General features: G+C 42.8%; 1 protein-coding gene across 1 annotated transcript; it reads right to left on the bottom strand.

Annotated features, from left to right (window-relative positions):
• Positions 1-8,621: 8,621 nt before the first annotated feature.
• On the bottom strand, positions 8,622-64,603 carry LOC115654001 (interleukin-6 receptor subunit beta-like). Its single transcript, XM_030567903.1, has 16 exons — positions 64,552-64,603; positions 57,766-57,817; positions 57,495-57,545; positions 48,999-49,110; positions 41,142-41,308; positions 38,896-39,032; positions 36,209-36,350; positions 35,991-36,073; positions 33,039-33,249; positions 27,092-27,250; positions 25,920-26,042; positions 25,136-25,288; positions 22,370-22,513; positions 18,186-18,282; positions 13,315-13,396; positions 8,622-12,101 (listed from the first exon to the last, which is right to left on the bottom strand). Exons 2-16 carry the CDS (start codon positions 57,809-57,811, stop codon positions 11,610-11,612), a joined length of 2,199 nt encoding a protein of 732 aa, XP_030423763.1. The 5' UTR covers positions 57,812-57,817; positions 64,552-64,603; the 3' UTR covers positions 8,622-11,609.
• Between the last annotated feature and the right edge of the window lie 1,293 nt (positions 64,604-65,896).

Here is a 65,896-nt window from a genome sequence, read left to right as displayed (position 1 = left end):
CATTTGGCTGCTTAAGACACTAACTTAAACATGCTCAGGGATGGGTAAGATGGCCATATACTTAAGGGGTTTAGGAGACTGGGTGTACTTTCATTTCTCACAGACTTGCTTTGTGACCTTCAGTAAGTAATTTAAATGCTCAGTGCCTCATTTTTCTCATCCACATAACAGGGATACAATACTTATCTTTTTACGTAGGGGTGTTGCAAGGCTTAATTTATTAATGCTTGAAAATTGCTTTGAGATGTTTAGATGGGAGGTGCTATAGTAAGTCTGTGAAATGCATATAAAATATTAGAAGCAAACACCTGTGCCTCACTATTGTGCTTGGAATAAAATATTTCAGTCAAATGTTACAGAGGTTCAAATTCATGCTGACTCAAGATTCCCCCTTGATTGTTCCTATATGGTATACATTCTTAATTGTAGCTAGGGAATTAATTAAACTGAGTGGTTCATGGATAAATGTTGGAAATTCTACTTGTTTGTTTCTGGATCTTTCTTGGCCGTTTTCCTCAAATGGTGTACCTCTCTACAAAGAATTACAACAGCATGCTCCCAACAGCATCCTGGCAAGACTAGCGCACTGTTCAACTAGTTTATTTGCTGGTTATTGCATACATTATGGGGTTTTTTAATTTTGCACTTGAATAGCAATTTTCAGCTATAGATCTCAGTGCTTATGAAGGTGGATGTAAGTATCATTAGATCTTTTTACAGACGGAGAAGGTGAGGTACAAAGGGGTCTGTAATTGACTTGCCCAAGGCCATACAGCAAGCTAGTCTCAGTGATGCAATTAGAATTAAGATTTTTCTGACTCCCAGGTGCTTGCACCAAGCCAGGATGGACAGGCTTAGTGACCAACATATTGCTGGCTTGCGATAGTGTGAAATCTTATGCTTAGGTAATTACGGAAGTAGCATTAGAAACACTTTAATATTGACTGATAAAGCTCTAAATAACCTGTGACTAGCCTTCTAGAAAGACTGCCTCTCTCTCCTTTATAGACTACCAGAGCTGTGACCAGTGAAGGCACTGATGGTAGATCCCCCTCACTATGAAACAGGAGACCTTTTCCACAAGGGCTCTAGGTCTCTATAGTGCCCTCCCAGATTGATCTGAAATAGCCTTTTGATTTTCAGGACATTCTGTAAGGTCGATTTGTTTCACTGGGCTTTTAGGATTGGTAAGGGATTGAGGCATTGGCTGTGGCAGAGTATGATATGGTTTCCACCACACACTTGTCCTAAAGGGGTAACAGAGGCCAGATAGGCCAATTTGCCTATTACACTGAAGGCTGAGAGGAAAGCCCTAATTAGGGGAAGCTCATCTGTGCAGGGGCAGGCAGGGCTCCTATAAAGCCAGGGAACTGAGAGTGGGAGGAGGCTTTGGGGACCTAGTCTGCAGTTACCCCCTGAGGAGAGGAAGGAGCTGGTACAGCCAGAGGGAAAGGAGGAGGAGGAGGAGGAACCAGAAGAATAGGAAGCAGGCCAGGGAGTAAGCAGCAAGGTTGGGGACTGAACAGACCTTGGCTGTGTGTTGGTAGGGGTCCCTGGGCTGGAACCTGAGTAGAGGGTGGGCCCAAGTTCCCCTACCAACCACTGAAGGACTGGCACCTGAGGCGGTAAATGGGAAGACTGCCTAGGGCTGCTGAAGGAAAGACTGATATACCTTGGAGAGAGGGAACGCTGAGTGACCTGGCCAGAGGGCTGAGTCATAAAGAGGATGATGTGGTTTCTGGACTGAGAGAGGGACTGAGGAACAAAGAGAGAGATGGAGTCATGGCATGTAACTCCATAATGGGGTGTCGACCTGATGAACTAATCTGCAGAGCAGGTAGGAGGAGGCATCAAACTAGCAGTAAGTGGAGCACCCAGTCACACAATTATTAATATTTGATTATGAGCTGCTGCTTGATAGAACAAATAGCTGGTTGATTGAACTGTGGTTTTGTTTTTAAATGGCTGCCAGTACACTCAGAGCCTGAGTATAGGTAAATTTTTTTTTGTTTTTTTTTTGTTTTTAAATTTAGAACAGCAACAAGCATGTAAATCATGTAGGCCTTACTCAGTCCTTGAGTGCAATGGGAGTTTTGCCTGAGCCAGGATTAAATAAGGACTGTAGGATTTTATTCCACCTGAGCAACACTGGACATTGTGCCATACTGTGTACTCTGTGATAATAAGCAATGTCTGACACACAGGCATCAGAACTAGTTCCAAAACTGCCAGATTTGGGTGCATTGCAAAGGCAGCATACTTAAGCCAGAGGGCAGATGGAAAAGAGAGCTTTGTGTTTCTGTCTTCCATGCTTCTCCTTATGATTGGAGTGGTTGGAGCAGCCTTTCACTGCCTGTGCACCAGTCAATGCTTTCTAATCTTTCAAATCTTGCCTTCAGATACGCTTGTTCTTTGAAACCTTCCAATGATACTTACCAATATTAAAAAACAAAAAAAACACTTTAACTATCACAATCTGAGGCCTATACAATTCACTTTCTATAGAAATAAATGCTACTCCACCAAAGCAACATTCCCTGCCTTTTGCCTGTTTTTCCCCCCTCCCACTATATACCGGGATTCCAGTTCATATTTTGGTCAAAATTAAACTAGTCACAATGCGCCTACTATACTGCTACATATAAAATAAACAATGGTAGTGGCTAGTAAAACTTCTGGTCGACTCTAGGGCTATGGTCAGAGAAAAAGTCACCACAACACTAGGCCTTTGAGGAGACACAAAAAAGAATATGGGGCGGCCGGGGGGGAAAGCAACCAAATGTAAAATGGCCAAAAGTTGCTCAGTTTAAAAAATTAGATTGATAGAAGCACAAATAGCCAACTCAGATTTTGAGCTGTTTCCTGACCTCACTCTTATTCTCATCATCTAAACAGTTTATGAATGATTGATGGAAATAGTTATTTTTCTACAAACAATGGACTTGTTACTAAATCTTATTAGTTTTCATCCAATACACGCATCAGTGTGTCACATCTGTTTCAACATAATTGAAATGAAATGAGGCAATCTCAGTGTTACAGTTGGAGAATGTGTGATGCAGTGCAACTGGACCTGACAAGATGGACCTTGTAATTAAATACCTGCTTCTGCATTTAGCAACAAGGTACTTAGTTACACACACTTTTATGACTACAGTGAATACTGTGCAAGAGTAAATAATTCAACTCTGTATGTTTTATGGGTACTGCCAGGCACACTTTCTTCAACACCTCATAGCAAAAACTGAGGTTTGGAACAGTATGTTGATAAAACTATTATTTACATATATATTACTAACCTGGTTGCCTGTTGCTGTGATTTTGCTAACATTGCAATAGACTGTGTAACCACCAGGCTAAATGTAGTAAGGGGCCATTGAAATTATCAGCTGTAGTTTGCTGTCATTTTAATATGTTTCTATGGTATATGATTATAGAAAATGGCAAGCTTAGAATACTAGGAATATGTTGCTTGATTGTTTGTTTGCAGTTGCTTCAGTACTGCCAGTTGGTGGCAGGGTGATCCTTTTAGCCTTTTCATTTTGCATATTCATTTCTGTGTGTCCTGGTAAGGTACCTATTATTCATTTTATTTAATAATTAAAAAAAAATCCCTCAACACTTTTTTTCAGCCTACTCTCCGCCTCAGTCAGGGCTGCTGGAACAATCTGTGTAGTGGGTGTACTTAGAGCCATTGAACCAAACTGCAAACCTTGTATATGATGGAAACCACTTCAAGCAAGAGGTGCAGCAGCACCCCTAGTTCCAGCACCCATGGCCTCAATTGCAAATGACTTGGAACCAAGTTTTCATGAGGCGGGGGAAAAGTAATTAGTCAGATGGTTTGCTGAGTCAAAAAGAAAAACCTGACTGCTGTATATGTGTAATTGTCTTGAATCCCCCAACAGTGTCTAGTTATCCATTACCACAGAACAACCTGGCCAACAATAAGTCAGACTTGGTATTTGTTTGTTTTTTTTTTCCCTAAGGTTTCCAACTTATGTTTGAAAAACTGTTAAATTCCTTCCCTCTTTGCTGCTCCAAGTTTCTCGAAAGAGCAAGGCAGGGTTTCCGTTTTCCAGTTAAGAAGGAGCATATCTGACAGGCTAATAAAACTGTCAGTTTCACTCTTGACCAGGTTCTGTTTTAGACTGCCTGATGTTTACACTTGATGTCAGACTCCATTTTGAGGTCAGTGAGGCTCTGCTTTGTGAATATGTGGCATGGCAGTAACTGGCTCAAGACAACAATGTGGCCAAAAAGAGAGTGGGGGAAGAAAAAGCAAAAAAAGAGAGAGAAGAGGTTATATAGAAAGGGTTATTTTGGCCTATTTTGAGAGGATATGAAGTTGAGGACTGGAGTTACATGAGCTTTACAATGTTTTATTTCAAATCTGGTTTTGGTGGAGAGAATCAGGATAATTTTAAAGCTGAAATTTACTAATTTTCATATGTCAGATGAGTGTGAAATTCACAGGAATGACAGCTGAGGAGACCACATTCCTTTAGTTACTCGGAACAGGAAGAGGAGAACCACTAACACTGCTATCTTCCTCACATCGCACCAGCAATATGCAGTCCACTCCTTAGAATTGTCATTTTGCACTAATAGAAGTTAAACATTAAATGGAAACCACCCTCTGGCTTTGAAGAGCCACCTTCCCTAACAAAGTATTTGTAAAATGTGTTCAGTGGTATGGGGGGTTGATTACAAGCCCTCAGTATCTAGATTGTTCACTTTTATTCCCTTGCCTGTCCCCTTGCAGAATGATTTTTGTTCATTGATATCACTAGTGTAGCTTTAGTTACCTGTACTAAAGATGCATGATCTTGTTAAAAAGACCACCACACACAGTTAGTAACATAGCAACTGCCAGAGTAGGCCTCATCTCTGGCAAGTTGAACTTCACACGCAGTTTAAACTAAGGCATTTTCTTTTCCATGCTGAACACCCAAACCCTACATCAGTGCCAGTTTTACACTTTCTCACCTAGCATGAAGAAGACTTACAATTCTTTATTGAAAATTTATATATGAAAAGCACTGTATAAGAACTAGGTAGTATTCTTATTGTGGAATACTAGGGCCAAGTTGGCACTAATCTTAACACAACAAAAGAGCGTGGGGGGAGAAGCATTCAAAATTATTTTTGCATTTGCCATTTTCAACAAAACATACTGTCATCTCGCCATTACAGCTATGCAAATGTAGACACCTGGCAGGGCCAAAAAGTGAAGTAATTATTGAGTTGGTATGAATTAAGGCTGTGAAGCCTTCAGAGGCTTATTTAACATCTAATAAGTGTTTTGCAGTGTTTGAATTAAGAGGAAATTTACAAGGCTCAAACAAGTGTGGAAGCTTCATAGGAATAGCAATTACTTTGGGGACTGTATAGCAGAATAAGTTCTAACTAAAGACTGGATTAAATGCATGAAATTGAAATGCTCTAAATGGGAGTTGAAAGTTACATACATTACAACATAATGGCAATAAATACTTTGCCCATAACCTTTATTGCCTGCAGGTAATTTTCCACAAGGTGATTTTATATTCCTAATGATGATTACTCAGCATGTTCAGTTTCCCTTTAAAATAGTTAGACGCTGTAGCTAGTTTAAAAACTTTAGCTCAGAGAGGAATGTTGGTCAAAGTTCATAGAGGTATTTTGCTTGAGCTCACATCTTCAACTTTGATCATTTACACATGTCCTCTTAATTATGGAATTATATTCATAATAAAGTTGGGCCCGAGCTGCAGAGTTCAGCTCCAAACTTTCCCAAAGGACAAGCTTGGGATGCTCTCATCCTTGGTTAATATTGTAGTTGCTGGCAGCTGCATTTCATACAGCTGGACAGACACTTCAGAAAGCTTTCCTTTCTTGGCCGTATTTGCATGTGTATATCTAATACCAGGCCTTTTGCAGAATTTTGGGTCATTAGTGCAGGTGGAAAGGTATGTAGTATAAGATTCGGTAGACCTGCCAAAAAGCAGTGTGTCATTAAAAGCTACTCAATGAAAAGCCTCCATTTTGAGGCAGCAGGAACCACCGTTTAAAATAAAAACCAGGCAAATGTACCACAAAATTATGGCAGGGAACTGCACTGGCAAATGAATTAAGTGAACAACCGCACAATGCACTTGTCCAGGTTGTGTGAGACCTGACCGCTATGAAAACGCAATCTGTTCAACTTTTCAACCTACATTTCTCTATATTAACTTAAACGACCTTGTTCATTTTTTTTGAGCTCATTGGGATAATGACTGTCTGAATTTTTGTGTCTTATGCAGAGTTAAGCACGTTGTTGTTTAGCAAATAATACTAAATTAGGGTTACCTATCTCTGTCACAACTATTGCAATTGCATGCAGTGTCTTTGGGAACCATACTGTAACCAAGTTTATAAATGGTTTATGCATTACTGAGCCAGGGACTGTATGCAGCTCCAGTTGCGGGGTGTGAGGACTAAGAGCAGTGCAGGATGATTAAGGTGAGATACCACCTCCTCAGGAGGATTGTATAAACTGGCTCAAACTGTTGGGAACAAGAAGACTGGTGTTGGGAAACTGTTTGGACTCTTAATTGGCTTGACCTTCGTCAGTATATTGAGGCAGTGGGGATGCAGTACATTGTGTTACTGCTTGGGGGGAGGTGTCTAACTGAGTCATTGTTTCTGCCCTGCTAAAAGTGTTTTGTAGCTGAGTGAAGTATTTATTTCTGGGTTTAATTCCTGCCTCCCCAAAGGTATGGTAGGGAACCAGGAGTTCATGCATAGTTGGGGGCAAGCAGGACTCTTTCATGCATGTGACTTGGGCTCCATTTAATGAACCCAGAATTCCCCCGCTTCCCAGTCTCACACTCCCAACATATATTATTACTTAGACCTGCACTTTGGTTACAGAAATGGGAGGTGAGTATGATTGATATAGCTCCCCAGATACAAGGCTGGTCTCTTGGTATAAATAAGACTTGCTTCAGGAGAAGGCTTCCTAAAACGAACTGTATTCTGAAACTCTGCCATGAACAGTCCAGAATATAGTTGTTATATGCTTTCCTAATGTGCTCATCACCACAGGACTAGAGCACAGTTAACATAATTTAAACAAAAGAAATGTACTTCTCCAAAGTAGGATGCTGATGCCAATGTCAATGCCACTAAGCCCAAGCTAGGCAAACCGACTGCATAAAATAGAGTAACACAAGCTTGGAAACCCATGCCTGCCACTTGTAGAAGACTTAAGCAAGGAAGTGCATTTTGAAGAGTTTTTTAGCTATGACCTGGTTTGGGTTCAGAGTGATGTCCAATAGGCCCATGTACCAGAGCTGAGGGACCAATACAGAGTGCACCTTTCTTTCAGGCCCCATGCCTCCTTTCTGAAGACAGCTGAAGTGTTTTTTAAAGTACAGATGCCATGGTAGAGCTGAGCGAGAGGTGGTCTTCGAGATAAACAAAGCTTAGACCATTCTGGGATTTATAGACTGTAACTAATATCTTGAATTAGACTCAGATGTGAACTGGTAGCCAGCACAGAGTACAAAAACTTGGTGTGCTAACATTTTTCCAGTCTACCACATACCAAAGCTGAGCAGCCATGTTTCTCACTCACTGAATGCCACATGGCCTTTGAGGGAGCCCAGATGGAGAGCTGTTGTAGTCTGGCCTTAAAGTAAAATGAAAGCATGGATAAATGTAGCTAGGTCTGCGCATGAAGGAAAGGTGTGCAATCTCAAAGACAGGGGTGGCTCTAGACATTTTGCTTCCCCAAGCACGGCTTCATGCCGCAGGGGGGCGCTCTCCTGGTCGCCGGTCCCACACTTCCGGTGGACCTCCCGCAGCCGTCCCTGCGGAGGGTCTGCTGGTCCCGCGGCTTTGGTGGAGCTGTGGGACCAGTGGACCCTCCGCAGGCATGCCGCCAAAGGCCGCCTGCCTGCCGCCCTCCCAGCAACTGGCAGAGTGCCCCCCGCGGCATGCCACCCCAAGCACGCGCTTGGCATGCTGGGACCTGGAGTCGCTCCTGCTCGAAGATGAAAAAATGTGTTTTTGTGACAAAGATTAGTCCATCAAGGACCTGAGACTGTAAATCACTTTGACAATCTGCAGCCAAATGCCCTCACTTAAAAGTGCATGTGAGCACTAATTGCCAGTTCCTCCAAATGTTAGCCTCTAGATCACCTCCACTAGCTGGAGTCCATCTAGGAAACTATCCCCTGCAAGGAGCTTGTTAAGCAAGAAAGCGCAGTCCTATTCAAACCTGATCTAGAGATGAGTAATCTGCATAGTGATAATATTTTAGTCCATGAAACTATTACACTTAACTTTTCTGGCTTCATATATATTTTGCTTCTCCCTTTCAGAGAGTGAGAGTTTGGCAACTGTTGTTCTTCCCAGAGCATGCTGTTGGGTTAATTTAAATAGAGTAAGTGGGCCAATAGAGTCAAAGGTGTTAACATGACCCTGTAACTGTACAACACTAAACAGTCAAACATGGTTTGGAGGGTTGAGAACAAAGGCTTTGGCCTGCTTAGTTGTATTGCAAACACCATTATTTTTTTAACCTTTTATTAAAGATACAGAAAAAGTATAGTTTCTGTGTCTGGTGCTGATTTTTACTTGCAACCTTGCTGCTAAGGACACATGGGTCAGCACATCCTTTTGCACTCTGAGACCTGGCAAACCTGACACTGGTATGTCAGGTTAAGGCTTTTGACTGGCTTTCTGGTCACAGGGTTCACAGTAATATTACAAAAGATGCAGTCTTGGCTGGCTAAGGCAAATCCTTGCCTCTGTGCCACTTATGTTAGACTAGCTCCTCCATCTCAAGCTGCAGGGGTTGTCCATGTCGTCTATAAGGGTTCACTTGGCTGCCATCTCTGCATTCCATCAAGGTTCAGAGAGCTGGTCAGCCTTTGCTAACCCTATGGTCAGCCGTTTCCTCAAAGGTCTCAACAGACTATACCTACAAGTCAAGGAGTCGGTCTGGGCTTGGGATCTCAACCTGGTCCTTTCCAGACTGATGGCGCCGCCTTTTGAACCAATGTGCTCCCTGCTCTACCTCTCATACAAGGTGGCGTTTCTGGTGGCAATAACCTCAGCCAGGAGGGTATCTGAGCTCAAGGCCCTAACATCCAAGCCCTCGTACATGGTATTCTACAAGGACAAGCTTTAGTTCAGGCCACATCCTGCATTCCTCCCAAAGGTTGTTTCCCAGTTTTAAATCAACCAGGACATCTTCCTCCCAGTGTTCTATCCCAAGGGTCGGCACGTGTCTGGGGTTCTGTCTGCCGGCCCCGCTAAGCCCGCTGCCAGTCTGGGGTTCCGGCCGCCAGGCCCCTGCCAGCTGGGTTTCTGGCCATCGGCCCCGCTCAGCCTACTGCCACCCTGGTATACTAGCCACTGGCCCCGCTCACCTATCTGCTGGTCTGGGGTTCCAGCTGCAAGCCCCCTGCTAGCTGGGCTCTGGGCCTCTGGCCCTGCTCAGCCCTCCTGCCGGCCTGGGGTACTGGCAGCCATCCCAGGGCTCTGCTCCTGGCCTAGTCCGAGCACTCTGCAGCCCTTATAGAAAATTACATTACAATTAGCTTAAAAACTTTGTATATTACAGAAGTGGTATGCCGAGTCTTCATTTATTCACTCTAATTTAAGGCAGACAGAATGAAGGGTCTTCCAGTCTCTTCTCAATGAATTTTGTTGTGGATCATGTCCTGCATCCATGAGTACTACAGCCTGGCAGGAGGGCCTGCGCATTCCACCAGGGTGAAGGTCTGTTCAATGGCTTTCCTGGCACAGGTTCCTACGCAGGAAATATGCTGGGCAATGACATGATCCTGCATATACACTTTATGCAATCACACAGCAGGCCAGAGACCACATGGCCTTTGGTAGAGCGGAACTCCAGTTGGTGGACAACTCCAATCCCGCCTCCCAAATTTGGACTTATAATTCACCTGATTGGAATTGACATGAAGAAGCACTTGAAGAAAAAACAGTTACTCACTTCTCATAACTGTTCTGTGAGATGTGGTGTTCATGTCCATTCCAATATCCACCCTCCTACTCCTCTGTCAGGGTACCCAGCAAGAAGGAACGGAGTTCGGGTTGGATCAGCAGGGCTCCATATTGGGCGCCATGAAGGTGCGACTCCAGAGGGCGCCCAGGCTGACCCTACGAATACTGATAGGGGAAAAATCTTCCAGCTGCCGTGCACACCTGATTGGAATGGATATGAACACCACATCTCTAAGAATAACTGTTATAAAAAGGTGAGTAACCATTTTTATATAAAACTGGAAATCATAGCGCCTGTTGCAGGTTTAACTGCCACCCTTCACTTAAGAGAACCATAAAAGACATTTAAACAAGCTCAAAACAAAGGAACAAGCAGGTCAGCTCAGGAACCTACAATCTAGGGGGAAGGACTGTGCTGTGGCTGTGTGTGTGTGTACACACAAACTCAGGACAGAGACATAGCATGATGTGGGCCTGCAAGAAGCTAGAGAGAGAGTTTTGGGTTGGGGCTATGGGCTGAAAGAAAGGATACTGTCTTCTGCTATCATTTTCTCCTTTTTCCACGGAAATTGGACTTTGCACATTCTGTATACATGAACAGGTTTGCATCAAAGAAATACCTGCCTCTATTATTTTCTCTTCCTAGTGGAAACAACCCACGGGGCCTTGAACTTTGATTTGCTGCTCAGGTAAAAAGGGGAAACACACCCATAATAGCATCACTACTTCAGGATGTAAGGTGCTTTATCAATGTGAAGTGCTGAACTCAGGGGAATCATTTCCTCTTCCTCCTGAGTCTGGCTAGGTTATCTAGCAAATACTCCCACGCTTGCAGAAAGTGTCATGGGGTCTCCAATGGCCATGAGGGCTCTTTTTTTTTACTCCCCCCACCCCATCCTAAAGATGCCACCACCACCAGGGAAACATCTGCCTGGGGGGTTGATATATCATTCACTCAAAGAGTCTGACTCGCTAACAATGACCAACACCCAAGCTGATCAGGAACATCTTTTGGAAAGAATGAACAGGAACCTGGTTGAGAAAGTTGCCACAATGCCCCAAAATGCAAAAGATAGACAAGCTGGTTGGATTCCTTTCCAACGGATTGATGGGGTTTGTTAACCAGCTCTGAAAAGCAGATCGTAGTTGTCTCAAATTGCTCACCCAAAATTAGATGCCACTTTTGGAGATTTTGACTTGCTTACAGCAAACCAAATACAAGGCTGGGACTAGAATCAAGGGTTCTTGTCTATCGGTGCTGCGGTTGAGTCACTAGACCACACTGTATTTACTACATTAACACTGACAAATAATCAGACTCAAAGTAGCGAGGAGCCATATCCAGCTGGAAAATCTTTTGAGAACCCAAACTGGAGCTTTGTCCATGTCATGACTGCAAGAGTTAGTTGAGTATGATTTGTGGTAAGAGCAAGGGCCTGAAATGGCTAATGTAACTATATACACAAACTACTTTAGCTATGGAACTTATTAAAGCAAAGAAGTGTCAACATTCACAGAATCACTGTCCTGCAATATTGTAACCACTCCAATCAAGCATCAAAGGTTTTGGGGCTTGATCCTATGCCACAGGGAGGCATTGAGAGACCTCAGCTCAAACTGGTTTCTTCCATCAGTGTTGGTCCAGTTGGCATAAACACCACCTGGCTCTGTTTCACATAGTCTTGAGGAGTAAACAGTGTGTGTTGCTCCACTTTTCCTGGCCTATTGTTCAGCTTCCCCTCCATATGAGGATGGGCAGCCCATGGAGGGAGATTCAGCGCCAGACTTAGCATGGCTTTCTGACCTAATTCCATGCTGGTGTAATCACTCAGGAGAGGTGCCCTCATGCTAGAGCTGACTCTTTCTTTTTCAGTTGCAGTTGCCTTTTCAGGGATTTTCAAAAGACTTGGACAGGTGTCTGGGCTACCACCAGCACTTTCAGACCGGCCTGCATCGCACTCACTGTTGTCTTCTGTGTCCTCACTAAAGGGCTGCAGCTTCAAAGAAGCCTTTGAATCTTCTTCTATCACAAGAAGGCTGGTAGTATCATTGTCTGTTTGTGTTTGAAGCAACAGCCTTGAAGTGGGTCCCTGGTTAGCCTACAAACAAGATGAAATGGAAAGAAAAAAATAATTGCATGTTTCTGCACATAGTAAATTATTTTATTTCAATATTGTAAGTTTACACTAATCCTAAGCAACAGAAAAATGAAGTCCATTAATAGGCAGCATGGCCACAGCTATTACTTTCTTGTTTAATCAAGCTGGCCAAGCTATTTTATTTAATATCTCTTCCAACCCTAATCTTCTATGATTCTAAGTGACCATGAACATACTACTTTACCTACTTGTACTCTGTAAAAAACAAAACAAGACAGGGTCAGAGCCACTCTGCTATGGAACACAGTAAGATATGATCATAAACGCTGCCATACTAGATCAGACCTATGGTGCATCTAGTCCAGTATCCTAGCTTAGACATTGGCCAGCACCCGATTCTTCACAGGAAGGTGCAAGAAACCTGATAGCATACAAGCTAGAGATTTCTTAAACCCTGAAGAATGTATCTTTGTAGCTAGCAATTTGCTGACACAGAGCCGATGTGGCCAGCTCCTCTGGCCCCTGCCCCCCGCAGATGGCATATGGCAGACATGTGTAGAGAGAGCAAGGGTATGACTTGAGCACCCTATTGAGTTCTGGCAATACTAGGTTGGCAGACAATCTCTTGCTGTGATTACTCTCTGACTAGTTAGAGCAACCCCAAAAGCCCTCAAAAGTGTGCTGAAGCTGAGGTCAGTGAAGAACTGGTCCCAAAATCAGATAGCAGAAACCAGCTCCTTTGTGATACAGTTGTGAATTTGGATCAAAATGTTTTATCTAACATTCATATATTTAGGGATTCTGTTAATTGTGTATTTGAACAATTCCAGATTCACATGAACTTTCACACTCTGGATTTCTCAAGTAACCATCAATCCTGGTGTTTACTGACTCTTGCATAATGGACTTTGTTTAAGTCAAAAAATGTAACTTTTTTTTCCCTTTTGAGTTACTTCATGGTTTTGTGTTTGTTTTTCACACATTTGCCTAGTGCATATTGCATAATGCTTGGGAAAAAAAATCAATAAAACCTTTTTAAAAAGGAGTAGAAAAATCTCCTGTAAAAGCCTGACACTACATTTCTAATACTACCAGAGCTTCAGCTAGATCTTTAATGCTGTACATTTACCAGGCACAATTAAAAAGAGAAGATGCTAGTAATCAGAGCTGCTGTAATTCACTGAAAGAGCCCATTTATAAACACTTTTCATACCCGTGGAATGACTCTTGCAACATCTTGGATAGCACTGCTGTCTCTTGGACTTGGTAAAGTCGGCCAGCACAATTTTCTTGACCTGGAAAGACATGCTGATTAAACTGAGGATCCAGTTAAATAACTGAGCCTTCATATGCTTCTGTTTGCATCACAAGTCATGTACACAGTTTCAGTGTTTTCATGCACATCAGACCACACAAAAATACACACAAAAATTGGAGGTCCAAAACTATAGTCCATATTTTCACAGTAAGTTATTCAGTTTCTGATGCACAATTATTTAGTGTAATTAACAAAAGCTATGAAGGCCATCAGCATGTAACTCTATACTGCATATCAGCTTTCTTTAATCCACCACTGTTTCATGGCTCCTTCAACCCCCTTTCCTCCCTTGCAGGTAAAGTTTGTCTTACCAGTAGCAACTTATAAATAGGTTTCCATTTAGAAATCTGCCCATTCCCCAAGAGCAAGCATCTGCTCCTCCCCCATGATGCTGCAAACCTGTGGAGGCCTAGGGACTAGAAGGCAGAGTGCAGCAGAGCTATCTTGGCATATTAGCCCATGTCACCCCTTGCTTTTGACTCAGACACAATGGGAGATCCACCTATCTTGACTTTTTTTATTCAGTGAACTAGCTGTAGAGCAATAGGTACTTCCTCATACAGACTTGATATGAAATCCAAATTCTAGCTGCATTTTCAGGGCTCAGCTAGTATGTCTGCCTCTGTGCTTAAATCCTACTAGGATTTGTGGTGGGAGAAAAACTGTGGTGCTTTTCCAAGGTAAAACCAAATTAATGAGCCTTATTCAAATCAGTTTCAGCTGAGGGCCTTCATGAATACCACTTCTAAGTGGTTTATAATCTCTTATTGAACTTGGGACCTGAGAAATAATAAGCTTTCAAAAGCCCTACTAAACAATCTACCTCTAACTCTGGCTAACTTTACCATGTATGTGTTTAAACTAAGCCTCCAGACCTACAAGAAATCAGACAGTATTTGATGGTTAAACTGAGGGGCAGATGGGGAAAACATACTATTTTATATAAATACAGAACTACTCTAAAATGGAATAAGTACACATGCCACAGAGTGAGCTGGGCCTTTAAGAGGGTTGGGGCTCAGATGCACCTGTGCCATTCCTGGCTCAGTAGGGTTGCCAGGCATCTGGTTTTTGACTGGAATGCCTGATCAAAAAGGGACTCTGGTGGCTCCGCTCGGAACTGCTGACTGGGCCATTAAAAGTCCAGTCGGCAGTGCAGTGGGGGCCCAGAGCTAAGGCAGGCTCCCTGCCTGCCCTAGCTCGAAGTGGATGCCAGGTCCCTGCAGCCCCTAGATGCATGGATGGCTAGAGAGGATCCACAGCTTCCATTGGCCAAGAACCACAACCAATGGGAACTGTAGGGATGGTGCCTGTGGGTGCATGGGCAGCTCACAGAGCCTCCCTGGCTGCCCATGCATCTAGGGGCTCCAGGGACCTGGTGGCCACTTCCGGGAGCCACGGTAAGTGCTGCCAAGACCCCAAACACCCTCCCATATCCCCACCACCTGCCCCAGCCTGGAGTCCCCTCCCAAACTCAAACTCCCTCCCTGAGCCCACCCCCCCAACCTCTACCCTAGTCCCCTCCTGCCCCCAAACCCCTCATCCCAGCCCCACCCAAGAGCCCACACCCCGAGCCAGGGGCCTCACTTCCCCTTGCACCCCTGCCCCTGTCTGGAGCCCTTTCCTTCACCCCAAACCCCTCATCCCTGGCCCCATCCCAGAACCAACATCCCCTCCCACACTCCAAACCCCTCGGCCCCAGCCCAGAGCCTCCTCCTGCACCCTAAACCCCTCATCCTGCCCTCAGCCCAAAGCCTGCACCCAGAGCCCTGACCCCCCCCTGCACACCAAACCCCCAGCCTGGAACCCTCTCCTGCATCCCAGAATGTGCACCCTGCAACCAGAGCCCTCACCACAACCCTCTGCCACAGCTTGGTGAAAGTAAGTGACGGTGGGGGAGAGCCAGCAATGGAGGGAGAGGGGATGGAATGAGTGGGGACAGAGCCTTAGGGAAGGGGTGGGGCCGCAGGGGTATTTGGTTTTGTGTGATTAGAAAGTTGGCAACCCTGGTCATCTCCCCCAGGTGGTGGAAATGCATGCTGAAGTTAGGTGACAATAGCAAGCCTGCTGTGAGTATAAGTGCATCCTGTCAAGAGTGGATGAGGGTGACATCACTAGTAAGGGCCTGGAAGTGGATGCTCTGTGAAAAGTGAACAGAAAGACTCCATGGAAGTAGGTTTGTGAGCTATAAAAACTGGGAAGGAGCTATAGGAGGCTGGAAGCATGTGGGAAGAGGCCTTGGGAAGAATGCAGATAGCCTGGGATAACAAGGCAGACAGCTCAGGTGTTCTGGGTTCCCAAGTCTGGGCATCTGTAGTGTAGACTGGGTGTGCCTATGCTTCAATCTGTGAGAGGTTGCAGAAACCCCTGCTATTAAGGGAAAACAGGAGTGACTTTTTTTTTAAACTGCCACCTGGTGAGGTAATGCAGTGAACTCTGTGAATGAAGGGTGGATGAAAGGACAGACTAGAGCCCAGGAAGGCTACAGCTGAGCCCAGGAGAAGGGTAATGCTGAAAGAATGTGGTATGGAAGAGAAGATGAACCCTTGATAGAAGGACTGTGTCAGATGAATCTGGCATGGAAGACGTGTGTGTGTTTGGCTTCGCTTATATTCTGGAAGGGGTGGACTTTTGACTTGACCAGAAGGTGAAGGCAGAAAGAACCATCTCCAGGCAAGGGGAAACTGAGGCAGGAGACAAGCCCAGAGCCAGATTGGGTAGGTCTCTATTATAATATATATATATATATATATATATAAAAATTACATCCTAGAGTGTCATCACCCCTCCCATCCCAACCATATGGGTCATCCTAGACTGTAAGCTTCTCAGAACAGGGACTGAGACTACCTCTGTATAGCTCTGAGCAACACAAGGCTCCATCTTGATTAGTGTGGCACTGCTATAACAATAACGGAGCTCCTGGTAATTATTTTCCAGTGGAAATGATAGAGAGCAAAATGTGGAAGGAGAGAAGGAATTTCAAAATTGGCCTAACTCTGCTCCTGTTGAAGTCAGTGTGAGTAGACTTAATTTAACTTGTCCACCATTGAGACTCTCCTGGTCTCAATTCTCTCTGCACATGAAATTGGTAGAATAGCACACTCTGTATGTGGATTTTAAAAAATGATTCACTTTAATATTGTCAGTGCAATAAGTCCAAGCTAGACTATATTTTGTTGGATGTATAAACATTTTCTGACTCTGCTCTCGTGAGCTGAGAGGCTTCCTGGAGTCACTGAAGGAGTTCAAGCTGTCTGTCTGCTTTCCCTTTAGATTCACTTTTTATGAAATCAGCCTAGCTCCTGTGACTCAGTGAATTCATTTTTAGATCTCCACCCTGTCCCTGACCCCCACCCTCCAAAAATATCCTGTCAGAAACAACTGTTATGTAGGTTTCCGGAATCTTAAAAATGTTAATATCTTTTTTTTTCCCCTCATGCAAAAGGCAGGGTGACTCCTCAGGGTTGGGGTTTTTTTGTTTGGTTTTTTTTAAACTTTGGAATTCTCCAAACTGGAAATCATGTTCACAGGATTTGACACACTATTTCCCAGTGCCCTGAGTCTGGCCTACACAAACTTAAGCTGTCACCTTCGGCTACAGAATGGATACCAATGAGCCTCAAATTCTGAAAGTAGCGATAAGCCAGAGAGAGGGGCCAGGAAGGATGAGTAGTTGCTGCAGGGAGGAGGGTTGTGATGGAGCACTAGACCAGAATAAATCATGCCATGGACCATATTTGGCCTTAGGCCATGGTTTTGACATGCTGTCTGCTCTAGTCACTCAACACCAGTCAAGTCAGATAATGACAGGAGAAGTAGTTGAAGCAGAAAAAACAGAGATGGGGGGCAGGGTTCCAGGGTTTCCTTATCGTAATCTGTGACAGGTTTTACATTAGTAGACTATTGGTTCATTTTCAGACGCACAACAATAGCTTACTAATGTGCAGCCAGTCATGGGTGATGATGATGATGATTTTTATTTATTATTTATTAGAGTATAGCTCCTTCAGTTTACATTTTGTAAAAATAATATTTTAAAAAGACAGTTCTCGGAGGGAGGGGATGTTATGCAACATTCTTCCACTATAGAAAGTAGTTCCTCACAAAATGGGAAAAACCACCATCACATCTCAGCAGGTGTGTTGTTATCCCTGTCTTCTTCCTCCTCATTGTTTGCTCTTCACTCATTTAACATAATGTTGGGGGGTGGTATGAGATCATGTCTCAGATGTGCACTAGTGGGAGTTGATGCACTACTAGGCTAGCTGGGCTTTCTAAATTCTATCAATCTGTATGTGGCACTGAACAATCAATCTACAGTCCTACTGTAATAGGAAATGGATGATCCCAGTCCATCAGGAACAATGGGCCATAATAATCAATTTGACAATTATTCCTTGCATAAGAACTTTTATCTATTTTTGGGACAGTAGGAAGTATTACATACTTATCCCATTGATGCCTGAGATTCTAACTGGGCTGGCAGCTGTAAAAAACGCTAAAACATTCTGAGATTGTGACAAAGAAGCCTCTTTAGTCATCTGTAACTCGCACGTTCTTGGTTTGTTAATGCTGTTCCAAAAACCACAAGATTTGTGTAAATTATCAGTATAACTTGTTTTTTTGCATCCTGTCTCATAAAGACTTGTCATTTAAAATTAGAAAGACCAATTGTGCAAAAATAAGACCTGACTCAACAGTGAAGAATGTGCAAGGTCAGTAAAATATACTGTGCAATAGCCCAATTAATATTACCCTCTTACCTTCTAAGCATTAAAGAACAAATGATGGGTAGAAAAAATATGATGGATATGATGCCAAGACAAAGGGCAGCAACAATACCTTCAAATTCCCCTTTATCTGATGGGAAATAAACAGAGAAGAAAATCACTTATGGGACCAGGGTTTGAGAGACTGGAAAGCATAAACCTCACTGTTTTATATCATGGGATCCCTGTGAGCTTAGTCACAATCAAATCAATATAAAACTAATTTCAAGTTTCAGTCACGTGTAGGTGATAAATCTTTAAATCCACTTACTGACCACAGAAAAGAGCTATATAAAAAGTGGGTGGAGTAGGAAGTATTCTGTCTTGTAAGGCCCCATCTAAGCTATGGGCCAGATCTGTAGCCCCAGACTATGAGATTGCTGCAACCAGCGTAATTTAAAGTAGCCCTAAATTAAACCAGAGGCCATTTTGGTCCCAGGATCTCCTCTTTTGTCCCCTATAACTATAACTTTGATTCTGTAATCAGCTGATGACCTGCTAATTTGACCTGGTTACAACAAAAAGGCAACTTTATTCACAACACAACCATATCAGCTGTGGCTGTGCAATTACACCTACTACACTGCCTGCCATTATTTGCATCAACAATTTCTGAGAAAGTATTGCTAGAGACCCCTTTCTGTCTCCCTTTCTGAGTGCCTAGAGGAGATGCACAAAGACCACCACCAGCACAGAGCTGTAAGGAAGTACATGCCATCTTGGTTACCTAGATGGCAGGTAGAGAGTCCTGTATACTCAGCAGAACCAACAGCATTTTAACTTGGCTACTGGAAGATAATCAGATGCTAGCCTATGCAGTTGACATGGTCAATGCATGATTAGAACTGCGTATTAACTAAGTTTTGTGTGGACACAAACACCACTTGCATAAAGCTGGCTGAATTCTTTTTTTTTTAAATAGTTATTGTAAATTTTTTCAGTTACCAAAAAATGGATTTTGATAAACAATACATCAGCCATTTTGATAATTTTTCATATTTTTAAATGAGCAAACTGTGAAACTTTGAAAAAATGGACACTTCAAAATAAAAATGCTGACATTCATAATTTTTCTCTTTAGAAAATTTGGTGTTTTTTTTTAACCAGCCATGTCAGTAACTGGTCACATTCATTTGAAAGTTAGTGCAAATAGAATCTGATACAAACAGTGTGTCCTTGCTTTACTCACTGATTGTACCAAGCTTGTTTCCTTAGTGGCAGCATGTCACAGTTTTTAAGGCTAGACAGGACCGGCAGATCATGTACTCTGATCTCCTGCACATTATGAGCTACAGAAACCCACCCAGTTATCCCTACATTGAACCTAATAACGTAGATTAATACAGCCTCAGAAGACTAAACTATTCTGTGCCACAGGTAGAGAGTACAACAGACTGAGGTGAACCAATGTACGAGGCCCCTGCAATGGCAGGGAATTGATTTGGTGAGATGTATCCAGATTTGGTTAGATATATCCAGCTGATTCTAGCAAGGAGCCCATGCCCCATGCTGCAGAGGAAAGCAAAAAATCCAAATCAAACCAGCCCCCTATCCAAGGTTCCCTGCCAATGTGATCTAGGGGGAGGCAGGGGATTCCTTCCTGACCCCAAATCTGGCAATCAGTGACCCAGAGCATGTGAGGAAGACCCACCAGCCAAGTGAATGGTACAAGAAAAATCTTCAGCCCACTAGCCCACCTTTTCCAGAGTCTCATCTGGCATAGTCATTTCTGATGCATCAGAAGAGGGAGGGGAAAAAACTCTGACTGCATTAGGGATGGGTGGGAAGGAAGGAATGCCTTCCTGACATCTATAGCTGTCATAAACAGATAGCTAAGGGTTAATGTTTCTTTCACCTGGAAAGGGGTAACAAACAACACCTGACCAGAGGACCAATCAGGAAACAAGACTTTTTCAAATCTGGGTGGAGGGAAGTTTTGGGTGTGAGTCCTTTGTTCTTGGTCTGTTCTCTTTCTGGGCTCTGAGAGTGACTACAGGAATCTCCAGGCTTTCTAATCTTCTGTTTCCAAGTTGTAAGTACAAGGATAGTCAGACAATAGGTTTATATTGGTTTTTTTTTTGTATTTACATGTGTGTAGTTGCTGGAATGTTTTAAATTGTATTCTTTTTGGGTAAGGCTGTTTATTCATTTTTTCTTTTAAGCAATTGACCCTGTATATTGTCACCTTGATACAGAGACCATTTTATGTCTTTTTCTTTCTTTTTATATAAAGCTTTCTTTTTAAGACCTGTTTGAGTGTTTTTCACTGGTTAAGGCTAAGAAACGAAGGGAGAGGGAAAATCTCTTTGTGTTAGATTTACTAAGCCTGACTTTGCATACCCTCTGGGTGAGGGGGGAGAGAGATTTGATCTCTTGGTACTTGTGTTTCAAGGACTTGAAGCAGGGAATCTCCTAGAGTAACCAGGGCGGGGAAATCTGGGAGGAGGTAAAGAGGGTGGAATCCCTTTATTTAGATTCACGGAGCTTGAATCTGTATCTCTCTCCAGGAACCCAGGGAGGGAACACCTGGAGGGGAAGAGGGAGAAGGGAAGTGGGTTATTTCCCTTTGTGGTGAGACTCAGGGCATCTGAGTCTTGGGGGTTCCCCAGGGAAGGTTTTGGGGAGACCAGAGTGAGCCAGACACTGGAATTTTTCTGGCTGGTGGCAGCGATATCAGATCTAAGCTGGTAATTAAGTTTGCTAGCTTCTCATGTTCTGAACTCTAAGGTTCAGATCTGAGTAGGACAGTTATGGCATGGTGGTAGCGGTGGGATAGATAAGATCCAGAAGCCAGTAGGAATATTATTTTCTTTTTCTCTGCTAGGGCTTTTATGCAGAGAGAAAGGGTGGTTTTAAACAGAGCCAGAGAGATTTTTTTTTTTTCTGTCCTCTGGTTGCAGTTTGGCTTGCAAATTAAGCAAGGAACTATTAACGGTCTTTTGTTAAACTATAGCACTCCCATTGAGAGTCAAGTACCCAGCACAAAACACATGCAAATAAAGTGGGTTTTCTGGTTTACTTTACATTTAAAAGATTAGCTAAAGGAAGAAAAAAAGGCACTGTTGCTAGGCAGACCCCAGGAGGCAACAGAGAGCCAGCAGTTCTAACAATAAACACCAGAGGGCACCCCAACACAAGAAAACAGGAACCATGATTTCTAAGGCAAAAATGGAGGCCAAGAAACAAATCAACACACAGCGCACAAGCGAGATATGAAAAAAAATATATAAACCTATTGTCTTACTATCCTTGTACTTACAACTTGGAAACAAAAAATTAGAAAGCCTGGAGATTCCTGTGGTCACTCTCAGAGCCCAGAAAGAGAACAGACCAAGAACAAAGGACTCACACCCAAAACTTCCCTCCACCCAGATTTGAAAAAGTCTTGTTTCCTGATTGGTCCTCTGGTCAGGTGTTGTTTGTTACCCCTTTCCAGGTGAAAGAGACATTAACCCTTAGCTATCTGTTTATGACAATAGCTGATCAGCTAAAGTCCTGTGTGAGATACAGGAACACAAAACTAACCCGAAAGGAACCCTTTGGGCCACCAAGCCCAGCCTACCCCTTTTGCCAAGCAACCCAGTCATTAAATATCACAAAAATGTATCTAGTTCATTCTTAAAATGATTTAGTTTTTTTGCCACCCGGCCCCCGACTATTCCTGTCGGGAGGCTGTTCTGAAACCTCACTCTTCTGAGGGTTTATAGAAACCTTCTTCTAACTTCCAGCCTAAAATTTAGTCATGACCAATTTATATCCAAGTGTTCTCATATGAATGTTGGTTTAAGTTGATGATGAACCATTTCATGTTTGCAGGGGATTTTAGTTCCTTTCCCATTTCTGTTTGCTTCAAGCCCTAGGTGTGTGAGTTTATTTGTTTGTTTGGTTTTTGCACTGTACAAAAAATGACTGGAATTAAATTATAGGCTTCCCTCTTTGCTTGTCTGCTGAAGAGAGTTCATGGGAGTCTATCATGTTTACCCCTCCTTCAGGTCAAAGAGGCTAAAAGCTGTAGGGGGATGTCACCCTTTCTCTAGCTCTGTTTCTCAGTTTTACAGGTTGTTCTACTCATAGCTAATATTGCCCAGGGCTGAAGTCTTGGAATAAAACACCACAACCCATTTTTGTGGTATGGATCAATGCAGCACAGCACAGTCACACAAAGAACTTCCTGGTACCATATTTCAGAGTAGTGAAAAACTGTGAATGACTTTGGGCTCCTTCTCCTGCAGTGGTGACTCCTGAAATTTGTACTGTATAGGCAGTGTTTTCTTTAAGTCCTGTTAACAGGTAGCAGGTGGTAGAAGAATTAACAGCAACAGCTGCAACAAAAGAGGGTGAGGGATCAGCAAAAGTACAACACTAGAGCCAAATTCAAGCTGTACATAGGAACAAGCCCAAAAAGCTGTAGCTGAGAAGAGGCCCAACTTCATGCCCTCATCCCAAACCTGTTGGAAACCATACTCCGCAGACCTTCAATGGTTGGTGCCAAAGTAGGAAGCGTTCTATGGCAGATGCAGGGATTGGGACTCACTTTGTGTCCTCTCTTCTTGAAATGAATCAGGGTCCTGGAACAAGTAATCTCAGTGTATGGCCATTTGAAGATGGTGTGCCATAAACTTCCAGTATAGGTAATTGCCTGGGTATTTAACCTAAGATCTCAAGAGCCAAAAGCATAAGCCTCTACCTCTTGAGCTATCCTTAAAGGGTAGCCATGGTAGGCTCATATACTCTGTAGACTGGGTGCGGGGGAGGAGGGGAGGTGGAAGAGAGGTATGAAACACACTGAAAGTGAGTTTCCTGTGTATCTACTGTTGTGACAGTTGGAATAAGGACTTATCTGAATGTTGTTGCTTAATCACTAAGCTTGTACATCTGCATGAAGTGTCTAGGCCCTGAATTTGACCCCTAATTTAGAATGCATGACTCAAAGGAGCTTGTAGATGTTGTATATTTGGTTGTCATCGTAATAGAATCTTGTTGTTGCTATGGCAAATGCATTAGATTATTAGGGGATAGCCCAGCCAGTTTGGGCTGGTTCTTGTTTAGTTCAGTGTGTGGCAATAAATGGCTGGTTGCAAGGTTTACAGATCTCTGTGTTGCCAGTGATTTCTTCCTAAAACTGGATATAACAGTAGATGACTGGTAACTGTCAAAGCAGGTGATAGTAGCAACATACCACGGGGCCTAATCTCACAACTTTTACTAACATGAGCAATCCTCATTCATCAAGCAACACTCACCTTACTTAACTTCAGTGATGTACTACTCAGGTAGGTATTTGTGTGGGAAAGGACTGTATGTTCAGACCAACAGCTGTATTGCTTTGGTTTAGTTCAACACTATTTCCTTTCTGAAGGTGCAGTGGATGATTTTGCTGTCATCAGAATAACTTCACTTGCAATACAACAATGCCCTTTATGTTGTAGAATGCAGCCAAGCATTTAGTACTCTTGATATGGAAGTTTTAAAGTTAAAGAAAATAGCTTATTTCCTGAAAGCAAAAGGTTGACCGTAGAGCTGAGTGAGGCAAAGAGTCTGCGGAATGAAGCTTATCATCCTTCTTTTCTGGAAAACCCAGTAATCATCTGTCAGGTTAATTCACATTGCAGCAACTTGAACTGTCACTACACTTGAGCAGTTTTTCAACTCTTTCTGCCCACAAAGTTCAAGCAAACCTGGGATTTGTTTTTTCAAAATACTAAACTTTCTAAGCAGGCACCTGGGGTGAAATCTGCCTTTGAGTCAATGGGACTCTTGCCATTGACTTCAGTGAAGCCAGGATTTCATCCACCAAGTTTTTATTATTTTTTGATTGTCCATTATGTCCATCGTCTGATATTTTGAGTTCTAGAAACCAGTTGCTCTTCTGTTTTGCTCTTCTATTGTTTTCAGGAAATATTTGTCATCTCTCTTGATATGCAGACTGCACTAGCTATGAAAGTTAAAGTTCTAAACCTCAATGTGTTATAACTTGCAGCTTGGAATCTTTCCCCTGCAGACAAGAGCGAGGATATCAAGCAAAAGAGAATCTGTTGTAAATTTCTCTGATATGAGCTCATGTAAAATGGAATCAGCCCACCATTCATTAGCTTCTAACTATTCAGTGAATCTTTCTTTGTAATTAATATAGTGCCTTTAGGAACCAACTTAAAACTATATTCTTTGGAGTTGGTAATAACAGATCACTTATCTAATCTGTCTTTCAATACAAGCAGGAAACTGTTGAGACTATATTTCATTTTTAGTCTAATAAGCAGCAAATAAGAATTATGCATTATCTTTGACCCCCAGTAGAGATCTTCAGAAACAAGCTGGGTTGAGTCATAATGCAACACAGAAATAGTGTGAATTGTCACAATATCTTAAACTAAGTGGTAAACATGCTAATAGCATATCCTTCCTTTCAATGTTTAACAGAAATTGCTGCTATATTTTTAGCAGCAGGAATTTTAAGTATCTTTGAAGATTTTATTTAGCCTGGTGGGTTTGAAGCTTTAACAGCAACTTGATCACTTGTAAACTAAAACAAACTGTATTGAACTGGAGGGTAATTCTGTGAACCTTTGAACCCTTTTCTGAATTCAAAATATGTTGAGTGTTTCTTTCATGACCTAAATTGATCTGAATTTTGGCTTCCTGTGGTTATGCTGATGCTTAATCTTTAAAGATACATTTAATAATAAACTGAGAGCATACCCTGTAATCATTAGAAGTCTTTGGATATTCTAAACCAGTTAGAATATTAAAATGTTCACTGGCAGTTGATCTGCTAACAGACTCAACTGCCACTGAAATCAACGGTGAATAAAGTTATATGTGTGGATTAAAGTTATTAAGTAGTTCAACACTTGTAATATGTAGGCAACAGTTATGTCTGATTGCTATTGCTCTATGTGGGAAGTGTTGGTCTTGTCTTATAATGATGTGACATAGTGACCTACCCAGAGAGAGATTCTTCATTGTGTCTGTGTAGTTGATTCTGTATCCCTGGAGGAAGCCCAAACAGTCTTCTGCAGGTACTTCAGTCCATTTCACAATAGCGGAATGCTTCATGATATTTGAAATTTTCACAGTAGCTGGACCTGTCCTAGGAACTTAAGCATCAGGTTATTTAAAAATAAATAACTCAAATCATACAGATAACAGTTATCTGTAATCCAATGTGCATCATGCTAATCCATACATAGAAATTGACCACTGAATGGGAAGATCTCCCCAATTTGCAGACTGACACACATATAACTAATGGCAGAGAAAGGAAAGAGAACAACTACATACAGTGGGAAGCTGAGTCCTGCTTAAAACAATACCAAAGAAGGTAGAGACATATCATCCATCTGCTAAGATACAATTTCTAAGGATAGGGGCTAGTCATTGTGGGTAAGGGTATCAAATCTGGCCACAAATCACACACTGTAAGTGACAAAACCCCTGCTCCATTGTCTTAACATCTCTGCCATGAATAGTAATAGATACCCCATCATCTCTGTGGACCCACCACTAGCAAGCAACATCACATTCACTCACACACAAAGGCAGCATATCACAGCTTGGAGTTAAGGACATGATAGTTAAGGAGTTAAGTGGATAGTAGTGTTATGTTAGGTCATCCCAGCAAAGCTGTTATGGTGGACCTCCCTTATTATTGATGGTGGAGAAATAGGAGAAAAAAGTGGAGGGGAACGAACAGGGCGAGGGAGGGAAAGAAGATTTTCTAGGAAATACCTCCTTGAACTGAGTAGAAGTGGGTCACTCCAAATGTCCTCTCATGGCTCATGAAACTTTCACATTCACATATGTCAGATGCATGCACCATTATTTTGTACAATTTATATGGTTGTAAATGGTCTGGAAAACAATTAAGTTGGAATTAGTATTTGCTGAACGTGTAAGGGGAGGGACCTTTCAGATTTTCTGTATAACCCCCCAAATATAGTCTAACAAATTCCTGGTCTTCATGTTAAGAGTCCAAATGGGCACATTCTCCAGGAGGCTTCCTAGACCACTTACATGCAACCTGTATATTGGATTTTTCTTGTAATTAAAATGACAAATATTAATATACAACCTTGTTTGTAAAGTATGCCAAATTGATTTCTAGTCTGCCTCTGTTGCACAGATGGAGCTACAGGGTGGAAAGCAGGAAAGTAAAATAGCTCGAGGCCTCTTGGCTGAAGCATGGATTTTTTTTTTTTCTGTCTGGGAACTTTAACTGGATGCAACCAGGGGGTGCACATATAATAAGAGGATCCATGAAAACAGTGGATGAATTATTGATAACATTTCAATTGTGACCCTCAGATCAAATGTCTCCAATGTACATTGACATTAATCCTGATTGATCTTTGCCAGAGTCACTTGTATGATCTCAGTCATATGCAGAATGCAAATCCTGTAAAATGTTCCTGAACAGAAGCTCTTTGCACATAACTCAGATATGCTATATAACAAACTTTGTTTTGTTATTGCGACTTTACATGGACAAGTTATGGGGAAAGGGATGGAATGTCACCTACTGGGCAGCCTGTGACACAGCTGTCTGTCATGTAAGTGAAGTTTACCTAGGAGGGCAAAATGTTGTCACCCTTGTCGTGCTGTTAGCCTGCAGCATATAAGCCTCTATCCTGGATTTGGGGGAGGGGAATACTCAAACAGTCTGTTTTTGTATAGCTGCATTTCTTCACTGACCATGACTGGTAGGCTTCCCAGGGAGGACTGAAACGCCCATGTACTTCAATTGTTTTGTTTTTTCCCCCTATATACACAGAACAAAGAGGAGTAGAGGTGTGAGGAAGGATCTTCATCTGTCTCATGTTTTTTAAAACTGCAAGTGAAAGAGAGAGGCATGTTTTCCATAAAATAACTGGACAATCCATGAAAGAAAGTTGAATTGTTACCTAGTGTGAAATTTCCCATGGGCTTAGTTATTATTTTCATGTGCATATCTTCTTTACCAGTGCCCCAATCAACCACAAAACACTTTGGAATGTATTCTGGAGTCCAGGTGACAACAGTGTTATTTCCCTGTGGTATGGCAGTGATTTGTCCAGGCAAAACTGAGGGAAAAGCAAAATATTTTATAGATCAATAAATAGGGAAAAAAATTCACTGTGAAGTCAGCATCCTGTGGCAAGTAATGGAGACTATGTGGGTAGTAAGGCTTAATGAACTCTAATCACTAGTAACAATATAGTTTATAAAAAAGTTTCAAGCCAGTCTAGTGCTTTGCACTGCCTTAGCGAAGATCCACATTTGATTTCTGTACATGGCCTTTACTACAAAGGAGGAAGAGAACATTCAGACCTTGGGAAGGGGAGCACCTTACTTAACTGGAATTCTCCCCCTAGGAAAGCCATATGTAGTACTGAATGGAGTGCTGCTATGTGAGACATTTCTGACTGGGGGAGACAGTCATGTTAGGCTTCAAATTGAGGGAAATAAGATGTGTTTTTGTGGTATTCTTCTTTATATGAAGTCTGACAATAGTAGGACTGGCTAGAAAATGAGAATTCCATTTCACAAGAAAAGCTGGGGTTTCAGCATTTAGTTTTGTGTCTGTGTGAACCAGAAAAGTTTTGAGACTCTGTGAAAAACCAGAGAGACACAGACTCTAACCTGGTAGTTAGGGCACCAAGTTAGAAGGAGCAGGGACTGGAATCCAAGTCCTTCTCATTTCAAGTGAGTGTTCTAAACACCAGGCTGGAGTCAGAGTCTCTCTCTCTCTCTCTCTCTCTCATCCAATTAATATTTAATTATCTACACAAATTGGAATCACTCCAGCTGGAAAGATGGGCTCCTCCACCCCAGAATACCCAAAGTTCTGGTGGTTAGGACACTTTCACCTGGGATGTGGGATCCTCAGGTTCAAGGTCCTGCTCCAAATTAAGCAGAGGGGGGATCTGAACCTGAGTGTCTGTCTCTCTTTCCCTAGTTTTTCCTAGAAATTCCATCCAGGGCCTGAGAAACTTTCCCAACAAAAGCTTCATTTGAATTGATACATTTCTGCTAAAAGTCTTGGTTTTGACAAATCAGTATTTTCTGACTGAAAAAAACATTTAATCTAAAAATTCCCAATGAACACTAGATAGTGTAGTCATTAATAATCAAAACTGGCAAGACTAACTGGCTGACACTAAGAAGGAAGACAGGCAACTTATACATCAGGAAATGTTGTGGTTGATAGAGAACTCCATTTCATCTTCTATCTGAAAAACAGTAGGAGAGTGGCTATAAGGAAGAATTAAAGAATGACGAAACTAGCTGAGGAGAACTTGATCTAAGGGTATGTCTACACTATGAAATTAGGTCAATTTTATAAAAGTCAATTTTTAAAAATCAATTTTATACAGTTGATTGCGTATGTCCGTACTAAGCGCATTAAGTTGGCGGAGTGAGTCCTCACTAGCATGGCTAGCATCGACCTACGGAGCGGTGCACTGTGAGTAGCTATCTCACAGTTCCCACAGTCTCCGTCACCCATTGGAATTCTGGGTTGAGCTCCCAATGCCTGATAGGGCAAAAATATTGTTGCGGGTGGTTTTGGGTACATGTCATCAGTCACCCCTCCCTCCATGAAAGCAACGGCAGACAATCGTTTCACGCCGGACACCAGGACGATTAGAAGACTGCAGCAAGATGTGCTGCACATCAGAGAAGCTTTGAAAACCAGTTTCATGACTGGCCAGGCTTCGGTGTGACAGTTGTGTGTGTTTCTCCTTGATGCAAACCTGCCCCCTTTGTTGATTTTAGTTCCCTGTAAGTCAGCCATTTTCCCCCCTTTGAAATAAAGTAACTATTGTTTTGAAATTATGCATTCTTTCTTTATTATTTAAAAAAAAAGAGAGAGAACAGATAAGGTAGCCCAGGTAGGGTGGGGGAGGAGGGAAGAACAAGGCCACATTGCTTATTGGAGCCACACTAAAAATCAAACTGTTTGAATGACAGCCTTCTGTCTTGGGCCATCCTCTGGATTGGAGTGGCTGGGTGCCCGGAGCCTCTCCCACCACGTTCTTGAGCATCTGGGTGAGGAGGCTAAGGAACATAGGGAGGAGGCAGGGCATGCTCTAGCAATTTCGCCGCCCCAAGCATGGCAGCATGCCGTGGGGGGCGCTCTGCTGCTCACCAGTCCTGCGGTTCCTGTGGACCTCCCGCAGGTGTTCCTGTGGAGGGTCCGATGGTCCCGCGGCTTGGGTGGAGCTGCCGCAGGCGTGTCTGCAGGAGGTCCACTGGAGCCGCGGGACCAGCCGACCGTCAGCAGGCATGCCTGCGGCAGGTCTACCGAAGCCACGGGACCAGCGGGCCCTCTGCGGGCACGCCTGCGGCAAGTCCACTGGAGCTGCCTGCTGCCCTCCCAGCAACCGGCAGAGCGCCCCCCGCGGTGTGCCGCCCCAAGCACGTGCTTGGCGCGCTGTGGCCTGGAGCTGGCCCTGGGAGGAGGGAAGGTGGCTATACAATGGATGCAGCAGAGTTCTGTGCTCTTGTTGGCTTTCCTGCAGCTCCAATAGATGCTTCATCATTTCTGTTTGCTCCCTCATTAGCCTCAGCATCGCGTCCTCCCTCCATTCTTCACGCTCACTTAATTCTTTCCTGGCCTCTGCCACTGAATGTCTCCATGCATTAAGCTGTGCCCTATCAGTGCGGGAGGACTGCATGAGCTCAGAAAACATGTCATTGCAAGTGCGTTTTTTTTTTCACCTTCTAATCTGCGATAACCTCACGGATAGAGATGATAGGGGGAGAAACATTCTATGCTCTACCATTCTGGGGGGACTGCATGATCACTTGTGCTGCTGAGTTCGCCATGCTGACCAAACAGGAAATGACATTCAAAAGTTCCCACGGCTTTTCCTATGTACCTGGCTAGTGCATCGGAATTCAAAGTGATGTCCAGAGCGGTCACAATGAAGCACTCTGGGATAGCTCCCAGAGACCAATACCGTTAATTTGCATCTGCACTACCCCAAATTCAACCCAGCAAATTAGCACTACTTCTTTCTCCGGGGAGGAGTATAGAAGTCCATTTTAAGAGCCCTTTAGGTCAACGGAACGGGATTCGTTTTGTGGATGCATTCATTTTTAAATCGACCTAATGTGGCTAAATTTGACCTAACCCCATAGTGTAGACTAGGTCTAAGAAAACTTCATGGGAAACAAACTGAATGCCTATATCATCACAGTAATGTTTTTATTGATGTGCAAGACCTTAGGCACATTAGGGGAAACAAAGGATGAAACTACAGCTAGAGTTGAAAATAAATGTCAAAGGAAAATCATGACGCTTAAGTGGGCAGACTTGGTAAACCATTGACTATCAGTAGGATTAGTCAGAAAAGATTGAAGTGGTGGATACTATATTCTTCAGTGGCAGGGAAAGGTAGAGGGAAAATTATGGTGAGAACTAAATAAGTAAAAAATAAGAGAAACCAGAAGAGAGATTTGCTAAGGTGACAATGATGTTGGAGGAAGGGGAAGAATTGTGTTCAGGACTAATTGGAAAATTCTGGTGCTAGCTGGATAGGAGAAGGTATGAAACATTAACTACAGACACATCAGCTGGAGAGTGACAGAGGTACCCAGATGCTGATTGTTACTCTCACACAGCGTAGGCCACAGGAAATTCTACCTTTCAACAATGCATTGTCCTAATATTTCAATAATAATATTACAATAACTACACTCAAATTAGAAAGTCTTACAGCAAACTACTCAGAATTGAACCCTGTTATAGTCTTGGTCACCACAACATCCTCTGGTAAAGTTGTCTGTGTGTTATGTGAAGAAATGCTTCATTCAGTTTGTTTTAAAAGAAACAAGTTCATAACACAAGAAGGGGAATATCTTTCTTTGCCCTCTCTCTGGGGTGTTCCATTGTTATGCTGGCCTCTGAGTGCAGTCCTTCCCCTAACTGTCCATTAATATGGTTGCTGTAGGAAGGAGTGTAGCCTTCCACTCAGGAGAAGCCTTTTTTCCCAGCAGCATCTTATCTCCCCTCCCCTCTTTCACCAGGAGGGTTTTTTTAAATGTCACTGCGAGCCCTTAACTGGCCTCAAGTGTGTCTAGTTACCCTGAGGTAACCCTTGTTAAGCTCAAAGGGAACAGGCCTTTAAGCTTAACAAGGCTCATACCATTCTACGGCTGATATATCTGTCCTCCACCACTCTAGTATACCTCTCAGGACTAACTTTGTCACAATACTAATTGTAACTTTGATATGATCAGTCCAAAAATGCTAGTTCTGCTGTAACTGGTCCTGTACACTTAGCATTGCCCAAAAATATAGGAAGACATGGCCTTTCCCTGAGGTGCTTAAAATCTTGTTTGGAATAAGATTCAATGATTGAATATGGCAAACAAAAGGAGGGATGGGGTAGGAAGGGACAAGAAGGGTAATAGAAAACAAAGGTGTGGCCCCATGAGGTAACTATTGCACAACATAAGGTTCTAGTAGGGTGACCAGACAGCAAGTATGAAAAATCAGGACTGGTGTGGGGGGTAATAGGAGCCTATAGAAGAAAAAGACCCAAAAATCAGGACTGTCCCAATAAAATCAGGACATCTGGTCACCCTACATTCTAGACCATTTGAAAGTTTTAATAAACCAGATGTCACTAAGCCTAATCACCACTGATTGTTTTGTTTTTTCAATAGGCATCAGAAAAGAGAGAGTATTTAGGAGAGAGAAGGGGAGAGGAGTGGCCTTGAGGTTAAATTTTTGAGTGTTCCTTCTATGAGTTTCAGTGGCATAGAAGACAGTGCAGAGATATTTGTGGGAGAAATGAGCAACTGAGTGCTCAAAGCTTGCATTGTTAATGGAGAAAAGAAGGTGGGGAGGGGATTAAGAGACAACCTATGCAGACAGGGAGAGGCAGAGTTGTGCAGTGTCTTGAAGGTAAGGACAAAAATCTTAAATATGATCTGGTGGACAATGAGATACTCTGACCATGACATCCTAACAGGGCAAGAAGAGATTCTTGGCAGCTGTATTTTGTATGGATTGGAGAGTGGCAATATGGGAGGAGGCTAGAGGGAAAGAGGTCACAGTCATCATGATATGAGACGATAATATATAATTACAATTAGCATTTGTGACATATTGAAGCTATAAAGCACTTGACAAACATTGATCTTTACAATACCCATGGGAACACTGATTTTAACTATGAATGGAGATATACAAGCAAGTGTCTAGCAAAGCATGGAAATTGTACTGTGGCAGTTATATTTCCTGGATTTCTTAGAAGCCTTCTAATTTTTGGAAGGCCCTCCCCACCCTCTCTTAATTTTGTTCTTACCATTGTATTAGTTTCGTGTTGGAAATTTGTGCGCACATGCAACTTGCCAGAAGATGACATAAGATAAACACTGAATGGAGTAGCAGTAGATCACGATGACCTTTTAATTGTAAATATGCACCTGGTAGGTCATATACAGCTATAATCACCTCAAACTACAAAGAGTGTTTGTAATGCACAGTAAAATGAGTCTGCTAGTAGTTTAATTAATCCAATGGCCTAGCTGAAATAAATGTAGCTGTTCTCTCAGGTTTCCAGTTTGTTTTTCAGATTTCTTGGTTTGGATCAGCTCACACAGAATTCAGTTTGAACCTCCTACAGGCATTAATTTGATATGAATAACTTTAATCTTCACAACAGATAGTACCATAACGTGTTCTGATAGAGCTCCATAAAACTGCTCTTTTTGGCCAGTTTTCATACGAGTCCTTACTCTGGTGCAGGTTTAAAGAAAAAAATAGAGGAACAATCATCCCCAAACTATTGCTATCACAAGGCAACATTGCCCACAAAAGAATGTTTCTTCACCTATCTAGAATAAGTGATAAAGTACCTGTTGCGGTGAAATCTGGGACAACATAAGTGATCTGTGGAGATTCTCCTGCTTCATTATAGGCAGAAATATTAAACCGATAATAAGCCATGGAGAGATTCAGATGCACTCTTCTCTCAGTTACGTTGATGCGTTCGGGTGGATCATTGCAACTGTTGGGTATTCTTTCAATATTAACATAGTATCCAATGACATTTCTGCTTTGTGTTATCTAATAGAAAAAGATTATCACTGAACAATAAGATATCAATCCCCTTCTTAATAAAATTGGAACAGTTGCAAAAAATTGTAAGCCACAAAACAAACATGAAATTATGTATAAACAAATCTTTGCTGTCTTTGCACGTTGATTGTCAAAAGGAGATAAATTTAGTGCCATGACTGCGGATTTAAGAAATGATTTAACAAAGCACTTAAGCATGTTCTTGGGACTTAAGCATTTGCTTAAAATTATTTAAATTAATATAGCACATAATTGTGTGATTAAATGCTTTGCTTAGTTGGGTTCTGCAAAATACGTCATGGAAATCAGTGCAGAGAAAACCAAGCTGATGACAAACAAACATGATGGGATCAGCTCACATATCACTGTCAGTGGACAAGAGCTGGAGATAGTGAAACAGTTCAAGTATTTGCGGGCAATCATCACTGATGAAGGGTCAAAGGGAGAAATTCTGGCAAGAACTATGCAAACAGCAGCAGCAGCAGGAGTGGAAAAGCTAAAGCCAATTTGGAGAAATAAGAACATCTGCCTGGAATCCAAACTGAAACCGCTGTATGCACTGGTCATCTCCATTTTTCTGTATATGTGTGAGACATGGACCCTTATGGCAGAACTTGAATGGAAAATAAAGGTAGTAGAGATGAGATACTTCAATAAAATCCTGGGCATCTTGTACTTTGACCATGTCACTAATGAAGAGGCCTGCAATATCATCACCCAATGCGCTGGGTCATATGAAGACCTCCTGATGATCATGAAGAAGCACAAGCTGAAGAGGTACAGCCATGTAACAAGATCATCTGGCCTATAGCCAAGATCATCCTCCAAGGGACAGCAGAGGTGAAGAGAAGAAGAGGTAGACAGAAGAAGAGATGGATTGACAACATAAAAGAGTAGACAGGAATGGACTTCACAGAGACTCAAGCACTGACACACAATTATCAGGGGTGGAGGCATTAGGTTGATTGATCATCAATGATGGTGCCCCAATGACCAATGCGGTTATGGGAGTGGTGGTGATGATGATGATGAATTGGGTTCTTACCTGTGCAAATCCAATAAATGTTAATGAGGATGAAGCCGCTAAAACACTTTGTATGCTGTACTCAGAATGTGCCCCTAATTATTAGGAGCCTGGAGGTCAGTGAGAGTTAGTGCTTAACTGCCATGTATGCCTTTGAAAATCTTAATCCCCTAGATTCAATAGGGCATTTTGAACTATCTTGTGAGGAGGAGGGGACTGGTAATTAAACTGCTACAGCAGAAAGGTGTCCTTGCCTACTGATATTAAGGTTGTTTAGTATGGTACAGAGCAGAGCAATCCTCAAAAGACAAAGGTGAGCACTGACCAAGGGCAAATGCATTTTAAGTATCCAGATACTAGTACTAGATACTATAGTCTTGTGTCACAAACTGGTCTCTGCTCCAATGCGGTGTAAATAGCCGTGGCAGGAGCGTCTGCATTTTTTTCTTAATATTTTATAATTATTAAAGACTCAGAAGCACATCTCAGTTACTCTTACACTACTGTGCATCTTTAAAGTCATTAGGCTCCAAGTCAGGAAAGCACTTAAGTGCAGCCCTATTGAGTTGAATGGGACTTAGGTGCATAAAATTGAAGGTCTTTTGAAGAAGATGGGATTAGATGAAACAATTACATAAGATGTAACTCAAGCTCTCAGTCTAAAGATGATTTCTTCCTTCAGTTTGATATTGGAATTAGTATGTACGATTTACGACATTACTGTAAAAGGAATAATTTTATTTCCAGTTCAGATTCATCATCTGCTGGTAAGAGGGGTAACTTCCTAAGAAGTTTCTTTTTTTTTTCAGCAGACTGCTGCAAAATGTCCCTTTGATAGATCACTTCACATACAGATATGGGTGTCTTTGTTGATTCTGACTTTGATTTAGAATTGGAAGCCCTCTTTTTCCCCTCAGAATTTAGATAGAGAGTCTTTACATGAAGACCACAGGCCTTGAAGTCTATAATAGCTCCTTGTTCATCAAAATGTCCTGCTAGCCCCCTGGCAGTGAACTCAATGTTGTCGGATTTACTGCCCTCACATTTTTTATGTGCTCACTTTGTCAGGAAACCTTCACAGCATTAATTCAGCAAAAATGGTTGATGTACAGGAGTCAGTCAATTGATGATCATGATGTCTATTGTGGAAGAAGGAATGCTTCCAGATTTCAGCTTCTGAACTTTTAATGGCATTATGGTGAATATGCAGCACTCTGCACGGTGAATAGAGCACTCTTTTTGTCAGCAACAGTCTCATAACCTATGCTGTATCTAGATTTTTGAATAAATAAACTTGGAAGTTGCTTTCAGATTCCTAGAGTGGGGTGTCTGCCTAAGGGAATCTTTCAAGGTGGAAGATGATTGTGAGAGAGAGACTTGAGAATTCAGCTCCTACAAATACTTAGTGTAGAATGGAAAGATGCTTCATTTAGGCCAATTTCCAGAGTTCAGATGTTGCTGTATCAATTATTTTGTAAGTTTACAGAGGGGTTTTGCTCACTCTTCTCTAAGACCATGACAGTACAAATTTATATATATAGTGCTAGGAATTGCTGATGCAAAGGTGCACAACATCACAATACTCAAATATAGTTTTGCTTGCATAGAATATTTGCTGACATTTCAATATAATGAACTAAATCCCCCATTTCACCCAAAATGATTAACTTTTTTGCTATATCCATGATAATAACAAATACATTACCTGCCACTGAAGAAAAACATTTATTCTTCCTGGAGAGATTTCTATGGTTTCATTAGCTGAAATTGTTGGCTTGTCAGTTACCTCTAGAGAAGAGAAGGATGGGGAAACCCAAACTCATAATTTGATTTTAATATTTTCCAATCTATAAATGCTACATAACTTTATGCAGCAACTGATTTATACCAATCGCCAGAACAGCCAAATGAAATGCCACGTACTATGAGGGACTAAAATCTCTTTACTCCAAACACAAACGCAGTGGTGATCCTCACTGGGTCTGCATCTGAGCTGAATAACATATGAAGATGTACTGTTTAAATCAGAGACAGTCACATTGACAGCATCGTTTACTGTGGGCACCTGCAAACAAACAAATTTTAAACAATATTTGGCATCATTAAACTAAAGTTCCCTTTTAATAATTTTATACTCTGTAATCATTACTCTCCTTTTTAAGGGGCCACTTCTTTCAATGGAAGTTAAGTGTACTCACCAATATACAGGAGTCATTAAGGCCCAGATCCACAAAGAGATGTAGGTATTGCAATGCTAAACATCATGGCACTTAACTTTTAGGCAGTTAGAAAATCACAGGAACAACACTGTGATCCACAAAAGCCTGAGTTAGGCACCCGGGCTCCCTGTATAACAAATGGGGAAGAAAGATGCCTTGGAATGCAAGCCACAAAAGCCAGCACACAAGGCAGGGAGCCACTTAAGCTAGCCAATGGGAGATGCCATCAAGAGGGCAGTGTCCTAAGATCCATCTCTCGCTCTCAGAGGCTGCAGGAAGACATCTATCTCTGCCAGTAATCCATGAACAGGAACTGCTGTCCTGGAGTCAGGTGGTTTAGGTGTCTAAGTTGTTTGTTCTGGGACAGAGTTAGAAACCTGACTTGTCCCTCACAAAATGGCTGGAGGAGGTAGTGTCCAATGGTTAGATCACTTACCCGGGATATGAGCATTTCAGGTTCCATTTTCCCCTCTGCCTGAGTGGGGCAGAGGATTTAAACAGGGTTCTCCCACCTCTCAGGAAAATGCTCTACTCACTGAGTTATGGGATATTCTGACATAGGGCTTCCTACTTTCTTCTGGTGGAAGTGTTCTCCTGTGTATAACTAACTAGTGTTTGGAATAGGGGGACTGGACCCTAAATTATAGAAACATTCATTCTCTCTTTTTCTGGCCCAAAGACTACTAAGGTATTTATTCACAGTGGAACAATCATTGGGCCAGAGAGAAAATGAATGACTGTATAGTCCAGTGGTGAGGTCATCCACCTGGGAGGTCCCAGGATCCAGTTTCCCAGCTCCAACAGGATGCCAGATATTGAATGGGATCTGATCCAGTATGCAGCATCTGAGCATGCCTATTGGACTGGGCCCTGCGCATGACTAAGGAGGAGCTCCTATCTTCCCCCGGTTTGCAGATCGGTCTGGGGCATAGGCAGGAGACAGGCATTCAGATACCTCAAGTGAGGTAGTATTGTGTATGCTCAGAGTCAGAGACATAGGCACCGAGGATACTTGAGTGAGTGTATACACCTAGGGGTGTTGGTGGGAATTTTGGGGATTGCAATGGAGCATAAGTCCGGGACTTACACACCTAAGCACCCTGAAGGATTGGGCCCTAACAGAACCATTAGACACTCAAGGCATGTGCTTCCCATTTCAGGAAAGTATCCTGATTCAAGAAGGGTACTTAAGCACATGTTTAAAGTTAAGCTTGTGCTTATGACCCATTGACTTCAGTGGGACTCAAGCATGTTCTGAAAGTGAAGCATAAGCTTAGGTACTTTTGTGACCAGGGATGGATTTAAGCACAAGCTTAGGAGCTTTACTGAGTTGGGGCCTCATTTAGGAGCTCAAAAGAGCTAGGAAATGAGGTAAAATGAAGTATTAGAAATGCACATTGGGCTCAAAAAATTTCAAAACTGCATGCACATACTTTCATACATGCAGTGCCTCAGTGCTAATTTGTGTATGCAGTTAATACTAGCCTGTACAATTACAGTGATCACATAGGCAATGTACACAGTTGGCAGAGATGCACTTTTGAAAATTTAGGCCTAAAAGTCTCCTCACTGCTCTCCATTATAGTTTTTATTGCCATGAAAATTATGAATAAAAACAATTACGTGGCTAGCTCTTGCTCTAGTGCTAAAGACAGTGAGCAGAAGCATTTTTAGGAGACAGTATTTTGTTTTGTAACATATTTCTATTAATAAAGTTGATTTGGGGGAAAATACAGAATCATGCAAAGATTTAAAGACTTTCCACTTTCTTTGGGGTTGAAGCTGAGGCACCTGGAAGAGGTGTGGCAATACATTCAAAGCCCTCAATCCACATATGCAACTGAGACTGATTTTTAATAAGAATTGTGAATGCTCAAAATGCTAAGCTAGCTTTTGCACTGGCACTGAAAATGCCTTGTGTATCTGATTTCTTGAGCACCCATTTAAAAATGTAATATGTGTCTAAGAGGTAGGGTTTAAGCATGAGCAGAGGGTGCAATGTTTGGCACTTTTTTGTCAAACTGAAATTAGCCATTAATAATGTAGGGTCAGAGCCTCAGCTGATGTAATTTACCAGGGCTTCATTAATGTCAACAGAGATATTCTGACTGACACTAGCTCAGGATCTGTCCCATAGCCTGGGACATCTTAACAGAACTTAAATGGTGGTTAACATAGGTTGACCAGACAGCAATTGTGAAAAATCGGGACAGGGGGTGAAGGCAGGGGGGTAATAGGAGCCTATATAAGAAAAAGACCCAAAAATCGGGACATCTGGTCACCTTAGGTTAACAGGGAGTATTTTTGTCTTGTCAGAACCGTGCTGTGTATCATAGAACCAGTAATAGTCAGCTGAATCTTTTAAATTGATATTAATCTTCATATACTCACCAATATCCACTGTGAGGATGTTGGACGTGCTTCTTTATATTGCAGTTCATATTGCATAGACTTTTTTGGTGCATCCCACTTAATTATTAATCTGTTTGATAACTGGTGAGCACTTATGGAGTGTATAGCACACTTCTCTAAAATGAACAATTCAGAAACCGTAAACACACACACACAGCAGGAAACCAATGATAAACACAATTTTTTCTCCCTTCTGTTTGCTCAGTACTAAATATGTCTATTTTAAATCTTCAAAATCCAGAAAGAATTCATTAGTGAAATTTTGCAGTATGAAACAAAGGCCCACATTTACTAAATGAAGGTAAGATCTTTCTCTGCGGGCAGTTCTGTTGATTTCAATGAGAATTTGTGGTATCAGATACCATTCAAAGTCAGCATAAGTGGCACAATCCTCAAATCAGAATGTCTACAGCACCAGCAATAATGCTGTTTAAAAAGACTATCCTGAACTCTAATTGCTTCTGTATTTTTTGGGTATGTCAGAGGTGTAATTTCAAGTACAATTTCTTATTCTCTAAGGTTATGGCTACACTTGGAGCTGGAGGTGTGATTCCAGCTCCAGGAGAAGTACCTGAGCTAGCTAGCACACTAAAAATAGAATGCACTTGCAGTAGTGGGAAGAGTTAGCTGCCCAGGCTACATATCTAGCATCTCTGACAGGCATGAACTCCCACCACTCTCACTGTCAGGGCTACAGTCTATTTTTAGTGTGCTAGCTCGCTGAGAGCTAGCATGGGTGTCTCCTCGAGCTGAGAATCACCTCTCCAGCTCAAAGTGTAGACATAACCTAACCTATGTAAAGTGGCCAAAGGCCCCCAACAGAGGCTAGAGTAGTAGCTGTGGAGTGGTTCTGGTAGGGTGCTGCAGTAGTGAGGACTCTGTTCTCACTCCCACCTCCAATCCCATGTCTCCTAGAAGAGCCCGTGACCAAAGTTACTCTCAGTCTTTGGGCAGCACTTGAGGATTAGAGCAATACTTGGATACCCTGGTGAATTGCACTATAAATACCTAATCAGAAGAACAGGACTTGATATTTCATTTGTAACCAGGTGGTATCCTTTTATAGAAAATTACTGTGTAACTAACTTAAGTATGTCTACACTGAATTGTGGACCCAGGCTTGGTTTCCAAGCCTACATCTGAGCATGCACACTGCATTGTAAACCTAGACTTACAATTACTGGGCCCAGGTCTCATCTGTGCTAAAGTGTCCCTACTGTACTACACAGACTGACTGACTTGGGTCTATGGCTTGAGCTGTGTCCACACTGCAAAATGGCAGGGCTTGGACCACAGTCACAGTGGGACTCTGGTTCTGACCGAGCCCTGTAGCAGGGTCATAGGATCCAGGTTCTGAGTGTTTGCTGATCCAAGTCAGACTGATTTGTGTGTAGATAGAAGGGGGACTTGATCTTAAACCTGAATCAGACTTGGTCTTACCCAATGGGTAGGTCTACACTGCCTCCTCCCCAAAAAATAAGCCACTGTAGCAAGACTCAGAACCTGGGTCTACAGAGTTGTGCAGGCACTACATTACAAATAGCAGTATAGATGTTCCCACTGGGAGTGTGAAACCCAGCAAGGAGGGCGGGTCTCTAAACCTGAGCAAGAATGACTACACTGCCATTTTTAAGCGCTGTAGTGTGAGCACTGTGAGCCAAAGGCTGTAGATCTGACCTCAGACTCACTGCCATGGTTTGCTCCCTCCTCCCCCTACTCTTACTTTTTTAAAGTGTAGACATACCCTTAGTGGCCCAAGAAACAGACCAAAACCTGGAAAAGGACTCAACACACAGAGATTCTAACTATATAGATTTCCTTAAACACAGGCTGTGGAACCAGCCCACTCTTCAGAAAGCCAACAAACAAAATAAGAGCCTAAGTACTCTGTGTGTGTGTGTGTGTGTGTGTGTGTGTGTGTGTGTGTGTGTGTGTGTGTGTGTGTGTGTGTGTGTGTGTGTGTGTGGATATTGCTCCTTTACAGTCTTGCAAACACTCCAGGTGTGAAATCCTTCCCACATTTACATCACTAGAGTGGGGATTTCACCCCAGAGGTCCAAATTATGGTTTAACTATTTGATTTGGTGGTAAGAAGTATATACTAAGAGTTACAATTTAGCAAATAAATCCATATTTTAGTAAAATTATACTGTAGTTTTAGCCAAACTATTGCATCTTAGATGCTGTGGTAATACAAATAATGAACCATATTAGACGCACTGTACCTGCCTTGCTGGGTGTAATGGAGATGTTCTTTGTTTTCACAGAGCTCTCATGGGAGTAATTTGCTGATACCCAAATAATTACAGAACGATTCATGTAAAGGGATTTTCGTTCTATTGTGATGGATGTTGATGCTGTAGTTCTTTCAAAACATCTCAAGATTTTATCCCTTGAGACAAAGAGCATTAAAATAAACATTATTGAACTATAACTTATTAGAGCAGCAATATGACAACTGGTGAATTGGTGGGGCAGTTAGAACAGACACAACAATTTTAAAAGGCAATCTCAAAGGTGTCGACTTGTATTAATTTTGGTGGAATATATGGGCCCAAAGACTTGGGGGTGTTAACATGACCCTGTTATTGTCCAATATTAAACAATTTTAAATAAAGTTCAGGTTTGGAATTCAGTCACCTCAGCCTGCTTAGTACCATGGCAAAGAGATTTAAAAAAAAAATTTAAACTTGTTACCAAAGATACAAAAATCAAAGTTAAAGCATTTGAATTTGTAACAAAGTAATAAGGCTTATATTTAAATAATATCCTTTGTTCCCTTTAACTGTAGAGCATTTTCATTAAAAAAAACCTGCTTGTTTGATAGTCTTTTAGATGATATTAAAGATGGTGATAATTGTCCTTTTTTGGGAAAGAGAAATTTAGTTGAGATGGGCTGGAGCAGGTGGTGTTGCTGTTAATGTCCAATCCCATTTCCTAGAAAACAAAACAAGACAACCGCATACAAATGAGGGAAAAAAGAAAACAGCAAAGACAGAAAATGCAGCTTTTGTCTTTGGTGCTCATTTTTCCTTGTAATCTCACTGCTCAAAAAATTCAGGCAAGGCACTCTATCAGCCACTCCAAGACCTGGCAAACTTGTACCAGTGCTGGGCAGTTTAGGACATTGCTTTTAACTGTCACTTTGGGTTTGTTGCAGTTTAGGCTGGCTAACCCAGCCTCTTATTAGGGTGACCAGGTGTCCGGTTTTCGGAACACCAGGTTGAAAAGGGACCCTTGTGATTCTGGTCAGCACTGCCGACTGGGCCGTTAAAAGTCTGGTTGGCGGTGCTGAGGAGCTAAGACAGGCTAGTCCTTACCTGTCCTGGCTCTGTGCTGCACCCCAGAAGCGGACAACAGGTCCGACTCCTGGGGGGGGGGCCACAGGGCTCCATGCACTGCCCCCATCCCAAGCACTGGCTCCGCACTCACATTGAAAGGGAACCATGGCCAATGGGAGTTACGGGGGCAGAGCCTTTGGGTGAGAACAGTGCGCAGAGCCGCCTGCCACACCTCTGCCCAGGAGTCGGACCTGCTGGCTGCTTCCAGGGTGCAGTGTGGAGTCAGGACAGGCACGAAGCCTGCCTTAGCCACCCCACTGCACAGCTAACCAGGAGCTGCCTGAGGTAAGCCCACACCCCAACACCGAGCCCCTACCCCAGCCCTGAGAAGCCCCCAACCCGGAGCGCCCTCCTGCATCCCAAATCCCTCATTCCCAGAGCCTGCACTCCCAGATGGAACCCTCACCTCCCCTGCACTCCAATCCCTTGCTCCAGTCCAGAGCCCCCTCCCACATCCTGAACACATTTGCCCAACCCACCAGCCTGGAGCCCCTTCTGCACCCCAAACCCTCATCCCTGGCCCCACCCCAGAGTCTGCACCCCAATATGGAGCCCTTGGCCCCCCTGCACTCAACCCCCTGCCCCAGCTCAGAGCTCCCTCACAGACCCTGATCCCTTCCACCCCACCCTCCAGCCTGGAGTCCCTTCCTGCACCCCAAACCCCTGCCTCAACCCACAGCCCCCTCCTGCACTCTGAAGCCTTCATCCCCACCCCAACCCCAAAGCCTGCATCTCCAGAGAGAGCTCTCACCCCCTCCCACACCCCAGCCAGTGACAGTGAGTGAGGGTGGGGGAGAGCGAGCCACCAAGGGAGGGGGAATGTAGTGCCTGGGCGGGCAGGGCCTTGGAGTAAGAGTGGGGCGGGGGCATGGCCTCAAAGAAGGGGCAGAGCTAGAGTGTTTGGCTTTGTGTGATTAGAAAGTTGGCAGCCCTAACTCTTATTAAACAGAAGGCAAAAGGAGCAGGCTAGGAAAGAGTCAAAAATATGGTAGGGAAGGAAAAAGGACACACGGAAGGGAGTGACAAAGTTTCACACCCCAGATGCTGTTTGGAATTTAGCCAGAACTGGTGGGAGTGTCATCTGGGTCTCTCTTTCCGGTCCGGGCCTCTCTCAAGATTAGGATGAAAAAGACCCAATCAAGTCACAGTGGATCTCATAGTCCCAAGAGACCATGGGTGTTCAGAAATGATGGAGAAGCTTGCTTCTTCCTGTTTTTTCATCTTTCACTCATTTCTAGCTTTCCCAAAAAATCTTTTTGAGGAATCCAAAAAGTAGTAATGGGCAGAATAGCCCATCCCCTCATTATTCTGTTAGGCCTCACTTCCAACACACCAATTTTGGTTCATTAATTTCTGGTCCCACACTATTCTTGATTACCAGATATGATCTTAACATAGTTCTAGAATTATATCAGTAGGCCTTTTTGTTTAGATTAATTTAATCTGACTCCCTTTTGCACCTTTTTCCATCAACATTTATTTTAATTTATTGTGACACTTTATAAACTTTTTTCCACTTTTCCTCAGCTAGGCTCACAAGGCCTCAGTTATCACTACAGTCCAATCCATTTGAACCAGACCAATGAACATAACACTGGTAACCAAGCAATTCTATTTATGTCCAGATTTAAGTGTCTTTACGAACTTGACATGTAATTTTTGTTGAATATGATTACAAATAAAATAATGCTAAACTTACTTTGAGTTCCCTACGTGAACTTTACAAACACTTGAGGCTTTACAGTCAAAGGTTAACTCTGCCCCCACACATATCTGAATCACATGGCTTCTCAGATATACCACTATTCCCACAGGTGTAAGGTGAATCTTGTCAGGTGCAGAGGCAGGGCTCCAACACTGTGGCATTTAATTTCAAAAGAGGGAACTATACAAAAATGAAGGGGTTAGTTAAACAAAAGTTAAAAGGTACAATGACTAAAGTGAAATCCCTGCAAGTTGCCTGGGCCCTTTTTAAAGACACCATAGTAGAGGCCCAACTTCAATGTATATCCCAAATTAAGAAACACAGTCAAAGAACTAAAAAAGAGCCACTGTGGCTTAACAATCATGTAAAAGAAGCAGTGAGAGATAAAGACTTCCTTTAAAAAGTGGAAATCAAATCCTAGTGAGGCAAATAGAAAGGAGCGCAAACACTGCCAGCTTAAGTGCAAGATTATAATAAGAAAAGCCAAAGAGGAATTTGAAGAATGGCTAGCCAAAAACTCCAAAGGTAATAACAAAATGTTTTTTAAGTACATCAGAAGCAGGAAGCCTGCTAAACAACCAGTGGGGCCCCTTGACGATCGAAATACAAAAGGAGTGCTTAAAGATGATAAAGTCATTGCAGAGAAACTAAATGGATTCTTTGCTTCAGTCTTCACGGCTGAAGATGTTAGGGAGATTCCCAAACCTGAGCCAGCTTTTGTAGGTGACAAATCTGAGGAACTGTCACAGATTGAAGTGTCACTAGAGGAGGTTTTGGAATTAATTGATAAACTCAACATTAACAAGTCACCGGGACCAGATGGCATTCACCCAAGAGTTCTGAAAGAACTCAAATGTGAAGTTGTGGAACTATTAACTAAGGTTTGTAACCTGTCCTTTAAATCGGCTTTGGTATCCAATGACTGGAAGTTAGCTAATGTAACTCCGATATTTAAAAAGGGCTCTAGAGGTGATCCCGGCAATTACAGACCGGTAAGTCTAACGTTGGTACCGGACAAATTAGTCGAAACAATAGTTAAGAATAAAATTGTCAGACACATAGAAAAACATAAACTGTTGAGCAATAGTCAACATGGTTTCTGTAAAGGGAAATCGTGTTTTCCTAATCTATTAGAGTTCTTTGAAGGGGTCAACAAATGTGGAAAAGGGGGATCCAGTGGACATAGTGTACTTAGATTTCCAGAAAGCCTTTGACAGGGTCCCTCACCAAAAGCTCTTACGTAAATTAAGCTGTCATGGGATAAAAGGGAAGGTCCTTTCATGGATTGAGAACTGGTTAAAAGACAGAAAACAAAGGGTAGGAATTAATGGTAAATTCTCAGAATGGAGAGGAGTAACTAGTGGTGTTCCCCAAGGGTCAGTCCTAGGACCAATCCTGTTCAATTTATTCATAAATGATCTGGAGAAAGGGGTAAACAGTGAGGTGGCGAAGTTTGCAGATGATACTAAACTGCTCAAGATAGTTAAGACCAAAGCAGATTGTGAAGAACTTCAAAAAGATCTCACAAAACTAAGTGATTGGGCAACAAAATGGCAAATGAAATTTAATGTGGATAAATACAAAGTAATGCACATTGGAAAAAGTAACCACAACTATACATACAATATGCTAATTTAGCTACAACGAGTCAGGAAAAAGATCTTGGCGTCACCGTGGATAGTTCTCTGAAGATGTCCACGCAGTGCGCAGAGGCGGTCAAAAAAGCAAACAGGATGTTTAGGAATCATTAAAAAGAGGATAGAGAATAAGACTGAGAATATATTATTGCCTTTATATAAATCCATGGTACGCCCACATCTCGAATACTGTGTACAGATGTGGTCTCCTCACCTCAAAAGATATTCTAGCACTAGAAAAGGTTCAGAAAATGGCAACTAAAATGATTAGGGGTTTGGAGAGGGTCCCATATGAGGAAAGATTAAAGAGGCTAGGCCTTTTCAGCTTGGAAAAGAGGAGACTAAGGGGGGATATAATAGAGGTATATAAAATCATGAGTGATGTGGAGAAGGTGGATAAGGAAAAGTTATTTACTTATTCCCATAATACAAGAACTAGGGGTCACCAAATGAAATTAATAGGTAGCAAGTTTAAAACAAATAAAAGGAAGTTCTTCTTCACACAGCGCACAGTCAACTTGTGGAACTCTTTACCTGAGGAGGTTGTGAAGGCTAGGACTATAACAATGTTTAAAAGGGAACTGGATAAATTCATGGTGGCTAAGTCCATAAATGGCTATTAGCCAGGAAGGGTAAAGAATGGTGTCCCTAGCCTCTGTTCATCAGAGGATGGAGATGGATGGCAGGAGAGAGATCTCTTGATCATTGCCTGTTAGCTTCACTCCCTCTGGGGCACCTGGTATTGGCCACTGTCGGTAGACAGATACTGGGCTAGATGGACCTTTGGTCTGACCTGGTACGGCCATTCTTATGTTCTTCTTATGTTCTTATATTCACAGGAACCTTTATTTAGTTACAGATCAAACCTGCAAGATCCAGAGGGTTCTCAGCTGCCACTATCCTCAGGATCAAACTCTTTCACATACCTGGTATAGGAATGATTTTCATACATTATGGTCTCAATGCTTTTCAGGAGAAGGAATGAAAAGGTATTATGTGCCATACTTAGTGCCAGGCTAGTTCCCTGGCATAAATTAGAACAGCCTGAAGACTGCCCTAAATTGTGCTTGCTGTTAATCGCTCCTATGGGCCATTGAGGCACCTAGGAACAGCCTCCACCAAATCCCGTTACTGTAGCCATGACTCCACTGGTGGGACCAGGAAGGGAGATTGGTGCAGGAGCCATTGTGGTGTCTCTAAACAACCCAATGGTTCCCCCCTTGCTGGGGAAATCAAAGTGGGTGGAGTGGCCCCAGCACAGCTGAGGATTTGGCCCTTTTTGTCTGACAGTCACAGTGTAGTACAAAGTTCTGCAAATGTTACATGTGTATCCATGTCTGTAGAAAATAATTGTATATTATAGTACAGGGCATTATTTGGGAAATAGTATGTGATGTAACTAAAAATTGCATTATAATGCATATACACAAGGGGGCAGATTAATTTTATGGACAAACCTTTACTTTGGCATTTCCTGACCTCTGAGTGATTGAACCATGGAGTCTTAATGATACTTAGATACAGCTTTTAATAGAATTTCCTGGCATGTAAGCAAAAATGAGAGAGAAAAAGATAGACACTGGGAACATGCTATCTCATATCCCCTAAAAGGTTATACATCCTTTCCTGAACACTGAGGACAGGAGACTTTGTACAGCTAAGGTGTGCAGTCTCAAATATTCAAAATGGAATATTTATTTTATGGCTAGTGATATTACTTACCTACCAGATTTTTATAGTCACAATGCAATATTTAATACATGAAAGTTTGAAGGTTTTCTCCTGAATCTTCTAAGTCAGCTTAACTATATATCAGCAGTTAATATTTCAAAGCATCATTTTTTAAGTGCACAGCTAGAGCATCTGTGTGAGGTTTTTCTTTAATCTCTTCCTTCATGACAGTTAAATCATACACAGTACTCTTCCAATTTCCAACTGATGTTCATTGCAGAAAGCAATAATGTCCTCAGCTCAGCTTAAGTAAATGCTTTTCTAAAAACCCAGTAAAAAGGAAGAATATTTTCTTGTTAAGAGCTCTGGACTAGAATCTGGGAGACCTTGGATCAAATCCTATCTCTTCCCCAGTCTCTCTGTGTGACTTTGGAAAAGTCACAATCTCTTTGTGCCTTGGTTCTCAGTCTCCTGCTTGTATGCTGTATCTCTTCTTTCTCCCCTTCATCTGCTTTCTCTGTTCTGAATGTGAGCTCTTCAGGGCAGGATCTCTATCATGCTATGCGTATATACAGCATGTATATACCAGCAGTATATACAGGTCTGATGATGGCTGGGGTTTTCTGGAGCCACTGGAATACTCACGTCCACTACGTATGTAGAAACATTCAGCAAGGAGTGAGACAAATGATAAGCAAGACCTACCTGCTCTGCACAGCTACAGACTGCAACAGATTTGGTGCTTCTGCTGGGTCAACGCAAGTGCAATGGGTTCTCAACACAAGTCTGTGCTTCAAAGGGACTCAGTCTCTAAAGCGCCTCTATTCCCTGAATAGCCACTGAGCCAGGCAGGGGAGGAGTTGGAGTAGAGTTAGTGCATTCTCCACAGGGTGGATCCACCAGCCATTCCTCACAGAATGGGAGAGTGCAGGAGTCAGTGGGGAGCACCGAAGCTGCCAAGCACCTCCACTGCCATTCTGGCCCATAAGAGATGATTTTCTTGCTCACTGGTCCCAGTGGAACCAGGGGAATTCCTCAATGCACAGCCATTTACTCAGCATGAGGATGTGCTCCTAACCACGGCTCTTGTAAATGTAAACAAGCAAATGGTGTACACGTCACCCCACACAGTATGGTGAAAAATCACATCATAGTTCAGACCAAATTGTACTGCTGCTTTCTACTACTCCTTTTAAAAAAAAATACATGGGCAGGTTCTCCCCAAAGGAGGAAGACCCTTTGCAAGGGACAGGAAACCTGTGAGATCATACCCAGGGCGTTTCCATTGATTTGTCCCCAACAAGGAAGAGATTGTCACCCTCACCTTCCCCTGTGGAACTAGCAGAGCAGTTAATCCCTTTACTTACTGAAATTAGATACTAGTGTGGTGGACTCTATAGGAAATGTTGAGATAGATACATAAACTGGTAGAGGCCAAAGCCATCTATGCAGTGGTCCTGTATGCTTCTGCACTGCTTACTAGCCCACCTCCTTGAATCTTTTTCATCCTCCACACTAATTTCTCCCATCAATTTGTAAAATGCAGTTCCCCTGAAATCAGTGGGTATTACATGTGAGTACAAAATCTGAGGGAAGACTTTGACCTTCAGTGTTTAGCTGTCCAGAATCTATTTGCTTGTCTAATATAGGAGAGAGAACTTAAGTCAGTACAGAAAGAATCACACCAAGCAACAATGACAGACTTTCTGAAATATCTTTCAAACTTACCACTTTAAAGTTATTGTATAAGTAGTAGTTTTTGGAGCACAGGGGACAGGCAACCAGGAGCAAAATAGACTTATATTTCTCTCTCTGTAGCAAGTCAGTTCGCCATGCCAATCTGCAAAATGAAAGCAAACTAAGTAAGCAATCATACTATATAGTGAAGGCTTATCTTGGACATCTATTTATAATACCCCATTAACAAGAGGAAGGCAACTCTCAAAATAAAAAGGCAACAAATCCGAAATGGGATACATCTTCTTAATTTGCCAGTGGGATTGCCTGTCAAAATGATAGTGTTTTGGCAAAACAGACAGCCATGCATTTAGGACTACAATCAGGAATTACTTAAAACCCAACCACTTTAGGGCTTGTCTATACAAACAGCATCAGAGGGGTGTGATTTGTAAAGCACACAAGTGTGCTGTGCTCTAACTGCCCCATCTAGACCCTGCTGGTACATACTCAAATGTATCTAGTTCATGTTAACATAGACTTGTTTGAAATTAACTACATCAACACAAACTAGGTACATTTTAGAGCACGGTGTGGTCTGTTGTAGGGGCTGTGTGCTGAGCCAAGTGGCCAGCTAGGCTAGGCTGAGAGCTTACTAATGAGGCCCTAGAGTGCTATTCTTTGATCCCTAAGCCCTTTAGCCCCATGCCTTTGTCAAGGGATCCTATCTCACTGAGAACAGGGGTTTAAAAAGCCAGCTCTTAAGTGACCACCAGCAGCAAACAGGGGAGTTATGTGAGGGAGTTCAGAGAGGCATTCCTTCTTGGTCCAGCTCTCAAGCAGAGAGTGCCCTAGGACAGAGTGAACTACCAAGGAGAGTTTGGCAGCAGAGATAGTTCAGTGGCAGGAAGAGGTGGCTGAGGGGTTTTAACCTAACTGCCAAAAAAAAACCTCAGGAAAAGAAACACAGAAAGGAGGAGAAAATCCAAACAAAAACAATCTTCTATACCTAACATTTTCTAAACTTAGGTCACAAACAAACCCTGCAAAAGTAAAAATAATACCAGCAGAAGTCAGAGCTAACCAGCTAATGCAGCATGCACAATTATCTGCCTTGTGGGCAGGTCACGTGTATTTTCAGTGCAAGCAACTCATGGTCCTCAGAGACTGAGTATGGGCTCTTGAGAACAGAGTGGCTGAACTGGAAGAGCTAAGGGAGACAGAGGGTACGTAGATGAGACTTTCAGACACACAGTAGAACGGTCCCACCCCCAGTCTGACAGCGTCTGTAATGCTGAGGAGGATGAAAATCTCAGGGAAGGAAACATAAAGCTGGAGCAGAGGGAAATTATTTCATAGCTGGGACCTCCTTCTAGATGATGTCATGATATCCCCTCACACTGAGGCTACCCACTGAAGGAGAGGACCCAATTACTAGGAAGAGCCAGGTAGCAGAGTGGGGGATTTACTTAATAGAAATATAGATAGCTGGTTTGTGATGACTGGAAGAACTGCATGGTGACTTGCCTGCTGGGTGTGAAGGTTGTGGATCTCATGAGATAGCCAGACAGACTTTTGTGTCATGCTGGGGAGGAGACCACGGTCATATGTACCAATGACTTAGGGAAAGGTAGGAGAGAAGGCCTGGAGGCCAAATTTAAGCTGCTAGGTAAGAATAAAGTCCAGGACTCCTATGGTAGCATTCTCTGAAATGCTTCCAATTCCAAGCACAGTGCCAAGAAAACCAGCAGAACTGCAGGGTCTCAATGCATGGATGAGATGATGGTGCAGGGAGATGGGATTTAGGTTTATTAGGAACTGGGGAGGCTTTGGAGAAAAGAGGAGCCTATAGGAAGGATGGGCTCTTCCTAAACCAAAACAGAACCAGATTGCTGGCATGTAAAATTAAAAAAGTTATACAGGATTTTTTAAACTAAGGGGTGGGAGAAAGCCAACAGGTACAGGCGGAGACATCCCTTAGGGGTGAATTTTTATTAAAAGGGGAACTCTATATCCTAGTAAAGAGGATAGGAGAGAAGTTGGTAAAGTAGAGGTAGGAGCTACTGAGGAACAGTTAAATGTAAGAGTCCTACTTAAATAGAACACATGAAGGTAAGCGACTGAATACTGGCAATGTACAAGTGCTTATATATGTAACCCGCACACCCCCTGGGTGCGGTGTTCTGTCCCATCTAGTGGCACCGAGACCACTGAAAGAGAGAGAAAATCAGTCTGTTCTACAGCCTTAGCTAAGAGCCAGAGGGCTTTGAGCTCATGCAGTAGAGGCTCCTGCACTAAGCTTCAGAGGTCCCAGGTTCAATCCTGGCAACAACCAGGGTCTGTCATTGTTACAAGTGCAGGCTCATCTGGGATTTCAACTGCAAAGTAGATTCATAGATTCTAGGGTCAGAAGGGACCAATGTGATCATCTAGTCCGACCTCCTGCACAAAGCAGGCCACAGAACCCTACCCATCCACTTCTATAACAAATCCCTAACCTATGCCTGAGTTACTGAAGTCTTCAAATTGTGGTCTGAAGACCTCAAGCTGCAGAGAATCCACCAGCAAGTGACCCATGCCTCACACTGCAGGGGAAGGCGAAAAACCTCCAGGGCCTCTGCCAATCTGCCCTGGAGGAAAATTCCTTCCCGACCCCAAATATGGTGATCAGCTAAACTCTGAGCATGTGGGTAAGACTCACCAGCCAGCACTCAGAAAAGAATTCTCTGCAGTAACTCAGAACCCATCCCATCACCAACCACTGGGCATACTTATGTGGCAATAATCAAAGTTCAATTACCAAAATTAGGCTCTCCCATCATACCATCCCTTCCATAAACTTATCAAGCTTAATCTTAAAGCCAGATATGTCTTTTGCCCCCACTACTCCCCTTGGAAGGCTGTTCCAGAACTTCACTCCTCTAATGGTTAGAAACTTTCGTCTAATTTCAAGTCTAAACTTCCTAGTGTCCAGTTTATACCCATTCGTTCTTGTGTCTACATTGGTACTAAGCTTAAATAATTCCTCTCCCTCCTTAATATTAATCCCTCTGATATATTTATATAGAGCAAGCATATCCCCCTTCAGCCTTCTTTTGGCTAGACTAAACAAGCCAAGCTCTTTGAGTCTCCTTTCATATGACAGGTTTTCCATTCCTCGGATCATCCTAGTAGCCCGTCTCTGAACCTGTTCCAGTTTGAATTCATCCTTCTTAAACATGGGAGACCAGAACTGCACACAGTATTCCAGGTGGGGTCTCTGAAGTCTCTGAAGCTTGGGATGTACTTCCTCAGTTAGGAGAAGTATGTAACCCCCACACCTCCTGCAGTGGTTAGCCAGGTGGAGGGAAGAGGGAGAGCGGAAAAAAAAAGATGCCACCTGCTGTGGTGCTTTTACTGATGGGGCAGTGCTTCGGGTCTTTGGCAGCACCTCGGCAGCAGGACCTTCACTCGTTCTGTAGGTCTTCGGTGGTATTTCGGTGATGAAGCTTGAGTGCTGTCAAAGATACCCAAAGCAAGTGAAGGTCCCGCTGCTGAAGTGCCACCAAAAACCCGGAGCACCATCCCGTCAGTAAAAGCACTGCAGCGGGTGGTGCCTTTTTTTTTTTTCGCTCCCAGGTGAGTAAAATTAAAAAGGCGCCACTTGTGCTCAGTAGGGGAGCAGCAGCTCCCCCACTCCTCCCTGCTATGCTACTGACCTCCTGGGTGAGGTGTTCTGTCCCATCTAGTGGCACCGAGAGACCTCTGAGAGAGATTAATGAGTCTGTTCTACAGACTTATCTAAGAGCCAGATGTCTTTTTAGCTCATATAGTAGAGGCTCATGCACTAGAGGTACCAGGTTTGATCCCACTCCCTGACTACTGGGATCTGTTAGTGTTATATATACACATGCTAGAAGTCTAAATAGTAAGATGGGTGAACTAGAAAGCCTGGCATTAAATGAGGATATTGATATAATAGGTATCACAGAAACTTGATGTAATAAGGATAATCAGTGGGACGCAGTAATACCAGGATACAAAATATATAAGGATGACACAATAGGTTGTGCTGGTGGAGGCATGGCACTAAATGTGAAAGGAAGCATTGAGTTAAAGTAAAAATCTTAAATGAATCAAACCATGTACTACAGAATCTCTATGATAGAAATTCAAGTCTTGAACAATAGAGTATAGCAGTGGGAATATACTGCCGACTACCTGACCAGGATGGTGAGGGTGACTGAAATGAACAGGGAAATTAGAGATGCTACAAACAAGGGCTGTCAATTAATCACAGATAACGCATGAAATTAACGCAAAACAAATTAACTAGATTAAAAAAAATAGTCATGATTAATTGCAGTTTTAATCGCACTGTTAAACAATAATAGAATACCAATTTAAATTTACTATAAATATTTTTGGATGTTTTTTCTACATTTTCAAATATATTGATTTCAATTAAAGCACAGTACAAAGTGTACAGTGCTTACTTTATATTTTTATTACACATATTTTTATGGTAAAAAAAGATAAAATAAATAGTATTTGTCAATTCACCTAATACAAGTACTGTAATGCAATCTTTATCATGAAAGATTTACAAATGTAGACTTTTTTAACATAACTGTACTCATAAAACAAAACAATGTAAAACTTTAGAACTTACAAGTCAAAACATGAAGGGGCATATGAATGTTTAGCATATCTGGTACGTAAATACCTTGCAATGCTGGGTACAACAGTGCCATGTTAATGCCTATTCTCACTTCCAGGTGACATTGTAAATAAGTGGGCAGCATTATCTCCTGTAAATGTAAACAAACTTGTTTGTTTTAGCAATTGGCTGAACAAGAAGCAGGACTGAGTGGACTTGCTTGAGATGAATTGAAAAATGCTTTCTTTTTTTTTTACAGTGCAAATATTTAACCAATAATAATATAAAGTGAGCACTGTACAGTTTGAATTCTGTGTTGTAACTGAAATCAATATATTTAAAAATGTAGAAGAAATCCAAAAATATTTCTAGTCAATAGTGTGATTAAAACTGTGATTAATTGTGACTATTTTTTTAATCTCATGATTAATTCTGATAATTTTTTAATCATTTGACTGCCCTACTACAAAGGCAGACAATGCAATAATATGGGAGATTTCAATTATCCTCATTGATTGGGATGCAGAGATAAAGTTTCTAGACCCATTAAATGACTGCTTCTTGGAGCAATTAGTCCTGGAACCCACCAGGGGAGAGGCAATTCTTGATTTAGTCCTAAGTGAAAACCAGGATCTGGTCCAAGAAGTGAATCTAGCTGAACTGCTTGATAATAGCAACCATAATGTAATTAAATTTAACATCCTTGTGGGGGAAAAAAATGCCAAAGACATCCATCAGTGTAGCATTGAACTTCAAAAAGGGAAGTATACAAGGGAAGCTAGTTAAATAGAAATTAAAAGAATTAGTTATGAGAGTGAAATGTCTACAAACTGCATTGAGACTATTTAAAAACACCATAAGAGGCTCAAACTAAATGTATATACCAAATAAAAAAAGCAGTAAGCGGACCAAAAATAACACTATGGATAAACAGCAGAGTAAAAGAGGTGGTTAGAAGCAAAAAAGCATCTTTACAAAAATGCCTTCAGTTTGCAGGTGATTACAATATAATGAACAACTTGGAATCAAAGGAATTAGAGATGGACAAGGCCTATTAGCTCAGCTGATCCCTCTCCCCGCTAATGCAGGTCTGTTTGTACATTACATTCTCCAGTATCTTGATCAGGTCAGTTTTCAGTTAGTCAAACAATGATGTTTCAACCACTTCATTCTAGAGTCAAATAAAGCTCCCTATTATCAAGTGTTTCCTTACTGAACTTAAATTTTCCTTTGCTCAGTTTCATCCAATGACTTCTACTTTCATTCCACTGTATCTCCTCCCACCAGAGATCTAATATCTTTTGAAAAGACAAAGGGGAAATGGACTAGTTTTTTCACTTTGAAAACTCTTTATTAATCAGCAAGATTTTTATCAATGTTTTCATAAGGGTTATAGTCAACAGATACTGAATTAAATGTGTGGCCTGGAAAGCTGTCTGTGGCTGATTCTGGCAAGAATGGCTGGTGTCTACCTGACGCATCCGGTGCTCACTGTGTACTCAGAGTCCATCTTCTATGCTGGAACTGTTTTTACTGGCAGAAAAATCCTATTTGATGAAACAATTGTTCAGCACCCCAACTTTCTGAGAGGCAGCTGCGAAAGTTTCAGCAGGCTGCTCTACTTCTGCTGTGCCTGTCAGCCCAATATTGCCAGTGGTGCAGCCTAGCCTGCTTACTCTTGCATCCCCAGCTGGGAAGGGCAATGCACTTGAGGGGGCTGCAGTAGCATTACTTTCAAAATGTTTTCCAATAGCTTTTTCTCTCATCCATCTGCCACAGCTCTCTCCAAGTGCCTCTTCTGAATCATAGCATTCCTTGTCCTCCTTCCTCCCCCGGACCCATTTCCCCATCCCTCTATAGTTCCCACCAGATCTACCTACTTCTGGATTTGTGCAGGTGGGAGGAGGGGGAAATCTCACATCAACATCCTCCTCTCCTGCTTCCTCCTCATCTCTGGTGATATTTGCCCCAACCTTGGCACCACCCACATGCTTCCCCACCACCACCTCTTCCTCTTTTGTGCCACCATTCCCAATCTCACACCCATCCCCCCTCCTGCTGTCTTTGGAATGCCCAAACCATCTCTAAAAAGATTGCAACCATCCATGACCTCTTCGCATCTTTTTTCCTCCAGCTCATGAATCCCTTAATCTGAGATGGCCTCTGTAGCTGCCCTCTCTTACAGAGGACTCTCCCTCATACTCCTCATCCTGAGTCAGACCATAGTGGTGGAACTGGGTTTTTTCTCTCCCTGGCACTTCCAACCCCTACCCACTCTCTCTTTTTTTCAATAGCATTACATCTGACTCTTCTCCCCCACTATGTTGCTGTCATTCACCATCCACCCAACTCCTCCTTATCAATCTTCCTCTCTGATTTCAACTCCTGACACTCTTTCTCCTCCTCATCTTCTCCTCACAAGTTCCTCCATTCAACCTCTGTGACTTCAACTGCCATGTTGATGATACATCCAGCCACATAGCTGCGAGTTTCCTCTCCCTCATCTCTTCATTTCACCAGCTGCCCCGTTTCAACTCTCTCACTCACCAAAAAGTTACTCACCAAAGTGAGTCAAAACTGATTTGACATGATATTCACCAAGAACTGCTTTCTGATCTCTCTGTGCTGAGTTCCGCTCTCCAATCATCACTTGGTCTCCTTCAAGTTGCCCATTAGCCCTTCCCTCGTTCCCTGTCACTTGGCCTTTCCATTACTTCTAATCCATCAGCACTGATTACTTCCGTCTGCTTTCAGCCCTTTCCTCCCTGCCTTCTCCTTAACCTCTCGCTCTCCTCTGTCTCTTTGCCCTCACAATACAAGCATGCTTCAGTCTCTCTCATCTTAAAGAACTCCCACCCTTGACCTCACTTACCTCTAACTACTGCCCCATATCCCTTTCATCTGTAAGATCATTGAACACACCTTCTAAAATCACTGTCCGGAGCCTCTCTCCTCAAGTTCTAACCTAGGATCTCTCCAATTCGGCTTCTATCCCTTGCAGTTCACTGAAACCTCTCTTGCCAAAGTCTTCAGTGACCTTTTCCTAGCAAAGCTCAGACCTAGTCTGTGGGGGTTCAACAGACATCAGTCCCTCATCCCCCTTCTCCTCCCACTCTACATCTTATCTCTGTGTAATCTCATCCACAAATCCAAATTCAGCTGTCAATGCTATGCAGACAATTCACTAAACTACCTCTCTACTCCAGTTCTGTCTCCTGTCCAAACTAAAATCTTATCCTGTGGCTCAGAAAACTCCATATGGCTGTCTAGCAGTCAGTTCAAGCTCAACATGGCTTCAGCAGAGTTTTTAATCTCCCCAAAACCCTCTCTGCTACCTCCTTTCTCAATCACTGTGGATAACTCCACAATCCTGATGGTCACTCAGGCCTGTAACCTGGGTGTCCTCTTCAACTTGGGCCTCTCTCTAGGGCCTTGCATCCAGGCTACATCGAAATCTTGCACAACATCTCTATGATATGGCCATTCATATCTATTCACACAGCTACTGGCTCCTCCTTCCCTATTGCATCATCATATTGCACCTCGATTATGGCAACATTCTTCTCTCTCACCCTGACAAATACAATTTTACCCCCATTGACACCCATTCAGAAATCTCCTGCAAAGATCATTTTCCTAGTTTGGCATTTTGACCATGTCACATCTCTCCATTGAGGCAATAGAGCGAACTCAACACAGAGAGATCAGAAAGCAGTTCTGAAGAAACTTCTGGTGCTACTTTTCAGAAATCCCTATCCAATGGAGATTGGATTGCAGCCAAAAAACTTTACGCTAATGAATATTTCAAACCCAAATTGATTACCCAATCACTTCAACTGGGGGATTTCCTTCAGCAGTGGGGCCCATCCTTGCCATTAACTGGCTATTGCCTAAAGAGAGTTATTTACCTGGAACTTGCTTGCAAAATGGAAGATCAGATTCCAAGCAATTAGAAGAATCTGGAAGATAATATAGGATAAAATTAACAGCAAGAATGTAAAACAAATATGGAAAGAATATATGTGTTGAAGTTCTTTCTTTTTAAAATTTTTGCATAGTCTCTCCTGCCATGAGTTAATACAGACAGTTCTTTGGGCCTGAAATGATCATATTTAAATAATTTATTTCCATTTTTTACTATTTGTAAATGGATACATTATGCAGTGAATGAAAACTCACCTGTTGTGAACAAGGCCATAGACACAAACAATAAGAAGCACTTCATCTTCTCCTTTAAAAAGAAGCATAATTGTTACTATGGGCATATTCATGGGCTTCAGTCGACTTCTAGCTGACCCTCTCCAAACTTCCCATTCAATCCACTACCTGTTACACTAACATCAGGTGAATACCAGTGACTCTTTTATGGTGCTTATTGGTGATACACTGGATTGTAAGAGATACCCAGACTAAAAGTCAGCTGTTAGTTATACCCAGATGGGGGAAGGTGTCAGGGTGGGAAGTTCTTGTGACCACCCACAGGAATAAGGATATTTCTGTTGACATGAGTGCAAGGGGCCACAACTGGGATGCTGACTAGTGCAGGATAAAGAGCAAGAAGCTCCAGAGGATTTACATTCAAACTGGGGCTGCCAAGAAAAAGTCTGGCAGTGGAAATGTGACCTGTCCACTTTTTTCAGGAGCTGGACAAGATTTTGATCAATTACCCTACTGCCCAACCCAGGATGGTTGATGCTGCTGCTGTCCACTCTGCTAACCTCCCCCACCCCTCAAAGGATGACCAGTAAGACCTGGTCTACACTACGCGTTTAAACCAAATTTAGCAGCATTAAACCGATTTAACCCTGCACCCGTCCACACAACGAGGCCCTTTATATCGATATAAAGGGCTCTTTAAACCGGTTTCTGTACTCCTCCCTGACGAGAGGAGTAGCACTGAAATTGGTATTGCCATGTCGGATTAGGGTTAGTGTGGCCGCAAATTGACGGTATTGACCTCCGGGTGGTATCCCACAGGGCACCACTGTGACCGCTCTGGAAAGCAATCTGAACTCAGCTGCACTGGCCAGGTAGACAGGAAGAGCCCCGCAAACTTTTGAATTGCATTTCCTGTTTGGCCAGCGTGGAGCTCTGATCAGCACGGGTGGCAATGCAGTCCCAAATCCAAAAAGAGCTCCAGAATGGACCGTATGGGAGATATTGGATCTGATCGTTGTATGGGGAGACAAACTGTTCTATCAGAGCTCCGTTACAGAAGACGAAATGCCAAAGCATTTGAAAAAAATCTCCGGGCTATGATACAGAGGCCACAGCACAGTGCTGTGTGACAAGCGTAACGGAAAGCCAAAGAATCAAATGGACACTCATTGAGGGAGGGAGGGCATACTGAGGACTCCAGCTATCCCACAGTCCCCGCAGTCTCTGAAAAGCATTTTCATTCTTGGCTGAGCTCCCAATGCCTGTAGGGTCAAACATATTGTCCGGGGTGGTTCAGGGTATATCTCATCAATTTATGCCCCCTCTCCCCGCATTAAAGAAAAGGGAAAAAAATCATTTCTTGACTTTTTTCAATGTCACCGTACGTCTATTGCATGCTGCTGGTAGACGGGGTGCTGCGGCACTGAACAGCAGCATCCTCTCCCCTCCCTTCCCCGGTGGCAGACGGTACAGTACAGAAGGACTGGTAGCCATCCTCGTCATCATCCCGTGAGTGCTCCTGGCTGGCCTCAGGTGAGGTCAGCTGGGGGCGCCTGGGTAAAAATAGGAATGACTCCCGGTCATTCCCGGCAGATGGTACAGAACGGCTGGTAACTGTCTTCATCATAGCAACTGGGGGGTGAGCTCCATCAGCCCCCCCCCCCTTCATGTCTAAGGAAAAGATTCTGTACTGCCTGGACTTTCATAGCAGCGGGATGCTGGTCTCCTCTCCCCCGCACCATTTATGTCCTGCCTGAACTATCAGAGCAGCTGGAGGCTGCCTCCCTCTCATTTTATCTCACTAAAAAGTTAGTTTTTTCTTATTCCTGCATTCTTTATTACTTCATCACACAAGTGGGGGGACACTGCAATGGTAGCCCAGGAGGGTTGGGAGAGGAGGGAAGCAACGGGTGGAGTTGTTGCAAGGACACCCCCTAGAACGGCATGCAGCTAATCATTTCTGTGGGATCTGACATGGAGCGGCTGTGCTCTCTGGTATACTGGTTCTCTAGTACACTTGCCCCATATTCTAGGCAGGACTGACTCTATTTTTAGATACAACATAAAGGAGTTTGTCTTTGTGCCCCCATCTGACCTCAGCGAAGATCAGCCAGGAGCACCCATGACAGCAGCAGACGGTACAGAACGACTGATAACCATCATCTCATCACCAATTTACAATAGCATGGCAGACGGTACAGAACAACTGATAACCATCTCCGCTATCTTGCAAAGGCAAATGAATGCTGCTGTGTAGCGCTGCAGTACCACTTTTGTCAGTGGCATCCAGTACACATACGGTGACAGTGACAAAAGGCAAAACGGGCTCCATGGTTGCCATGCTATGGCGTCTGCCAGGGCAATCCAGGGAAAAAGGGTGCAAAATGATTGTCTGCCGTTGCTTTCACAGAGGAAGGAATGAGTCACGACATTTACCCAGAATCACCCGCAACACTGTTTTTGCACCATTATGCATTGGGATCTCAACCCAGAATTCCAATGGGCGGGGGAGACTGCGGGAACTATGGGATAGCTACGGGATAGCTACCCACAGTGCAACACTCCAGAAATCGACGCTAGCCACATGAACGCACATCACTGAATTAATGTGCTTAGTGTGGCCGTATGCACTCGACTTTATACAATCTGTTTTACAAAACCGGTTTCTGTAAAATTGGAATAATTTTGTAGTGTAGACATACCCTAAGACTCATTGGATGATAAGCATGAGGAGGTCAGTAAAGAGCTGTCCCCAGAAAGCCAGGATCCCTTTTGGACAGAAGATCCTGATGCGAGCAACAGAGCCCAATTCCCAGCCAGAAATCTAGGCCCATGCCATGGAGGACATCATGCCCATCCACATATTTTCCTTTCCACTCCCCACATCTTTCATGCCTGGTGAACCCCCTTACATCCAAACACCATTTGCCGGCTCAGAGCTCTGAATTTATAGCTTTGAGTGCTGAAATACAGCCCAAGCAGCCTTTGCCTATTTTGAGTTACAGCATTGCTGAGCATTGTTGGGTCCATGCCAGCTGACAGCAATTCAAAAACAGAGATAGCTCAACCAGAAAGGAAGCATGGGGTGAAGCCCGTGGAAACCTGCCTGGCTTCTGCTATGCATACCAAAATGCAGAGCAAGAAAAATCCCAGAATGCACACTGCTCAGCTGCAAAAAAATATAGCCATGGGATGCTCTCTGAGAATGCCATATGTTTAGTACTCAGCAAGCTGCCACTGTGGCCTGGTCTACGCTACGCGTTTAAACCGATTTTAGCAGCATTAAACCGATTTAACACTGTACCCGTCCACACAACGAGGTCCTTTATATCAATATAAAGGGCTCTTTAAACCGGTTTCTGTACTCCTCCCCGAGAGGAGTAGCACTACAATCGGTATTACCATATCGGATTAGGGTTAGTGTGGCCGCAAATCGACAGTATTGGCCTCTGAGTGGTATCCCACAGTGCATCATTGTGATTGCTCTGGACAGCAATCCGAATTCGGATGCACTGGCCAGGTAAACAGGAAAAGCTCCGCGAATGTTTGAATTTCATTTCCTGTTTGGCCAGCGTGGAGCTCTGATCAGCACGGGTGGCGATGCAGTCCCAAATCCAAAAAGAGCTCCAGCATGGACTGTACGGGAGATACTGGATCTGATCGCTGTACGGGGAGACAAATCTGTTCTATCAGAGCTCCGTTACAGAAGACGAAATGCCAAAGCATTTGAAAAAATCTCCAGACCATGATACAGATTCCACAGCACAGTGCTGCGTGACAAGCATAACAGAAAGCCAAAGAATCAAATGGACGCTCATGGAGGGAGGGAGGGAAGGAGGGAGAGAGGGGGTACTGAGGACTCCAGCTATCCCACAGTCCCCAGCAGTCTCTGAAAAGTATTTGCATTGTTGGCTGAGCTCCCAATGCCTGTAGGGTCAAACACATTGTCCAGGGTGGTTCAGGGTATAGCTTGTCAATGTACTCCCTCCCCCCACCATGAAAGAAAAGGGAAAGAAATCGTTTCTTGACTTTTTTCAGTGTCACCCTATGTCTACTGAATGCTGCTGGTAGATGCGATGCTGTGGCAGTGAAGAGCACTATCTGCTCCTCTCCTCTCCCTGGTGGCAGGTGCTACAATATGATTGCTATCCATTGTCATCATCAGCCCATGAGTGCTCCTGGCTAGCCTCAGGTAAGGCTGACAGGGGGTGCCTGGGTAAAAATAGGAATGATTCCTGGTCATTCCCAGTAGATGGTACAGAACAGCTGGTAACCGTCCTCATCATAGCAACTTGAGGCTGAGCTCCATCAGCCCCCTCGCTTTCCTGTGTAAAGAAAAGATTCTGTACTGCTTGGACTTTCATAGCAGCGGGATGCTGGTCTCCTCTCCCCCGCACCGTTTATGTCCTGCCTGGACTATCATAGCAGCTGGAGGTTGCCTCCCCCTCATTTTATCTCACTAAAAAGTCAGTGTTTCTTATTTCTGCATTCTTTATTACTTCATGACACAAATGCGGGGGACACTGCCACGGTAGCCCAGGAAGGTTTGGGGAGGAGGGAAGCAACGGGTAGGGTTGCTGCAGGGACACCCCCTAAAATGCCATGCAGCTCATCATTTCTGCGGGATCTGACAGGGAGCGGCTGTGCTCTCTGGTTCTGATACACTGGTTCTCTAGTACACTTGCCCCATATTCTAGGCAGGACTGACTCTATTTTTAGATACCATAAAGGAGGTATTGACTTGGGGAGTCATTCCCATTTTTGCCTTTGTGCCCCTGGCCGACCTCAGCCACAGGCACCCATGACAGCAGCACACGGTACAGAACAACACATAACCATCATCTCATTGCCAATTTACAATGGCGCAGCAGATGGTACAGAGCAACTGATAACCGTCTCTGCTGTCATGCAAAGGCAAATGAATGTTGCTGTGTAGTGCTACAGTATCGCTTCTGTCAGCGGCATCCAATACACATACGGTGACAGTAAAAAAAAGCTGAACGGACTCCATGGTTGCCGTGCTATGGCGTCTGCCAGGGTAATCCAGGGAAAAAGGGCGCAAAATGATTGTCTGCCGTTGCTTTGTCGGAGGAAGGAATGACTGATGACATTTACCCCGAACCACCCACGACAATGATTTTTCCCCATCAGGCACTGGGATCTCAACTCACAATTCCAAGGGGTGGGGGAAACTGTGGGAACTATGGGATAGTGGCTCAAAGAGTTATAGATTAGATCATAAAAGACAAGAGGTGCAACAAATCAGGAGAAAACAATTGAGCCAACTTGATTAAGTACAAAGTATTCATTTGAAACAAGAGGGATAATCACATTTAAGGCAGCCTGTTTCCATTGAAGAGAGTCTGCACTGTGAACAAAACAGTCCAGCAGCAAATATATTGAATTTTCTAAGTGTAGGGTATGGGGAAGCTTAGAGAGGACCACAAACCAAGTCCAAATGATATTTATTGGCACTCCAAAACTCCACATTGCTTTAATGCCATTTTAAAAATAAAGGATTTGCGCCAAATATAACAAGTAGAATAGAACCTTGCGAATCAAAATAGCCGAAATGCTGAAAACTGCAATTTATAATAGGAATGAATAAGAACTCATCTTTAATTATAGCAGCACTGCCAGGTTCCTATGGTAACCTTTTTATGTATAATGAAGCCTGAGTTATTCTATGTAAAATGTTTACATAAATAAATTTTTAAATACTTTAAAGATAGCCACTTTCTGCAACCTGTCAATCTTATCCTTTCCCCCTTGCAGGCCTGGACTTATATCAGAAGTGAAATGAGTTTTTCTGGTCTGCAAACCAGGTTGAATATCATTCTCAGAGATGTAGGCAAATGTTCAGTATTGACTAGAATAGACCACCAAACTTGCTTTGTTTGAGACAAAAGCAGATTTTCAGCCCAAGTTTCCAGAGAAAAAAAAGGCTCTTGCATAAAGTCAATGTTCTACTGGATTTCTTCATCTCCTCCTCTCATTTATTTAAATTTGTACTATTCTGCAATAAGACAACCATTGCAGGTTCTGGACACCCAGAAGCTCTTCAAAACACAATCTTAAAATAAACCACTTCCACCAATCCATCAGCTACCCTAGATAACAATAACCTAACCACAACAACATTTAATGTAACCCCCCTATAATAGAATCTCTCACTCACTCCAAACTGTCCCCCCGCCCCCCCCCAATTAACCATCTCTTTCTATTATACTCCAGAGAGGAAGTGTGTTTTAAAGGCCGGGGCCTTAATGAAGAATACCCTGCGAGGCTTTTTCAGCTTTCTAGCAATGGGGCTCCAGCACATGCATCCCCATATATCACTAGCTGTGGTGGTCGGACTCTGATCCTGCAGCTGCATTCCTGTGGGTAGACCCCTGCATTCATACTGAGCCCCACTGAAATCGGTAGGAGTCTCCCCGTGTGAATAAGTTTGTTACATCAGGGTATTGGACAGATAGGTTAGGCCATTTAGAGCTTCGTAAGTCAAGCCAATGCCTTAAAATCAACCCAGAAACCAATAGGCACATCATAGAATACAGTTATATTGTATATGGTAAGCAATATAGCATATTTAATTAAGGTCCTACCTGGTTTGAAGTATGGTAGCTGAGAAATCTTCATGGCCCCTTTGCTGAAGTTGCATAATATAGTTATTTTAAATAAGTACTGTTTCTGTGGGCTATGGACATTTTAATAAATTAATACGTTTTGAGTGTTTTATGAGTAAAGGCTGAAGTTTGATTTATCTCCCTTTTAAACAAGGTTAGTTTTCATTAAAAATCAACTCACAGACAATAGGATACTGTACCCAACACTACTTCCTCTAGGTTCACCTCCAGGACTCCAAGATAGTAAAACGTAGGACAGATTCTTGCAGAGTGTAGTTGCCAAAGAAACACATTGTTTCTGACCTCAGAGACTAACTCTGACATGTTGTACAGAAGAGATCCCACACAGCCCTTAGCCACACCCGTTGAGGGAAATTTGGAACCACAGGGAAATCTCCACTCCACCCACTTCCTCCTTGTCAAGTTCAAGTTACACCATAAAATAGCTTATTGCTAAAATATTTACATATTATCTCAAAGAGAATCAGGATGTACACCCTAACGTGTTCTTTAACCAGAGACTGTCAAAAGGTTGCGTTCCAAAAAAAAGGTTGAAAAAATCCCCCCATAAGCCTGTACAAACCACAAATTATATATATATATATATATATATACTAGATAGCAAACACAGAATACAAAAGAGCAAGCAATTCACAATCTCAAGGGAAAGCTTCTTTTGAAGAACAGACTAGAAACCAAAATCTTCTTTCATTTTATTAAGAAAGTCTTGAGAGAGTAAAGTCTAACTTTTGTTCACAGTGGTGTAAAGCTGCACTCACTCCACTGAAAAAGGAGTGACCTGATTTACACTGGTGTCCGTAAGAGCAGAGTTTGTCCTAGTAGGTCAGCTAGAATATTTTTAAGAAACAAGAAAATATTTTTAGAGGGACAGGCAATGTCTCTATTGTGCTACAGCTTCACAGTTCAGATGTGTCTACGCTGCGTTTGGGAGCATGCTTTCCAGTGTGGGTAGGCAGCCATGCACCAGAGTGCTAAAACTAACGTAGCTGGGATAACATGGGCAGCTGGCATTCCAGGCAGGTTTGTACTCAGACAGCTAACCCTAGCTGCCATCAGTGTTACCCTGGCGATACTGAAATTTTTAGTGTGCTAGCTCAAGCAGAGCTAGTGTGTGTGTCTGTCTACCTGCTCTAGCCTGGCTACTTACCCAGCTGCAGGGTTGATACACCCTTAGAATACGGGGTTGTTTTGTGGAGCAAGTGAGAGGAGCTGCTCCTTGAGATGCATGGCATTTTACAGAAACAAGCTGACAGCTCCTTATGCAGGTCACGTGTTGTGAGTACCTTGTTTTGAATCAATAGTGCTTTGATCCTGGCTTGCCTCTGAGCGCACTTTACATGTTAATTTTACCTGTCTGTTTTCAGATATTACAGCTTCTGAAAATAGAAAGTGAATGTAATGACTGTTTTTATAAACCCATTCCTCATTCATGTATGCTCAGCACCTGGGGCCTATGTTCCTCAACAATCTACACTCCCATTTGCATGAAGAAGGATCAGCCTCAC

The sequence above is a fragment of the Gopherus evgoodei genome, chromosome 6, assembly GCF_007399415.2.
Source record: "Gopherus evgoodei ecotype Sinaloan lineage chromosome 6, rGopEvg1_v1.p, whole genome shotgun sequence".
NCBI classification, from domain to species: Eukaryota; Metazoa; Chordata; order Testudines; family Testudinidae; genus Gopherus; species Gopherus evgoodei.
This window is presented reverse-complemented; position numbering and strand designations above follow the sequence as displayed.

Excerpts from the sequence above, each read along its gene's own strand:
- LOC115654001 (XM_030567903.1), bottom strand. The coding sequence starts at position 57,811 with ATGAAGTGCTTCTTATTGTTTGTGTCTATGGCCTTGTTCACAACAG. Across the intron at positions 41,309-48,998 it reads TATACAATAACTTTAAAGTG|GGATAAAATCTTGAGATGTT; the intron begins GTAAGTTTGAAA and ends CTTTGTCTCAAG. Across the intron at positions 25,289-25,919 it reads CTTCTACTCAGTTCAAGGAG|TTCCTAGGACAGGTCCAGCT; the intron begins GTATTTCCTAGA and ends CTGATGCTTAAG.